General features: G+C 49.8%; 1 protein-coding gene and 1 pseudogene across 1 annotated transcript; one reads left to right on the top strand and one right to left on the bottom strand.

The window, feature by feature from the left end:
• Nucleotides 1–13,178: 13,178 nt before the first annotated feature.
• LOC123236903 (lipid droplet-associated hydrolase-like) lies at nucleotides 13,179–35,862 on the bottom strand. Its single transcript, XM_044663410.1, has 5 exons — nucleotides 35,753–35,862; nucleotides 35,300–35,363; nucleotides 25,389–25,542; nucleotides 22,309–22,455; nucleotides 13,179–13,381 (listed from the first exon to the last, which is right to left on the bottom strand). Exons 1-5 carry the CDS (start codon nucleotides 35,860–35,862, stop codon nucleotides 13,179–13,181), a joined length of 678 nt encoding a protein of 225 aa, XP_044519345.1.
• Nucleotides 35,863–36,469: 607 nt separating this feature from the next.
• LOC123236900 lies at nucleotides 36,470–52,360 on the top strand (annotated as a pseudogene).
• The last annotated feature ends 17,844 nt before the right edge of the window (nucleotides 52,361–70,204 follow it).

Here is a 70,204-nt window from a genome sequence, read left to right as displayed (position 1 = left end):
AAGAGGAGAGAAGAGGAGAGAAGAGGAGGGAAGAGGAGGGAAGAGGAGTGAAGAGAAGAGGAGTAAAGAGGAGAGAAGAGGAGAGAAGAGGAGGGAAGAGGAGGGAAGAGGAGTGAAGAGAAGAGGAGTAAAGAGGAGAGAAGAGGAGAGAAGAGGAGGGAAGAGGAGGGAAGAGGAGTGAAGAGAAGAGGAGTAAAGAGGAGAGAAGAGGAGAGAAGAGGAGGGAAGAGGAGGGAAGAGGAGTGAAGAGAAGAGGAGTAAAGAGGAGAGAAGAGGAGAGAAGAGGAGGGAAGAGGAGGGAAGAGGAGTGAAGAGAAGAGGAGTAAAGAGGAGAGAAGAGGAGAGAAGAGGAGGGAAGAGGAGGGAAGAGGAGTGAAGAGAAGAGGAGTAAAGAGGAGAGAAGAGGAGAGAAGAGGAGGGAAGAGGAGGGAAGAGGAGTGAAGAGAAGAGGAGTAAAGAGGAGAGAAGAGGAGAGAAGAGGAGGGAAGAGGAGGGAAGAGGAGTGAAGAGAAGAGGAGTAAAGAGGAGAGAAGAGGAGAGAAGAGGAGGGAAGAGGAGGGAAGAGGAGTGAAGAGAAGAGGAGTAAAGAGGAGAGAAGAGGAGAGAAGAGGAGGGAAGAGGAGGGAAGAGGAGTGAAGAGAAGAGGAGTAAAGAGGAGAGAAGAGGAGAGAAGAGGAGGGAAGAGGAGGGAAGAGGAGTGAAGAGAAGAGGAGTAAAGAGGAGAGAAGAGGAGAGAAGAGGAGGGAAGAGGAGGGAAGAGGAGTGAAGAGAAGAGGAGTAAAGAGGAGAGAAGAGGAGAGAAGAGGAGGGAAGAGGAGGGAAGAGGAGTGAAGAGAAGAGGAGTAAAGAGGAGAGAAGAGGAGAGAAGAGGAGGGAAGAGGAGGGAAGAGGAGTGAAGAGAAGAGGAGTAAAGAGGAGAGAAGAGGAGAGAAGAGGAGGGAAGAGGAGGGAAGAGGAGTGAAGAGAAGAGGAGTAAAGAGGAGAGAAGAGGAGAGAAGAGGAGGGAAGAGGAGGGAAGAGGAGTGAAGAGAAGAGGAGTAAAGAGGAGAGAAGAGGAGAGAAGAGGAGGGAAGAGGAGGGAAGAGGAGTGAAGAGAAGAGGAGTAAAGAGGAGAGAAGAGGAGAGAAGAGGAGGGAAGAGGAGGGAAGAGGAGTGAAGAGAAGAGGAGTAAAGAGGAGAGAAGAGGAGAGAAGAGGAGGGAAGAGGAGGGAAGAGGAGTGAAGAGAAGAGGAGTAAAGAGGAGAGAAGAGGAGAGAAGAGGAGGGAAGAGGAGGGAAGAGGAGTGAAGAGAAGAGGAGTAAAGAGGAGAGAAGAGGAGAGAAGAGGAGGGAAGAGGAGGGAAGAGGAGTGAAGAGAAGAGGAGTAAAGAGGAGAGAAGAGGAGAGAAGAGGAGGGAAGAGGAGGGAAGAGGAGTGAAGAGAAGAGGAGTAAAGAGGAGAGAAGAGGAGAGAAGAGGAGGGAAGAGGAGGGAAGAGGAGTGAAGAGAAGAGGAGTAAAGAGGAGAGAAGAGGAGAGAAGAGGAGGGAAGAGGAGGGAAGAGGAGTGAAGAGAAGAGGAGTAAAGAGGAGAGAAGAGGAGAGAAGAGGAGGGAAGAGGAGGGAAGAGGAGTGAAGAGAAGAGGAGTAAAGAGGAGAGAAGAGGAGAGAAGAGGAGGGAAGAGGAGGGAAGAGGAGTGAAGAGAAGAGGAGTAAAGAGGAGAGAAGAGGAGAGAAGAGGAGGGAAGAGGAGGGAAGAGGAGTGAAGAGAAGAGGAGTAAAGAGGAGAGAAGAGGAGAGAAGAGGAGGGAAGAGGAGGGAAGAGGAGTGAAGAGAAGAGGAGTAAAGAGGAGAGAAGAGGAGAGAAGAGGAGGGAAGAGGAGGGAAGAGGAGTGAAGAGAAGAGGAGTAAAGAGGAGAGAAGAGGAGAGAAGAGGAGGGAAGAGGAGGGAAGAGGAGTGAAGAGAAGAGGAGTAAAGAGGAGAGAAGAGGAGAGAAGAGGAGGGAAGAGGAGGGAAGAGGAGTGAAGAGAAGAGGAGTAAAGAGGAGAGAAGAGGAGAGAAGAGGAGGGAAGAGGAGGGAAGAGGAGTGAAGAGAAGAGGAGTAAAGAGGAGAGAAGAGGAGAGAAGAGGAGGGAAGAGGAGGGAAGAGGAGTGAAGAGAAGAGGAGTAAAGAGGAGAGAAGAGGAGAGAAGAGGAGGGAAGAGGAGGGAAGAGGAGTGAAGAGAAGAGGAGTAAAGAGGAGAGAAGAGGAGAGAAGAGGAGGGAAGAGGAGGGAAGAGGAGTGAAGAGAAGAGGAGTAAAGAGGAGAGAAGAGGAGAGAAGAGGAGGGAAGAGGAGGGAAGAGGAGTGAAGAGAAGAGGAGTAAAGAGGAGAGAAGAGGAGAGAAGAGGAGGGAAGAGGAGGGAAGAGGAGTGAAGAGAAGAGGAGTAAAGAGGAGAGAAGAGGAGAGAAGAGGAGGGAAGAGGAGGGAAGAGGAGTGAAGAGAAGAGGAGTAAAGAGGAGAGAAGAGGAGAGAAGAGGAGGGAAGAGGAGGGAAGAGGAGTGAAGAGAAGAGGAGTAAAGAGGAGAGAAGAGGAGAGAAGAGGAGGGAAGAGGAGGGAAGAGGAGTGAAGAGAAGAGGAGTAAAGAGGAGAGAAGAGGAGAGAAGAGGAGGGAAGAGGAGGGAAGAGGAGTGAAGAGAAGAGGAGTAAAGAGGAGAGAAGAGGAGAGAAGAGGAGGGAAGAGGAGGGAAGAGGAGTGAAGAGAAGAGGAGTAAAGAGGAGAGAAGAGGAGAGAAGAGGAGGGAAGAGGAGGGAAGAGGAGTGAAGAGAAGAGGAGTAAAGAGGAGAGAAGAGGAGAGAAGAGGAGGGAAGAGGAGGGAAGAGGAGTGAAGAGAAGAGGAGTAAAGAGGAGAGAAGAGGAGAGAAGAGGAGGGAAGAGGAGGGAAGAGGAGTGAAGAGAAGAGGAGTAAAGAGGAGAGAAGAGGAGAGAAGAGGAGGGAAGAGGAGGGAAGAGGAGTGAAGAGAAGAGGAGTAAAGAGGAGAGAAGAGGAGAGAAGAGGAGGGAAGAGGAGGGAAGAGGAGTGAAGAGAAGAGGAGTAAAGAGGAGAGAAGAGGAGAGAAGAGGAGGGAAGAGGAGGGAAGAGGAGTGAAGAGAAGAGGAGTAAAGAGGAGAGAAGAGGAGAGAAGAGGAGGGAAGAGGAGGGAAGAGGAGGGAAGAGGAGAGAAGAGGAGGGAAGAGGAGCGAGGAGGAGCGAGGGCCAGGCAAGGAGGGGTGAGTGACTTGCCCGAGCGAGGAAGTCTCTGAGGCTGGCTTCAGGGCCAGCTCTCTGTCCTCCAGGTCATCGGATTCACAATATGTAGCTATTTAACAAAAGAAGTAAAGCAGGAACAGAGCATAGTGTTCACTTTCCAAGTCAGCGACGCAGGCCATGGGGGGCTCCTGGGGAGGCCCCGTTTCTACCTGAGCTTGAAGTGACCGTCTTAGACAACTGACCGATTTTCTCATTCTAGAAATCGGAGTCAGCCCCTTCTCTAACTTGGAGGGGTCTCGTGATCAGGGACATTTGCTGCAAAACCTCCCACCCCCAACCCTGTGCCATTTCCCGGCTTCTAATCTTCACTGCATTCGTTTGGTTTGGGCAAAACTTTTCTTCCTCCCTCCCCCCCCCAATTGTACGTCATCTCAGCTGCGCTCTCTCATTCCATGTTTAGCTCCTGGTTTTCGTCTGTTTGCATTTTGTCCGAATTTCTCTAATCTCTGTGATGGGGCCACTTCTGTCTGGGTCACACGTCCGTCTGGAGCTCTTCTGGGTAGGACGCGGGAGGCGCGCGGCGCCCCCTCTGCTCTGGGGTCTCCGGCAGGGTCCATCCATCAGCCCCGAAGTCTGCAGCTATGCTGGGAGCCTCTTCGGCCCGCGGCTCGCTCTAGTTCTTCAGCAACAAAACCAAGTTGTTGGGAGAATTGCATCTTCGTAGCCGCATAATTGTCCTAATTCCCCTCGATGTTCTTGCTTTAAAAACTACATCATATCAATTAAAGACGCCCCGGCCCGCCACGTTCTCTAAAGGAAGTCCATGACATCGACTGGAAACGTGTCGGGCTTGTGTTCTCTGGGATTACACGGCCCGCCTCAGCCCGCCTACCGCACGCCACGGCTCCTGTCGGTGGTTTGGGGCTCCTGTTTGTGCAGGCAGCAGGGGCTGGACCTTGGGGAGCGGACTTCCCCGGGGCTTTGTGGGGACGTTCTTCACAGAGCCCGCAAGTTTGGAGACGTCACTGTTTACAATGAATTTGTTAGAGAGCTCTCTGAGGTCCTCGAAGGAAGGGCGAGCCTCTCATCCGCGACAAGCGATCGGTTTGCTTTGCCTTTGCCTTTGCCTTTGCCCAGGCTGGCCTGTTCCCTCCGTTGGTTCTTCTTCTCCTGTGACGACGGCCGACATTTCTAAGACTGTGTCAGATGAAAAGCCTGATTCGGCTTCATCTTCGTTACACACGCTGGCAGCTCCGGCCTTTATACACTCACTGTTTGTCACCCTAGGAAAAAGGCCGTTTATTCCTGGGTTTTCTAGTGGTTTTAACCACAATGAGTGCTGTATTTTGTACACCCGCTGACACAATTCTGTTATTTTGTTCATTTTGTTATTAATACAGCTAAGTTTCAGTTTCCCTAATATTAAATCAGTCTTGGGTTTCTGGTATAAACCAACCCGATCGGAGCATCTACTCCGTTATATTGTTTTAGCCTCTGCTAACATTTCAGTTCAGATTTCTGAGCCATGTTCATTAGCTCTCCCTCTCTCTGCCTGCCTGCCTGTCTGTCTGTCTGTCTCTCTCCCTCTGCCTGCCTGTCTGTCTGTCTGTCTCTCCCTCTACCTGTCTGTCTGTCTGTCTGTCTCTCCCTCTACCTGTCTGTCTGTCTGTCTCTCCCTCTGCCTGTCTGTCTGTCTGTCTCTCCCTCTGCCTGTTTGTCTGTCTGTCTGTCTGTCTGTCTCTCTCCCTCTGCCTGTCTGTCTGTCTCTGTCTGTCTGTCTGTCTCTCTCTCTGCCTGTCTGCCTCTCTCTCTCTCTACCTGTCTGTCTGTCTCTGTCTGTCTGTCTGTCTGTCTGTCTGTCTCTCTCTCCCTCTGCCTGTCTGTCTCTCTCTGTCTCTCTGTCTGTCTGTCTCTCCCTCTCTCTCTGACCACATCTGTGTCACGGAGGGAATGTGGAATGTGGTCGGATCCTTTTTTGCAAACGTTTAAGCAGTATTAGATTTACTTGGCCACGAGAGGTTTGCGGCATTCGCTTGTGCATTCGGCCGGCGCCGGAGGTCCTTTCTTTGGAAGTCCATCTGTAGGTTGTCCAACTTCTTCCTCTGAAAACGAGCTGATGAAAATGTCCATTTCTTGTTCCACTAAGCTGGTATTTCATACTTTCATGGTGGGGAGATTTATCAGCTTGGAGTTGGGCGAAACCCTTTCTAACATAACAATAGCCTTTATTTCTTCTTCATTTCTCGTGAATTCTTTTCCATTCTCCATAGAGGTGACTTGATTTTCCTCCTTCTTTTTAATCAAGGTAGCTGACCATCATAGAGTTCGTTGCTTTTTTTATTTTTCCATTTCCAAGCGTGGCTCGCTTTTCTGCTTATTCATGTTTCCTGGACTGGGAGTTGGTCCACATTCTTGGACGGGGCAGAGGGCTCTATTTGGTCCTGTCCCCCTCGGTGGTCTGGATGGGCAGGGCAAAGCCTAGACTCCTGGGTCTGTCTCTGTTTCCTTCTTCTGGCATACCTGCTAGCTGAGAGCTGGTGCCACTCCATTCGGCGTCCTTGATCAGCCCCAAGTGGAGGTTCTAGATAGGGCGCCTTCCAGGTTCCCCCAAACGTCCACAGAGCCAGAGCCGACTGGTTTGTGTTGGGCTGGGGCAGATTTCAGATCCCCTGCAGAGCTGCTGGGGGACAGACAGCCGCCTTGGGGCTCCGCTGGCTCAGAAGCACCCCAGGTTTCTGGCCGACTTCGGGCTCAGCCCGAGATTGGAAGGGAAGGAAGTCTTTCTGCTACTCCTCTCCGGTTTCCTTCCTGGGCATCTTTAGGCCTTTGGTGGAGGCTCCTCGAGGCCTTTCCCATCCCCATTCTCTTGTCCTACAGGAGCGTCTTTCGAATGTCTGGAGAGGGATTTCTATGGGTTCCTCAGTCTTCCTCTTCAGGAGAAACACGGCGGTTAGTGGAAGGGATCCCTCGGAGTGGCCCCTGCTGAAGGCAGCTGCTTAGCCATCTCTCCCTCCCACCCTCTACCCACAAGGCCGATAAATGAGACGAGAGAGAGAGAAAAGAAACAGACACTGGGAGAGTCTAGAACATGCGACATGGCGGGGAGGCCTCTTATTTGGGGGGGGGGACGAGGCGAGAACCTGGAGAAGAATTCTGAGAGCACGGGGGGGGGGAGCCCGAGGGGCGTCCCCGCTTGGTGCCAGAGCCGCTCCCACCCGAGGGCAGCCAGGCATCTTCTCCCACAAGAGCAAAGACGAACGTGGTAGAGGTAGGCCTGATGCGCTTCAAATGAATTAGCCGGGGGCGGCTCGGTGCTCCAGAGCCGGGCCTCGAGATCCTGGGTTCGAGTCTGTTCTCGGTGCTTCTTAGCTGGGCCAGTCCCTTAAGCCCCCTTGCCGAGGCCTCACCGCTCTTCTGCCGTGGAGCCCCCCCACGGCACTGAGCGCGAGGCAGCAGGCACGAAGGAACCAGGAGCTGCCATGTTGGCTCCGACGGCGCTTCCTCCTTTACCTGGCACAGAGCAAAGGGACTGGGCGGGTGGGGGCCCTTCAGACCGGATTCTTCAGCTCCTCACAGAAAGCAGGCCGAGCCCCCCTCTGGCCCGGAGGCGTCTGCCTGGGAAGGGCTCCTCCGGCAAGCCCGGCTCCTGGTTTCCCCGCTCTGGGAGGAGAGCCGCGCACGCCTGGGAGGCTCGAGGGACCCGGGGAGGGGGGGGCCTGGGGGGGCCCCCACGTCTGTCTTAGCGCCCCGAGGCACCCCCAGTCCTCTAGGAAGCATCGTCAGGGATTCCCTTAACGTGGCTTCAGCAACCCGACAGGAAACCCGCCCAAGCAGAAAAGGCAGCCAGCGGAGCCTTTGGAGCCCAGAGAGGCAGAGGGGAAACAGCCTCGTCCGGCGCTCAGAACGGGCTTCCAGAACGGAAGGCAGCCGCGCGTTTAGGAGTTCAGGCGGCTGGCCGGGAGCCTCCGGAGAGGAGGCGGCCCCAGGCCCGGCGACCACCTCCCTCTGCTCTGGCTGGCCCCGAAGCGACAGAGCCGCCAAGGAGCCTCCAGGCGGAGGCTGGAAACGACCCGGCTCTCGTGGACGGCTGCTGGGAGCTCGGCCACTCCGAGGCTGGCCCCGGCCCTGCGCGGGGACACTCTAGCCAGAGGCCAACTGGGGGACGGTGGACCCGCCTGCCGTCTTTGGGGACAAAGATGCCGAGGGCCTGGCCTGCGAGGGCCAGAGACGAGGAGGACCCCGAGGAGGGGCGGGCGGGGGGCTGTCCGGCGCTCGCTCTCCCCCAGGCAGCGGACGGGAACGCAGTGACCGCACCAGCGACGGCCCCGTGGGGAGGGCCTCGTGCCCTCGGGCTTCCTCAGGGCCGCCTCGGCTCACTCCCAGGCCCGGTGAGAGGGGCTGAGGGCCAGCCCTGGCAGCTGGACAAGAGCTGTTCTGAGGGCACCTGCCTGGACACGCGGGGTCAGTGGGAGTCCAGGGTAAACCCCGAGGCGGCGAACCTGGGGACTCCGAGGTGCCCCAGAGCCAAGGAGGCCGCGATCAGAGGGAACTCTAACGGGGTGCCTCGTTTCTCGTCCCCCCCCCCCGCGCCCCCCGGCCCTTCTTTCAGAGCTCCCCCAGCCGAGACCAAAGGACAAACCCCCAAACCCCTCGGCGAGATCAGGCACTCTAGTCTTTCCCTTTGGAGAGGGCCCGTCACGCCACAGACGGTGAGGTCCGCCGGGACTCGAGGCAGAGGGCCGGAGCCGTGAGCCTCACCGAGGGGTGGAAGTCCGGTGACAGGACGGCAGTCAGGATGACCAGCAACGGCCCAGCATGTGGGGGGGCAGCTTTTTGGATGTCTGACCAAGCTCCAGGCAGCACCTACTTCAGCCTATTCTCAGGCTCCCATTCCAGTGCCTGGGGTGGACACCTGCTGACCCCCTCAGGAGTCCGAGGTCTGGGGTTACTCTTAACCTGGCTCACCCCAACTGCTGAGGTGACCGCTGGGTGTGCTCCAGCTTCCCGGAGCCAAAGGGGCTTGGCAAGCCTCCCGCCAGAGGGGCCGGCTCTCCCTGGACACCCCAGACGGCCCAAGAGTCTCGTGGAAAGAACCAGAGGCCCCAAGGGCCAAAGCCCGAACTGCTCCGCTCTTTGTGAAGCCCCATCAGGTGCTCGATGCTTTCTTGCCCTTTTTGGTTGTTGCTAATGAGAGTCTGAGGCCAGATTTGAACTCGAGAATTCCCCTTTTCCCTGCTTTTCCCAGCTGATTGAAATGTATTTCTGCCCCCAGTTGTGCGTGTGCGTGTGCGTGTGTGTGTGTGTGCGTGTGTGCGTGCGTGCGTGTGTGTGTGAATTCTTTTCTTCTTTGACCAGTGGTTCAGATGGGCATGAGGTTCAAGTGTCTGCCACTTCCCCCACCCCTTTGTCCTTTTTTACAGACTTCTACTTGTGTGCCCCAATGAGGGAGATCATTTCCTGACCCTCCTCGTCCCTCTTTCCATGCTTCTTGTAAGCCCAAGACGTAACAGAACCGCTCGGCCTTCTGTCTCACTAGACTCCCTCTATGCTCCCTAGCGATGACAGGGTTCAGAGAGGACGTGTGCATCGTCTCCCCACATCTACTATGAGCTTCAAATTTGTGCCTATTTTTATGTTTCTCTTAACTCCTGGGTTGGAACGTCAGAGTTTCTGCGGGCCTCTGGTCTTTTCATCAGGAATGCTTGGAATCCTGTTTCATCAAAAGAAGACTTGTACTCACTCGTACTCCGTTTTGTTGGGTAAATTATTCTTGGCTGTAAAATCACTTCTTTAATGGCTGGAATCTCGCATTTTAGGCTTTCTTCTCCTTTTTATTGGTGGCTGCTATATCTGTGTGAGCCTGGCTATGGCTTTGGTGTACTTGAAAAATTTCTGGCTGCTTACAGTATTTTCCTCTGACCCAGAAGCTTTGGATTTGGGCTCTAATGTTCCTGGGGTTTCTTTCGGGAAGAGATCGGAAGATTCTTTCTATTCCCACTTTGCCTTCTGGCTGAGAGAGCTGGGCAGTTTAATTCCACCATTTCTTGGAATAAGATGTGCAGATTCTTTTTCTTGGTGATGGCTTTCCGACAGTCCAATGATTCTTAAATGATTTCTCCTCAATCTGTTTGTCCAGAGCAGGGGGTTTTGCTATGAGATATCTCACATTTTCTTCCATTTTTCTAGTCTTTTAACTTTATTTCTTGTTACCTTTTGGAGTCGTTTTCTTCTCTTTGATCCAGTCTGTTTTTCAGGGAGTTTGTTGCTTGGGCAGATCTTGCATCTCTTGTGCCCGAACTTTCTGATTCTTTTTTTCCAAAGCTCTCCTTGCTTTTCCAAGATTTCCCCTCTCATGTTCTCATTCCATTTATAAACAGTTTCAAAAATCTCTTTATAAAAATTCTAGCTCCATCTCTTCCAGGAATCCTGCTTGGACTTTCCCCAGGTTATGCTCCTCTCGGAGGCTGGGTCTGTAGACGTGTTACGGCCATTCTCCTGGGTCTGGGTCACCATAGTAGCCCTCTGGGGTAAGGCTCTTTCTTTGTTTGCTTGTTCTCCCAGCCTACTTTGTGCCTTCAGGCTTGATATTAGGGTTGGCCTCTTCGCCCCTGAAGTCTAGGCCAGTTCTGGTGCTGCTTTTCTGGGGGGCTGAGGATTACATTATTCCGGGGCCTTAGGGACCTTTGAGCTTTAAGTGCTCGGATCCAGTGCACCATTGGACCACTGACACCCTGGCCTGGGGTCTGGTCTGCAAGGCTCAGACCTGGGTTTGTAGCCTGAGTGGCAGTAGATTGCTGCTGGCCTTAGCCCCTACCTTCCTACCCAGGGATCCCTCTGCAGCCTTCAGATTGGGTTAGGAAGCTGGAAATGATCCTGCTCTGCTCCTGAGCGTTCTCTTTTCTCTGTGGGCAAGATTGCTCGCCCCCACGTGAAGGTTCCCTCTTCGGTCTGCCCTTGAGCTGGGAGCACTCCGTGTGCAAGGTCATGGTGGCCAGGCCTCCTCTCGCCCCGGGTCCTGGCACCCCCCCCCCCACACATAGTCTGCTCCTGGCTAGACCCTGACCCCGCCGCCTCGAGGAGGAAGCTCAGCCTGCTTCTCCCTGCCACTCGCCGGCGGCGGCTCCCATTTCTAGGAGTCAGAGCTGATCTGTTCGGCTTCTCCAAGCTGTCACAAGCCGTGGCTGCTTGGCCTGCTGATGAGAGCCAAGCATAGAGGGACGTTCTCTGCATTTCTTGAGAACTCTTCGACTCTGGAGCTGTTCCCACTGCACTGCGGCTTGAGATTTGGGCTGCATCTGGCAGAATGGCCTCTGAAATCCAGCTTGATTGGATTCAAGTGTGATATGAGTAAAGATCTAGGGCGACTTCTGTGGTGCGGCACCATCCGGCGATAAGGAGATGAGAGCCCGGCCCCCGGCACACAGGGGATGAGCAATAAGTGCTTGTTTTATGAAAAAGACACAGAGACTAGGGGTGAGGGGAAGAGAGACGATAGCAAAAGAGGGAAAACGGGAGAGAGCAAAGTCATGGCTGCTAAGGCAGGAGAAGGGTCACGTCCAGACTCACTCAGGACCTTTTCTCCTCTGAAGTCCACCGAGCCAAAGATTTCACCCAATCAAAGCCACAGCAGCACCAGGCTACCACCGCCTGGCTCCTTCCACCTCCTTTCTGGAGAAGCCCATTCAGCTTAGGGCCTGCCATCTTGCTTTCTGCCCCTTCTCCGGCCCTTACACCAATGTCCCCCAAACTTCCATTTCCTCAGCCTTCCAGAATCCCACAATCTCTACCAGAGTCACTCTTCAGACCTTGCCTTCACCCTTGCGCATTCCCCTACCTGGCCTTACCTCGGCCTCCTTCCAGTTCTAGCACATCCTCGTCCTTCATTCTCATGGAGGCCTCTGTGGATCCTCTGGAGATTTTCTCAAGCCACCCTGCTCTGCCTTCACCCTAACCCTTGGAGATCTCGGCCACACTCTCCTCGGCTCTCAAATCCCTCCCCCTTCTTCCCAAGTCCTGCTGCTGGGCCAGACCTCAGCCCTGGCTTCTCCCACCATCTGCTTCCTGCTAAACTGAGCGAGTGGAAGTCCTACAATAGCCGTGAAGGGGTACGTCCCCAGTTCTTGGGATCTGACCCCCAAGCGCCTGCTCCCTGACAAACAGCCTCTCCCTCCCCACAGAAGCTATTTCAAACTCCTCCTCCCTCTGGCAGTTCTTCCCCTCCTTCCCCCTCCTCGTCTTCTCTTTCAGCTGAAGGCCAAGGCTCAGATTTCCTGAAAACATTGTGGCCGGTTCTCTTATCTGAAAACCCCACAGCTTTATCTCCTGCTCTTTCCTCCTCTCTCGGAGCAAACAAAAGGTCCTTCTCCTTGCCAAAGCCAGACCCAAAGTATCTCCCCTGGATCCTGTCTCCTCCTGTTTTCCCCAGCAGATAGCCACCTCCATCACTCTCTTCCTACCCCCTGATCCCTTCGCCGTTGCCATCATACGTGCCCAACAGCCCTACATCCTTAACCAACCTCCATTAGACTCAGGGGATAGAGCCACAGGCCTAGAGCCAAGAGAACCTGCGTTCAAATCTGGCCTCTGACACTTCTTAGCAGGGTGACTCTGGGCAAGTCACTTAACCCCAACTGCCCTAGATCCATTCTAAGACAGAAGGTAAAGGTTAGGAAGGAAGGAAGGAAGGAAGGAAGGAAGGAAGGAAGGAAGGAAGGAAGGAAGGAAGGAAGGAAGGAAGGGAGAGAGAAAAAAGGGAGAGAACTCCCTGAAAAAGGCGTCTGCACCTACAGCCTCCCCTTCTCTTCTCACTCCTCAGCCTTTTCCAGTCCAGCTTCCTCACTAATGCTGCCCTAATCCAAGTGGCCAGGGACCTCCTCAGTGCCAGACCCAATGGTCTTTCCTCAGTCCTCATTGTCTTCTGCCTGTGTGCAGCCCTGGATGCTGCTGACCCCCCTCTTCTCCTGGCTTCTTTTCTCTCTGGGTTCTCAGAACCCTCCTTGGACCATTCCTTTGCCCACTCCTTGGCTGACGGCTTCGTCACACTCATCACGCCATCTGACTGCAGGTATCTGGACTTCTGCCAGGACGCTCTCTTGGGGACCTACATCCAGACCCAGGCTCCCATGAAAGCCTCAAGCCCGTCGCCACCTGCCCGCTGGACCTTTCGAGCTGGGAGGCCTGCCTAACCCTGATCGAATCATTCTCTTTCCCTCGAACCCCCCTCCCAGCCGCCTTCATTTCTGTCCCAGGCAGCACACGGCGGCTCCTTTCCTCTCCCAGGTTCACCAGCCTGGCATTGAGCTGGACTCCTCACGCCACCTATGTGACCGGCTGCCGAGGCGTCTCGTTTCTACCATCGCCACATCTCACAGCGGGGCAGGCTTGCCCGTCCAGCTGGCCAAATGGATGTTGTGTCTGTCCTTCTCTCCATCCCTCTTTCATGTATTCATCCCTCACTTCTACCTCACGGATACACCTCGAGCATCTGGTTGAAGCCTCTCCAGATTCCCCGCAACGGCTCACGTCCTCCTTCCCAAGCTGCCTTGTGGACACTCGTCTTGGCTAATCATCTGTACTGCGTATATGGAGTGTCCGTACCTGCCGGGACCCCCATCAGTGAGAGCAAGAATGGTTTAATTCTTGGGGCTTGTGTTCCAACAACTAGCACGGTGCCTGGAACACAGGAGGAGTTAAATAAATAATTGTGGCTGGGCTGCAGTTTCTGCAGAACCAGGTCAGGAACTGGGCTAACTCCCAGAGCTGTGTGATCGTCTTGATTTCTGCTTCCTAAGGGAGCAGCAAATGGGTACACTGGGCAAAGTGTTCACCTTGGAGCCAGGGAGATCTGTGTTCAAATCCTGCCTCTCACCCCCATCAGCCCTGACCTTCATGGTAGGACTGACCCTTTGCTCTGCCTTGCCCATATGGATTGTCAGTAGCCTCTGAGACACTTAACAAATAACACCCAGTATCACGACGGCCGCCAATACAGGAGTGTACGCACCGGAAGCTGCGGGGCTCTCTTCATCATCTCCAGCAGGATGTATGCGCCGATGGAGTGACCGATGAGCACCAGCTTCTGGGGCCCCGGCACGTACCGCCTCAGGAAGGCGAGCTTGTGCTCCACTTGGCCCTCCAGCCCAAAGACATCATCTGTTGTCCCAGAACCAGGGTCTGTAGAGGGAACACAGAAAAGGGTTCAAAGGGATTACCCCTTCTGGGAAAAGCGGCCAGTCCACCCCCACCAGTGATGGCAAGCTTGGTGCCATGAGACTCAGCCCAATGGCATTAGCAAAGCAAACTCCTGAGAAAGTCCAGGAAAAGGCTTCATTACAAATATATATGTATGTGTGTGTGTGTGTGTGTGTGTGTGCAAGCACACCTCTGGCATTATTCCAGGTAGACAGCCCAGCCCAGCCCAGCCTGCCCCAGTGACAAGGATTTTTGCAGGAATGGGGAGGGGTGACATACTTCTGTCAGAAGTCTCTGCCCAGCAGGAAGAGTCTGCTTCTTCTGCTCTCCCTCCCCCTCTCTTGGATTCCTCCCTGTTCCTTCTAGGGTCCAATACAAGCCCCTGTCATGCTCCCTGCTCTCTTGCATATGGTAGGGGCTCTGAGGAGAGCTGGAGCCCTCCCCTCGTGCCCTGTATCTTCACTCCTGGCACAGTGATGGGCAGTAAGTCTGTCCTCATGAGTTTTTTCTTGCACATCTCCTCCCTCTGTGATTTGGACAATATGGCCAGATGGACCCACCTGCTGTCCCTAGTGAAGGAAGTCTGCTGCCCAGAGAGTGGTCGCTCTTCAGGTCCCCACCCCCACCCCCATGCCATGGTGGTCCTGCTTGGGTGCAGAAGCTAGGGCAGCCCCCCCATAGCTCCGCTCTCCCTCTCAGCCTCTGCTGGACCTGCTAAGGCTCCCCCACATCGGGGTCTCAGAACCCTCTGGTTCTGCCCTTAGTACTGGTGTTCAGTGGTCACCTCCCAGGAGGAAAAGGAGGGTGAAGGTGAGTGACGCCTCTGTAGACTTGCCATGGTCACCCACACTGGGTCACTTATGGCCCCCTCGGGTCCCTCATTCGTCTTATCTATTGGGCTATTTCTATTATAGATAGCACCCAATTCAGCACCTCTCAGGACCCAGGTGCTGGTCAGCACTGGGGAGAGAGAAAAGCCAGGCCCCATCCTCGGGAAGATGACATTTTATTGGAGGAGGGAGGATGTGCTCATGACATGTAAACAGATGAGCAAACCAAGTAAAGCCATTTCAGGAAGGAGGGCAAAGAACAGGAGGGTGAAGGAGGCTGCTTTCGTGGAAGTCAGGGACTTGAGGAAGCTGCCCAGGCCTGGGGGACCAGCTCTACCAAGGCCTGCCCTGGAATGGCACCGAAGCTCCGATTTGGCGACCCTTCTCATGGCCTGGGTGCCAGCCAGCTTCTACCTGACCTAGCCGAGCTGGGCCTAGCAGCCCTCTGACCAGTCTAGTCCCTCCCCTTCCGCCTGGAGAGAGGCTATCTTGGATTCCTGAGCCCCTGCTCCCCCCCACCCCCACCGCCCCGCCGAATCTCCCTGCCCAGCATCCCTTCACTATGTCCAGTATTCTAACATCATCTGTGAGGCAAGTAACGGAGTCCATTCAGACACACTTAGCACAATGCCTGACACCCCAATTCTGTCTCCCTCTCCGCCTCCTCTTCTCTCCCTCCCTCTCCTCTCATATTCTCTACCTTGCTCGCCATCTCCTGCTCTCTGCCCGCTCCCTCTCTGGGCGTCTGTCTGTCTCTCTTTTAGTACAACAACCCTGGCAGGGAGCCACTCCCTCTGGGGTGGATGATCCCACATTTGTAGGTGAAGAAAACAGGTTTGAAGGATTGGCCCCCTTTTTCCCAGGGTGGCCGCAGGTCTCGCCTCTGCTCTGTGCGAGCCCGAGAGTCACAGTGTCACACGCGACCACATCGCGCCCTACTCTGAGCTCCAGGGGCTCCCCATCGCCTCTAGGGCCAAACGATCCCTCAGTGTTCGGATTCGTCCGTAAGCTGCCCTTCCCCCTTTCCGCTCTTCTTCTATCCGAGCCTCCCCAGCACCCCTCGTTGGTGACGTGGGCTTCTCGGCCATCCCTCTCTTCCTGGCCCGGGGCGGCTCCCCGAGAAAGTCCCGCTTCTGCAGGAAGCCTTCCTGGCTCTCCATGCCGGTGCCTGCCCTCTGCCGAGAGCCAGCATGTATGCAGGAGCTCCCAGCAATGTCTCTTCTCTTTCTTTGCACCCAGGCAGGGCTTAGCCCGGGCCCGGCACACAGCAGGCGCTTCATATGTGTCTGTGGCCAGCGAGGAGCCCCACGCTCCCTTCTCTGGCACGAGCCACCGCTGCCAGGCTGCAGCCATCTAAGTCCTCCAGGCAGCCAAGCGAGTCCATGGCCCGATGGACCTGCTGCTCAACGTGCCCCGGAGGAGCCGCGGGGCCTGTCGTACCAGGGCAGCAGGCAGGGGGCCCCCGAGCTAAAGCGCAGATGCCGGGTCTTTGCTCTTCCCTACGGTGGCATCTCAAAGAAGGGGATGAGACGCCTCCTCCGCAAGGAGCCGAGAAGCCAAGGAGCGGCTACCTTGTCCGGTCCACAGCCAGCAGCCCTCAGAGGGAGGCAGAAGGGCCCGGAGGAGCCCTACAGACCCCGAGGATCTCGGGAGGCGCCCGGCCCTCTAGTAAAGGCAGGAGCCTCGAGGGGGCTCCGCAATCCCAGGGGTAACCGGGGCCACAAGGGAACAAGCACCGGGCCCAGGACCAAAAAATGGAGGCCCCAGTTCTGAGTCTCTCCCTTTAAGAACCCCGAAACGGCGGACAAAACCTCTCCCACCCGCCACTGGCCTCCTCTGTGAAGCGGGTCCGTTGCTTGGGTGAGGCCGGCCTCCCAGGGCCAGGACAAGGAGGGAGGACCTAGACGATCCCGCTCAGCCTCCGCAGCGGCGGCCTCCATCCTCGCCGGCCCGTATTCGCTCTCCCAAAGCCCCTCGACAACATCTCAGGGAACCCTCTGCAGGGGGACGTCGTGGTCCAGCCCTGGACTTCCTCTGCCCCTCGGCCCTCCCTTTGATTGTTCTGGCCTCCCCGACCCGGTTCTGCTGTGTGTTCACAAGCTCTCGGGGCTCCGACTCTCGCTAGTCTTCCTGGAGCCCCCAGGCTCTTGGTGTGCCCCAAGGAGGCAAGGCTGGGGGCCGGCTGGCACCTGCTCTGCCGGGCACTGCCCAGGTGCCAGGCCGCCCCGGCTCTCCCGCCTATCGAGGCCCTGCCCGTGGGCAGAATCGATCTGCCCTGAAGGCCCCGGATGCCTCCTCGGAGGGCCTGAGAAGCCTGCCAGGCTTGGTGCCAGGCTCGGTGCTGGGCTCCCTGGCGGCGTGACAGGCTCCTGTGAGGCCGGGAGAGTCCAAGGCCCTTCGGACGCGCAGAGGCTGCCCAGCCCGGGCACGGCAGCACCACTGCCGAGGGGGCAGCAGCCCCGGCCGACCCCCTCCGGCCTCCGCACAGCACCCTTTCGGACGTTAATCAGACTTCGGAAACGAGGCCACGATGAGGCGATCTGGGCAGCTTCTCGGCGAGGCCCGAAGCCTGCAGGGCCCGCCAGGACCCTTCCAGAGCCGAACGCTGCCCTCTCGGACCAGCTGCTGCTCCCCAGGGTGAGCCCTTTGGGAGGGAGGGAGGCTCCCGGGTGGGCTTTCATCCAAGCCTAACGGAAATGTTCCACAGCTCCCTGGGGTCCTCCCTCAGAGCCCCAGGGAGAGCGCTCCAAGGCCAGCTGCCCCTCGAGGCCGGAAGCCACCGGGTACTCCTGCTGTCCTTTGTTCTCTGCACGAGCAGGAGGAGGTCCCGGATGTAGGCCGAGCCGCCCTCTGGGGCATCCGGTCCAGGCGGCCTCGCCACGCCACGTCCCCAAACGCCTCGAGGCTCCCCCGCCCTCCGGCCTGGGCCTTCGCTCTCTCCGGACGGGCAGAGCCAGACCAGGCTGCTTTGGCCTGCTCGGGCTCGGCACGGGGCACGCAGAGTGCAGAAGACGTTCTTCTTCTTCCTCTTCCTCTTCCTCTTCCTCCTCTCTGAACGCCTCCTCAGAACAGATTCTAAGACAGGAGAGCAGGAAGGGCCAGGCAGTTGGGGTGCAGTGACTTGCCCAGGGTCACTAGGCAGCATTGGAGGGTGGATTTGAACCCAGGCCCTCCCGTCTCCAGGCCTGGCCCTCTGTTTCCTCTGCTGAACACCTTCTTTTTTAAGCCTTACCTTCAGTCGTGGTAAGCGAGAAGCCCTTCCAGGAAGGTCAGGGTGCCGCAAGGACGTCCGTCATCATCACTGAGATCGGACTGAACTCGGAAGGCTAGCTGGGGTTCAAAAGCCAGAAAAGGATGCAGGGAATAAGGAAAGGTGACGAGAAACGTGGCTCCCTGAGGTGACGGGACCCGGAGAATCACTGAAGACAGCGCTGAAACCGTGAAGGGAAATCGGCAGTGAAGTTTCGGGGTATAAAACAAATCCACGGAATCACCAGCATCTTTAGAGGCCCCCCACAAAGCCCATGAGGAGGAGATGGAGACGTTCTGTTTAAAATCCTGCAGACGATATAAGCTGCTTGGCAGTCGTTACAGGAAACGTAGAGAGAGAGAGAGAGAGAGAGAAAGAGAGAGGGAGAGGGNCCCGCCGCTGGAGCTCCTGTGGATAGGGCGGCTGCTATCGCCTCCGCTGCTGCTGCTGCCTGCGATCTTCCTCCTCCTCCTCCTCTGAGGATCGGGCTCCCGGGCTCCTACAGCTAGAGGTTCAGCTGACTGACTCCGCAGCCCAAGATCTATCAGCCCCTTCCCGGGCTCCCTCTCTTCCCCCACCCCCTTTAATGGGCTTTAAACCCGGCCGGCCCCGCCTTCTTCTCCTCCGCCCCCTCCTCCCTGTCCCTCCTTCCCCTCCTCCTCTTCCAACTCCTTCTCCGCCACCTCCTCCTCCTCCTGCTGCTGCTGCTGCTACTGCTGTGGTGACCTGGCTCTCCGGGAGCGTGGTGGGCTCCCTGCAGCCACCCGCTGCTGTCTGGAGCTCCGGGGATCCGTCTGGATGGAGACCTGGAGAAAGCAAACGGCAGAGAGAGAGAGAGAGAAAGAGAGAGGGAGAGGGAGAGGGAGAGGGAGAGGAAGTCTGGTCCTTTTCACCTTTCCGCCGCTGGTTTTTTGTTTGCACATTTCTTTTTTCATGCCTGGGTAGCCAGCCTTCTCTATACCATGTGCAAAAGTCACAGCTCAGGCGCAGAAAGAGACATCTGTTGAAAGGCTCGAAAGCGACCAGGTTTTTCTACCACCTCTTTTCTGCAGAAACCCAAATTTGGAGAGAAAAGCAGCTCCCTAGCATGCAAGTCTGAGAGAGGCAGGGCCAGAGCGTGTGAGCACAGAGGCAAAATATGGGCCGTCCTCAGTTCACAAACTTTGTTTTCCAAAACTTTGTAAATCGGTTAATTGGAACTCTCGTCCCATAAAAGCAAGATTATATGCACTGGTTGGGATCCCAGGTGAGCCTATAAAAGNGAGAGGGAGAGGGAGAGGGAGGGAGGAAGGGAGGGAGGGAGAGACAGAGACAGAGAGACAGAGAGAGGGAAGGAGGGAGAGAGAGAGACAGAGAGAGAGAAGAGGGGGGGGGGGGAGGACTTCCTGTAGGCGGCAGGACAGCAGCCCCAGACGAGCGTCTCTACCTTGCAGGGTGCATGAAGCGGCTATTGGAGCACAACTAAAGCAAAGGCGGAGTGTTAACTGCTCTGGACAGACTCAGTACAGAGAGTCAAAAGGACAAGACTTCCTAAATGCATTTACTTGTTCAGCTCCACTAAGAGAAAAATAAAGTAAAATCGATGTGGAAGAACTAAAGGTCAAAAATCATCAAAGGAATGAATAAGAAATGTGAAGGAAGGAGGGCTCACGAGCAATGCTTGACCTCCAAGGATACCCCAAAAGCGTGATTATCAAAGTAAAGGGGTGCCGTCTGGCCTCGGACGCTTCCTCGCTGTGTGACCCGGGAAAGTTACCGACTGCTTAGCCCTGCCTGCTTTTCTGTCTTAGAACTGAACCCAAGACAGAAGATGAAGTGGTTTTGTTTTTGTTTTTGTTTTCTTTTTAAAGATAAGAGATAGAGAGGGTGATCAGGGAAATGAATTAGGTACACAGTACCCAAAGCTGGCAGAACAACATCTTCTACTCTATATCAAGATAAACTTCTAACGGTACATGACTAAGACACAAAAGGGTGAAATCCTGAGCCAGTGAGAGGAGCCTGGAAGAGATTATCTGTCAAACCTATGAAGAGGGAAAGAGAGTTTATAACTAAACAAAGATAGAGATGATCCCAGGCAGTAAAAACAGACAATTCTGGTTACACAAAATTAAAAAGGTTTTGCACGAACAAAGCCAATGCAGCTAGAATTAGAAGGAAACAGGAAATTGGGGAGTGGGAGGATCTTTGCAGCAATTTCTGAAATAAAGGTTTCATTTCTAAGACATACAGTGAACCGAGTCAAATTTACAAGAATATGAGCCTTCCCTCAACAGTTAAATGATCAGAAGATACAAACAGGCAATTTTCAATGAACAAGTCAAGCTACCAGTGACCACGTGAAAATAATTCTCTAGCTCATGATGGCTAAGGCAGCAGAAAAGGAAAATGGCCAATTCTGGAGGGGCTGTGGAAAAAGAGATCCACAAAGGCACTGCTGGTGGCATTGTGAACTTTAGAAAGCAATTTGGAACTCTGTCTAAAAAGAACTTAACCTGTGACCCAGCAATGCCACTATCAAGAGGGATCAAAGAAGGAGGGAAAAGGAACCACATGCACACAAAATAAGAATTGGGAAGTGGAAGGATGGACATCAGCCGGGCAACGGCTGAATAAGTTGGGGTACACGATGTGACGGAATGCTCCTGAATGGTAGGACTGATGCAGGGGACAGCGTCAGGGAAGGCCGGATGAACTCGGGCACCGTGAAAAGTCCGAGCAGTGCTGTACGGGTGAGCAGCTGCGAGAGTCCTGGTCACTGACGAAGACGACCCCAAAGGACCCACGATGGAAAATGGAGAGTGAACTGAGGAGTTCGAAGCACAGACTGAAGCAGAGGGCTTTCCCGCCCTTTACTTGACTTGGCAGATTCATTTGTTCAGTTGTTTCCCTGCCTTCTCAACGGAGAGGGAGAGATGGAGGGGAAGAGAATTTGGAAGTCAAAAATGTTTCGAAAATGAACGTAATAAATACTTTCCACCTGGCTTGTAGCTGAAACCTCCTCCGCGTGCTGTCCCCCAACAAGGATGTGAACTCCTGCAGAGCAGGGGTGGCCTCTGATTCTCTATTTTCCTCCCCAGAGCTAGATCCTTAGGGAGTGCCTTTCCATTATTCCTCCCCTCCATGCACTGATTTGTTTGCTTGTTCATTCAGATGTCTGCAATGAGATCCACATCCATCAGAGTACTGAAACAGCCACAAAAAATGCCTCTATTTTTGTGCATTCGAGTCCTTTCCCTCATCTTAACCTCTCTGGGGGATCGGCCCAAGAGAGGTCTCCCTGATGTGCCCCTGAGTGACTCTTGGGGTACACATGCCAAAAGTTTCTACAATAGTGCGTCTGCTCCTACAGCACAAGATGGGTGCCAAGTGAAACTTCGCCTTGATGTTTTTTTCATGCAGTTGTTGTGAGCTTCTGTTTCTTCCCTTGGAAACTGCCTGTCCACCATTCTTTGGCCATTTGCTTATTGGGGAACAGCTCTTGGTCTCCTCTGTTAGTGTCCGTTCCCTGCACGTCTCAGGCATCAGATTTTAGAGAAATTTGCTATCTGCTCCTCTTCTAATTCTAGTCATTGCGTTCCACCAGTGAGTCTCCAAAATGGTGCCTTTCTCCTGTGATGGACTTTCATCTTCCTCCATTGTGGCCAGGTATAAAAGGCTCTTCTGTCCACTTTCCTCACTGTCCGGGGATGAACCACAGACTGCCCTCCCCACCCCCAAATGCCCTGGCAGTCTTGACCACCTCACTCAGCCTGGACTTGTCCTTGCTCTTCCTCTTCTCCCAGGGAGACCGTGAACTTCTCTGAGAATAAGGACTTTGGGGCTCTCCTCTCCCGCCCCACTGCTGTGATAATTCCATTAAGTCTACACGGCCCATCTTTAGATTTAATCACCAAAGGCGAGAGCACCTCTCATTCTGGGAGGTCTGTGACCCACATGTGCTAGAGTGGGGGACGAATCAGAATCCACTGACCGTCCCCAGGCCATCCGAAGAGAAGCGTCTGTTGTGACTGGACACGCGGGGTAGGGAGAAGGACAGCAAGTGACGCATACGGGACCCTTAAAAAGGGCTCCTCACTCGGCCAAGTGGTCTTCTGGTGAAGGAGTTTTCCTGGTTCGTGGAACGCTGAGACCTTGGTGAGTGCATTCAGTACCTTCTTTACAAGTCCACGTGGTGAGCTGAAAGGCTGAATCCTCCTGAACTTCTCTGAAGGAACTTCTTGAATAGACTCTGAATGAAGTTTGCTCCATTCCCCTGCGGGCCTCTCTGGCCCTCTGACTCTCGGCTGAGGGTTAATCAGGTCTACCTGGATTCATTAGAGGATCGGAGTCATTTACCTCCTGGCCTAGGTTCTCATTTCCTTACTTCCTCTCTCTTCTCAATTGTAAATAAACTTCCATAAAAGTCAGTTTTGACTTGAGATTATTCTTCATTGAGGATTGATAACTGTTCAATCCTCTGGCGACCGATCTTAAATATATTTACTCAGAAACCCCTTTCCCCCCCTTACACTGCCTCCCAGAGAGTCTGGCCTATAAGAGGTGTTCCATGAAGTGCCCCCTGATGCAGTGATTAGCAAACAGAAAAGCTCATCTTCGGTAGAGGAACGTCTCCCCCAAACTCGCCCAGTGTCAGGGACCAAAGAGGTAAAGAGCCTACAGGCTTTCGGCTTCCCTCCGGCCGTCCTGGGAAACGCGAGGCCTGCCTGCCTTCCCCTGACATGGGCCACGTGAGCCCAACAGTTCCAGAAAGGACCCTGAAGTGCCGGGAGCCCGGCAATCCCCCACGAAGCAGGGTCAAGGCTGGGCTAGTCTGTGCAGTCACTCACCTTCGGGGCTCTCCTTGGTCACCTTGACACCACTGGGGGCCATCACATGGCCAGCATGGCTGATGACCCAGACCGGGTGGCGCTTCTCCAGGGTAAGGTACAGAGCTTTGGCGAACGACAGGTAGAAGGCGGGAATGCCGGGGTTACCTGTGAAAAGAAGGGCACAGTCAGATGGCTGCAGGGAAGCCCGCAGCAGGGACGGGGCACCCTTGCGTGTCTCGGGGACCAGACCTTTAACGGTGCTTTCCCAAGCTAACATTTCTGATGCCAGCTTCAGAGTTCCTGCAGAAGCTTTTTGTTTTAAGTCAGGATTCTCCATTTTCTCTTCTTTCTGTGGCCCCTGCGAGCCTTTGGCCGGGACGAGGCGCCTCCCTTACTCTGCTAATGATCTGACGGGCCCTTTAGGCCTGGGACGTGGACCCACCGGGCACCGCTGCTCTGAGTCTCATCTCTGTCCGAGGCTTCCCCGTTTTCCAGGAGCTTTGTGTGGACTCGTGAGTCTCTGGGCCCGCAGTTGGGGTCTAGGGGTTCCCCCGACACTATGCTACTCTTTGCTCCCTTGCAGTCTTTCTCGGCGCATCGTCCCCTCGATCGTGGATTAGCAGCCCTCTCTCTCAGGGTCCGTGTGTCATTCTGCTGCCAGAGGCCCACAGAGATGCCTCTGCCCATGGCCCTTGTCTCCTGATTGAAGCCCCCTCCTCATGCTCTGGACCATTCCACCTCCTCATCAGCAGGGTGCGAGCCCTGGAGATGTCTCCATCCTGCAGCCCCCCTTGCTTCCATTTGGGGAATCCTTGGCCTGGATGAAATTTCCTACGGCCCCGTCAGGCTCACTTCATTCAAGGCTCCTCCCTGGACTCAGGCCTGCCTTCGGCTATTCCCTCTTGGCCTTTCCTCTGCTTTAGGCTCCCACCTCATCATTCCACAGACCGCTCACTCCGTGTTGGCCAAGGATCTCTTAATGGCCAAATCCAATGGCCTTTCCTCGATCCTCTTCCCCTTGAGCTCTTCGTAGCCTCAGCGGCCCTCCTTAAAGTCTCTTCTCTAGGCTGGCAGGACCCCGTCTCGTTGGTTTTCCTCCCGTCTCCTTTGCTGGATGGATCTTTATCCAGGTCATGGCTGGTGCCTGTATGTGTCCCCCAGGCTCTCTTCTCTTCTCCTTCTGGACTTCTTTCCTCAGGGCTCTCGTCGACTCCCTTGGACTCAATGGCTGCTGCTACGCTGACGATTCCCCAGACTTCTCCATCCTGCCCCCACCTCTCTGCTGACCTCCAATCCATCATCTCGAAAGGGATGTCCAGTAGACATAAGGAACTCGACGTGTCTGAAACAGAACTCTTGATCTTCCCAAACCGTCTCTTCGTCCTGACTTCCCTCTTATTGTTGAGGGCAACCCTCTCCCCGTAGCCCCCAGGTTCACAAGCTCGGAGCTCCCTGGGCTCCTGGCTCTCTCCAGCCGCCATATCCAATATGGTGGCCAGGCCCATGGGCTTCACCTCTGTAGCATCTCTCAGGGGCGCTCCCTTCTCTCCTCTGACTGTGCCCCTGCTCTGGTGCAAACCCTCCTTACCTCGTGCCTGGACCGAGGCAGGAGCCTGCCTCGGGGCTCTCTCAGTTCACCCTCCATTCAGCCCCCAAAGGGCTTTTCCTAATACCCAGATCTGACCACGTCACCCCTAACTTAAGAAATCCCCCAGGCTCCGTGTCCCCCTCAAGAGCCCATACGAGGTGCTCGGCCCGGCGTGTCAAGCCCTACTTCATCTTCTGCCCTCCAGGCTCCTTAAGCCTCACGTGAGCCATCCTCGTCCATGCAGGGAGCCTCCTGGCTGTGCCAAAACAGGCCTCCCCATCTCTCTCCTCTCTCGGGCCGTCTCTCGGGCCCGGGCTGGGAACGTTCTCCCTCCTCTGCCAGGACCGCTGACCTCGCCGGCTTCCTTAAAGTCTGAATGAAGATCCCCCCTTCCATGCGCTCAGCCAGTTACTCGGGCCAGACCCAGCTTGCCTGTACCAATGTGTTTCCTTGTCGTCTCCCCCGTTAGGCTGTGAGGAGCTCCCTGAGGGCAGCCCAGAGCTTAGCAGTGGCCGGTACGCAGCAGGCACTGACTAAACGCTTACTGCGCCAACGTGCAAGGAATGAAGTGAGCATCGTAGAGGTGACCGGCCAAGCTCGGGCCCAAAGGAGAGCCGAAAGCAGGGCTTGCCCTTCCCTGGAGGGGGCGCCAGCACGGCGAGCTGCATGGGTGGCCGGTTCTGCTGGGTTCTCCCTGCCCTCCCCTCTGCCCTTCGGTTCTTTTTCAGGTTCTGTTTGAAGAAATGGCTTTCAGAGAAATGGAAGCGCTGGAGAACTTGGGGGACGATAGACTGGAAACACCGACTAAGAAACTGCGGAGCCTCCACGCGGGCACCCGACGGTCCAGAAGGGGGGACGCGCCGCCTCGGCTTCCTGCTGGCTTGGGACTGGAGGACAATTCCTAAAGCAGGAGCCGTCTGAGAATGCCCGAAGCTTAGGGGAGCCCCAGATCTCGGAGGCTGGTCGTGGGCAGGAATCGCTGACGTTGTTAGCTGTCACTGCTGAGGCCTTCAATCCTTTATGCAAGCAGAGAAAAAGCATTCGCTGCAAAACATCTTGTGCCAAAATAGCGAAGCACACCAGGAAGGTTCTGAACCTTCTTGTGAAAACGCCTCCGATTTTTTTTCTTTTTAATTTTTTTTAAACCCTTCACTTCTGTGTATTGGCTCCAAGGCAGAAGAGCGGTAAGGGTGGGCCACGGGGGTCAAGTGACTTGCCCAGGGTCACCCAGCTGGGAAGTGTCTAAGGCTGGATTTGAACCCAGGACCTCCCGCCTCTAGGCCTGACTCTCCATCCACTGAGTCACCCAGCTGCCCCTCTCCTCCTATTTTCTTAAACCCGACCTTCCATCTCAGACTGAATCCCGTGTGCCGGTTCCAGGGCAGAAGAGTGGCCCAGGGGAGGCGACGGGCTTCAGTGACTTGCCCAGGGTCACACGGCTGGGCAGTGTCTGAGGCCACGCTGGAACCCGCCCGCCTCCACGCCTGCCTCCTCTTCCTGGGCTGCCCACCTACAACGACGAGGACGAGCAGCTTGGGGCTGCCGTGAGAGCCGGGGCTCGACAGGTCGCTCCACGGTCCATACTTCAGGACTTGGGTCTCGGCTCCGTGGCAGGCCAGAAACTCTTCCTGCAGAGGGACATCTTCATCCATTGCCACGTCCGTCTGTAATGGGGAGAAACAAGAGAGGAGGTTACTGAGCGAGCTGGGCTCCAGACAAGTCTGAAGGGCTCGAGCAGGCCGAGGGCCGGGCCAAGAGGCAGGGAGAGGCGTCCGGCCGTCCCGACGCTGCTTCTCGAGACCCCGGGCTGCAGGAACAACGAAGCCCACACCACGCGGATTCCGCCGGCCACCGGGAGAGCAGCCACTCAGAAGGCATTTGGGCCCCGCAGCCTCCCTTCCCTGACAATCACCTCTCCCGGCCTCGGGGTCAGCTGGCCTGAGGAGAGCGGGCAGAGGGCAGAGGGCAGAGGGAAAGCGGTCCAGGAAGACAGCATGGAAGAGACTCTGGACCAAAACCCGCTGGCCTCTGTTTGACCCAGGAGACTCGCCTCTTGTCCTGCACCCGAAGTGCCAAAGGCTGTCCTGGGCGGCTCCTGCCATCAGCGGGGTGCCGGGGACAACGTGGACCGGCCGGCCGCCATCCCTCCCTCTAACCAGGGGTCCGGTCGTCATCTCTTCCGCGGGTCCATCTCGTTCTCTCTCAGTCCAATCCGCCCTCCCCACAGTGTCCAGAGGCTACTCAGTCAGCTCCGGAGGGTGTCCAGCTCCCCATCCCCAAGAGCCCCCTCGAGGGCACTCCTCCTGCATGTGTAACTAGAATCGGTCACCCTGAAAACGCCCCCCACGTCCTGTCCTTCCGGGCCGACGCAGGCGTCTCCGTCCTGACTCGGCTTGGGCACAGCGGGGATCTTTGGGCAGATATTTTGTCAGAGAATCAACTTTAAAAAACAACACTTGAGGGGACAGGTGGGTGGCTCAGTGGATGGAGAGCCAGGCCTAGAGACGGGAGGTCCTGGGTTCAAATCCGGCCTCAGACACTTCCCAGCTGGGTGACCCTGGGCAAGTCACTTGACCCCCATGGCCCACCCTTACCACTCTTCTACCTTGGAGCCAATACACAGAAGTTAAGAGTTTAAAGAAATAAAATAAAAACACTTGAAGTATCATTTCACTCTTAGCACGGCCCCAGCCCTCGGCACCCGGCCTTGCCCACAGCGGCACTCGATGCTCGAGACCTCCCTTCATTCCCCTCCGTAGCTGCCCACCGGCTGCTTTCTCTTTCTTAGCTGGCGGCTTCAGGCTTTGCTCTCTGCGGCTCCTTTAAGCCCCCACTAAGATGCCGTTTTTTCCTGGAAGCCTCCCTCAAGGCCTGGCAGGCTCAGCTCCTTCCCTCTGTTCGGTATTCACAGGAGCTGCCCGGCAGGCCTGCGCTGGCACCGCGTTTCCCCAGCAGGCTGTAAGCCCGCAGGGCAGGGACCGCCTTTGTGTTTGTCCGCCCCAAGCGCGGTGCCCGGCCAACCTGCTGATAAGGGGCCCCTCGGCGTTCTGCACGGCAGCTACGGGGGCTCGTGGGGCCTCCCTGCAGCTTCTGGACGGGTCACCGGCCGCTCGGACGCGTCCCTCCCGCCCACATCCCCTTTCTGAGGGCCGCTCGCCAAGTGCCGCGTCTCGCGTCTCGGTGGGCTCTCGAAACGGTTCCGCTTTAACAGAGGAGTAAACGGAGGCTGAGAGGGTCGATGACCTGGCCGGAATCACGCAGCAGCGAGCATCGGGGCAGGACGGCCGCGCCGGAGGGCCTCGGACGGCCGCCCGAAAGCCGAATCTCTCCTCAGAAGGACCCTTTGTTCTTCCTAAGCCTAAATGTGCTGAGCGAGGATAGACCCCGCGTCCGTGGAGTCTGCTCCCGTGTGGTGGGAGAGAACATGCGTGCACGCACGCTTGTGGCACACACGCACACACTCACGCTCGTCACACACACGCACACACACACTTCACACACGCACGCACGCTCGTGGCACACACATGCACACACGCACACACATGCTCGTCACACACATGCTAGTCGCACACATGCATGCTCATCGCATACACGCACACACCACACACATGCACACTTGGCGCACACACGCACGCATGTCTCACACACGCACATCTCACACACGCTCGTTGCACACACACACACATGCCCGTCGCATGCTCGTCGCACATGCACACATGCTCGTCGCACACACGCACGTCGCACACACACGCACATCTCACACATGCACGCTCGTCACACACACATGCTCATAGCACACACACGCACACTCATTGCACACACGCTTGTCGCACACATGCATGCACCCGCGCTCAGCACACATATGCACGCTCGTCACACACACACACCCGCGCTCGTCACACACATGCACGCTCATCACACACACGCTCGTCACACACGCACACACGCTCGTCACACACACGTACACACGCACGTCACACACACGCACACACATAGACGCTTGTCACACCCACACACATGCTCGTCATACACATGCACACACGCTCGGCACCCACACTCATCATGCACACGCACACACGCATGCACATGCTCGTCACACACACGTACACACACTTGGCACACACATGCACACACATGCACACACTTGTCTCACACACACACACGCTTGTCACACAGCACAAAAAGGCAAAAACACGAGGCGGGGATAATCTCTGCCTCAAATCTCTGTCCTGTGGGACAAACACACACACACACACACACACACACACACACACAAGAGCCGCCCTGCGCGGGCCAACGGCCACGAAAACGAAGCTGTTCTCCAAGAGACCCCAAACAGCAAACCATGATAGTCTGTGAAAGACGGCTTCGGATCACATTTAATGATGAGAGAAGTACGCCCCCCCCACCCCCCTCGGGTCCCCCAAAGCCCCCAAACCACGGGGCTTCCCCTCACCTCAGCAGAGCAGCAGAGATGACAGAAGACGGGGAGGCCGGGGTGGGAAGGGGCGAGCGAGCGAGGCCTCTCACAGAGCGCGGGTGGAGCTGGAACCCGTCCGACTACTTCCGACAAGCATCTAGAACGAGGCCCAGCGTGCTTAAAGCGCGCCTCTCCTCTGCCTGAGCCCCCCAGGACACGGGGCCCCCCCGAGGCCAGAGGCCCGAGAGTTCTGCACAGCGCAGCCGTCATGGGACAGGCTCTGGGGTGGCCAAGCAGCGAGCCCCAAGACGGGGCCGCCCCAACATGGCAGGTGCCTGTGCCACCCCCGGTGGGGCCGCCCCAACGTGCCGCCCCCGGCGGGGCCGCCAGAAGTGAGAATGAGAACGGAGGGCGGCCTGGGCACACGGGCAGGTGTTGGGAAAGGGAGGCTCCAGGAAGAGCCAAGCAGGGCACACAGGCCGGCGAGGATGGTGCCAGCCTGGGAGGAGGGCAAAGGCCAGCAGAGCAAAATGCACGGCGGCCCCACAGAAGGGGATAAGAGGAAGGAAAAGGCGAGCCAATTCTGGAGTTCCGGCAGCAGGTAAGAAAGCAGACGTGAAGGGGCCGGAGCGCGTCCGCTGACACAGAGGAGGGGAGGGAAGCGGGCCTCCTCCTGCCTCCCCCTCCTCGTCAGGGCCCCCAGAGGAGCCTCCCCGGGAGGCAAAGCTGAGCATCATTCTTCAAGGGGAAATAGAGGACTTTCAAGCATGGCTGGCGAAAGGAGCAGAGCTGAAGGGAAACTGGACTCTCGGACACAAGGAGCGAGAGGCTGTCCAAAGCCCAACAGGAAAGAGAGTCCAAAGGCATTCGCTAAGGATAACCTCGTCCAGCCCTCGGGGGGGGGGGGCATCCCTGTAACATCGAAGAACTCTGTCCTGGCTAGGTAGGGCCGTGAGGAGGAGAACACAGAGACGGGGCGAGGGTGCGAGTTGATCCGATGGATGACAAAGAAGACAAAATTAGGGCATGAGGAAGGGGATGCCTCGGGAAGAGGGGGAAGGAGAAAGTAGAACACAGAGAGAAATAAACAACAGAAAGATAAAGAGGCCCAAAAGGGGGGAGATGGAGGAGAACGTGTGAGCCTGAACCTCATGAGAACTGGCTCCCGAAGGAAGGACACACACCGACGGGGTGGAGAAAGCTGTCGTCCCCATAGGAAAGTGGGAGGGAAAGGAAAGGGGCAAGTCAGGGAGGGGGAGGCCGGAAATTAAACGGGCAAACAGGATGGAGAAGTACTCAGAGGAAGGGTAAAGGGGCGAATATTTCTATAGGAAACCTCCCATAAAGGCCGCGTCCCTTAAAGACAAACGAGTCAAGTGTATGAGGGAGAACACGAGTCATCCCCAGCTCACAAACGGACCGCGGGCAGGACCAGGCAGTTCTCAGACAAAGCAGGTCAAGCTCTCTCCAAGCGGGCACGAAGTGCTCTGAGTCTGCCATTCAGAGAGGTGCAGATTAAAGCACTCGCAGGTGCCGCCCGCACCCACCGGACTGGCTATTAGGACCAAAATGGAAGTGACGAAGACTCGGCGGGGATTACGGGAAAGTCGGGGCCTACGGGCTTTCCTCATTCGGTCTGTGAACTGACTGAATCATTCAGGAGCGCCATTTGGACCTTTGCCCAAAGGGCCACAAAAGAGCCCTCGCCCTTTGCCCCAGCAGGACCATTACTGGGTTGAAATCCCAAACCAACAGGAAACAAAAGCCAAAGGGGGGAGGACCTACGTGCACGAGAGGATTTAAAGCAGCTCTTTTTAGGGGGCCAAGATTTGGGAAGCGAGGGGACACCCATCAATGGGGAATGGCTGAGTAAGCTCTGGGCGATGGCCGCGAATGTGCCGTGAGAAAGGGCAAAGCAGGAAGAGCTCAGAAAACCCGGAAAGATTCACGTGAGCTGAAGCCGAGTCAGACGAGCAGAACCAGGGGGACTCTGGGCAGGGTGGCAGGGAATGGCTGCGAACGGCACTATTCCGGGCACTCCAAGCATCCGAAACCCTCCCAAAGGAGGCACAACAAAAAATGCCGCACGAAGGAGCCGACAAAGCCCCACGCTCGGCGCCAAGACGCGGCGGCACCCACTAGGTGCGGACGCGGCGAGAATCGCCGGCCCCGGCAGCCAGCGAGGAGCAGGATAAGTCAGGAATCTCCAACAGAGACAGCTGGGAGGCTGCCCCGCCAGGGAGAAGGGGGTTAGCTGGCACCAAGAGAAGCCGCGGAGGCCACGGGGCAGAGGCGAGGAGGACGCTCCAGAGAAAAGGCTGGAGCTGAGGGTGGTGGAGCTCCTGGGGGAAGGATGGCCGCGAGGCCGGGGTCCCTGGGCCACGAGAAGGCGTTAGGGAGAGGTGTGAGAAGCCGGGAAGTGGGGGGCAGGCAAGGAAGAGCCCCGAATGCCCAGCCGAGCACCGCGTGGGCTCCTGAGGGTGCCAGAGAGTCCCTGAGTTGGCTGGGGAGCAAGCCAGGCTGCAGGAGTAGCTGTGGAGGCCGAATGGAGGCTGGACGAGAGCGGGGGAGGCGTGAGGCAGGCAGACCCGACCCCCCGCAGCAGAAATGTGACAGAGGGGGCGTGAGGAGGTGAAGGCAAGCACCAAGTGGGCCTCCTGGGGAGATGCCCCAAAGGGGGGCCCCAGGCCTCGGGGAGGGAGAGGGGGAGCAACCCAGGATGACTCCTCGGTGGGAGCTAGGGAAGTAGGGCAGGAGGGCTGGGGGCTTCGGGGAAAAGATCACAAGCTGCTTGGGACATGTTGAGCGTGGGGTGTCCACTGGATGTCCGGCGGAGGTGTCTGGAGGTCGGCAGAGAGGTGGGGCAGGATGGGGAGATCTGAGGGGGGTCGGCACCCAAACGGGCGTTAAATCACGGGAGCCGCCGAGCTCTCCAGGGCCCGGGAAGCATCCTAGGGCAGGAGGAGCCGAGGGATGGCCACAGCAGGAGGAGGATCGAGTCAGTGGCAGAGAAGGAGGAGCCAGCACTGACCAATGCCGAGGCCGAGGGCGATGAGGGCTGAGGGAAGGCACGAAGAGGCCAGGGTGCCCGTGGACAGGGCAGTCTGGCTGGAGGGGTCAGAAGCTGCACCTAAGGCTCAAGGGGAGCCAGGGAGAAGGAGGGATGCCTAGAAAGATGGAAAATGCTGGAGGTGAAGGTGCAAGTGAGGACGGAGCTGACTTGGGCATGTCTACAGATGGGGGAAGGAACCGGCGGAGAGGGGAGAGATGGCGGGGGCTGCCCCTCGTCTGGGCCATCTCATCGGGGGAGACTGGCTGAGACGGGGGAGGGGGAGCCCCCGGAGGCTTGAGGAAGGACGGGTTGGGAAAGCTGGGTGGAGAGCCCCGGGGAACATCGGTTTGGGATGGACCTGCCAGAGCGAGCCGGTGGTGTTCTGCACCCACTCAGCAGCCCGTGGCAGGAGGGAGCCAAGGCTGAGACTTGGCCAGGCCCAATCAGTGACACGAGAATGCGCCTGATCGCGCCTCGCTTCCGTCTGGCCCGGCGAGCCCACGTTATATAGAAAGGGAGAAAAGCCACGTGGAGCCTTTCCATGTCACCACCAGCAGCAGGCGGGCAGGCGGGCTCACAAGACAAGGAAGAGAAACTGAGGGAGCGCGTGCAGGCGGAGAGGAGAGGCAGGCCAAGGCCACGCGCCCTCGGAGAGCCCGGAGAGCCGGCCCAGAGCCTCTGGATCCATGAACGCTGCCACAGCCGCTTCGGGATGAGATGGGGCGACGGGCAGCAAGAAGGGCCAGAAAGAGGAATCGGGCTGCAGAGGGCCCCGGGGGCACCTTGTCCCCCAGGAGGCTGCCTGGAGGTTCATGGCAGAACTGAGAAAGGCCTGAGAGGAACGTTCATCTCACCGAGAAGCGGCACTGCTCGTGGGCAGGCGGAGCCAGGACAGGACAGAAATGACGGTCATCAAAGCTGTGCAGTTCCCAGACGAGATCTGACAGAACCACCAGCATGCGGAAGGCGGCCTGGGGGCCAGGGCCAGGCCGGGGTGGGCCTCCAACTTGGCCCAGGCAATCGGGCTGGGGAGCGGGACAGGGAGGGACGAGGCACTTCAGGGTGTGCCCGCTGGGTGCCAGGCTAAACCCCATCTCCTTTGAGCCTCACAGTCCCCCTGACGGACATGCTATTAAAACTCCCATTTACAGTTGGGAAAACTAAGGCTAAATGAGGCCGATTGGGCGCCTCAGGCACCCTCCTCCGCACAGCCACTCCACCCCAGGGAGGCCCAGCCTGGCAGGACACAGTATGGGTGCGCCCACCCACACCCCACCCCCTACGTCTCCCCCAAACAAACACACACCACCCAGACACTCAGGCCAGGCTCGGCAGAAGGGCAGCTCCATCTCCCTCCTCTGCCCCTGACCCTCCCAGTCCAATTCCTGCCATGCCCAAGGCACCAGGGTTGGGGGAAAAGCCGGGTAGAAAGAGGGGCCTCACACGAGGGGAGTCATCCCTCCTCCATGCCAAGCCACTGGTGGTTCCACAAGAGCAGCAGGGAAGCCAGGGCACAGGGCCCTCTGGGTGGGCAGGAAAGGGGGGGACCCCTGGGGCCCTGGATGGGGTTCCCCTTGGGGAGACCTCAAGTCCACGCCAGAAGGAAGGTCCCATCCACCTTCCAGGCCACCCTGGGGCCTCAGGCCCCTACCTTGCTCTACAGGGATTCAGGGTGGCTATAGCCCCTGGTGGGGGTCATTCCCCTCCACCCCCCCAAAGCACCCGTCTGTCCCATTAGCACAGAGGCCCAGAAGTCTCTGGCAAAGGCCTTTCCATTCCTTCACTGCCCAGCGCCTCTCAGGATTCCCCAGGACAAGCCTTGGCATATGCTGTGGGGGTGCCTAACCAGGGCCATGGAAAGAGTACAGCCCGGCTCCCCCTGCCCCGGGGCCCTCAGCTCCAGCCAGGGCCCTCTGGGGCCACGAGCTCCCAGCGTCTCTGTCCCCCTCACCAGGAAGTCTGAAGGTTCCGGAGCCATGGGGGCCCCACAGACAGTACCACCCCCCCTCCCACAGTTACCTCCCCTTCATCCCCTGGTTTGCCCTCTCCTCCCTCCTCCATTAGGACTGTCTGCTCTGGCTGGCACTGTTCTTCTGCCCTCCCTTCTGGGCATCTCCAAGGCCTGGCACCGTGCCCAGCTCATGCATCTGTATTTCAGGGAACCAGGGGAGCTGTCTGAGCTGGCCCGGGGTGATGAGATTGTGGGCTTTCTGGAGGCCGAGAGGGCCCTGGCTACAGGGCAGCCAGACTGGGCCATCCGGGGGTCACTAAGAGTCACTAAGCTCCCTGGGAAGAAGCATCTGTGAAGAGTGACCCAAGATGGAAGGAAGCATGGAAACGCCAGCAACAAAACCTGACTATCCTGCTGTCTGCCCACTGCCAGGGATTAGAGTCAGCAAGAGCCAAGTCCTGGCCCGAGGGCTGCCCCAGTGGCAGGGGCACGGGCTTCCATTCTCACCGCCTGGGCGCCCTGGCACTTGGACAGAGAGGAAATCCCTGCTGGAATGAGCCCCAAAAAGTGCCATAATCCTGCCCACCAGAGGGGTGGCCCTGGGCAGAGAACACTCACCCTCAGCCCAGGTCCCTCTCTCACAGGAGCCTGGGGGGAGCCTTCGAGGACTCCCCCAAACTGCTTTTTACTTATCCAGCCACCCCACAGGAGTCCTGGGCTGTCCTGGTGAGAAGGCAGTGGGTGGCGCAATAGCTGGCACCGTCCTCATGATTATTCCTCCTGCCTGGCACTCTCACTTCCCCCACCTGCTACTGTAGCTGTACCATCCTGGCAAGGGCTTGGCGCAGCGCCTGGCACACACTAATAAAGGCTCGGCCAACAAGACAGAACGGAGGAGCCCCCTCCCTGGAGGAGCTTCCACTGTATCCCAGGAAGCAGAGGGGAGGCCCCATCAGATACAAACTAGACACAAGAAAAACCACAAACCTCCGCAAAGACAACAAAAGGCCGGAGGGTTCAGCCACTGACAACTGGGAGGAAGCCGAGTCCAAACTCTGGGGTGACCAGGCCCATTTCCGTGGGCCAGAGGCTGGGAGGTGAGGGGCGGGCATGGGAGGATGGAGCCACAGGGATGGCCCTGAGATTCCTTTCATGTGGTAAGGGGGCCCCCACTAGGCTCCTGGCCCAGGGAATGCGCAGAAGCAGTAAAGCTCGGCTGGCTTCCCCAGTTCCTGGGCTTCCCTTGTGGCTTCTTGAACCCGGGTCAGCCCAGACCCCGCCAAAGTCTGGGGGAGAAAGCCAGGGAATGTCCAAGCCTTCCCTGTCGCAGGCTGGTGCTTCAGGGCCGGTCCCAGGGGCAGCTCTAGTGTCCCACGTGGGATCAAAGGTAGACGGAGCCTGCTGGGGGGGAGGGGACTAGGAAGGGAGCTCGGAGGACCAGAGAGGACAGGGGGCCGCCAGGGAAGCCCTTGCGGGGTGGAATGACACCTCGGGCACTGAATCCACTAGTTGCTTAATAAATGCTTCCTGGGGGGGGGCGGGGTAGGGGGTCCGAACCCCTTGGTCAAAGCCTTGGGCCAAGATGGGGGCAACAGGTGGGAGGACCGTCAAAGCTGGCACTCAGTGGGCGCCAGCCTGGGCAGCGCTGCCAGGGGAGGGTCAAGCCTCGGCCTCTGTATCCATCTGCCCTGGTCCCCCTCACCCAAGCCCCAAGGAATGCGGGGGTCCTCGGCCTCGGTGCAGGTTCTACTGGCCGGGGGCACGCATCCTTTGCCAGACGCGCCACCCACTAAGAGGCGCCCCCCCTCCCCAGGGCTCCGCCGGGCTGCAGCACTTGGGGCCCCGCACACAGCAGGCGCCTAATCTATGCCGCCAGAGGGGCGTCAGGTGCGGAAGCCCCGGAGCTGCAGGGGGAAGTGGGAGGGCGGAGGTCTCCCCCCACAAGCCCGCAACCCTCCCTCGCCTGCGACCCTCCCCGCCCCGCCCCAGCTCTCTCACCTGGGGCACCGCCAGCTCCACCGCCAGCTGCGACTCCCGCCCACCGCGCCGCAAGCACCACCCACTGTTACGTCACTGCGTCGGCCCGCGCGGCTACGGCAGCAGCGCGGTGACGTAGACGCGGGAGGGAAAAGCTGGGGCTGGCGGGGCCGGAGGTCGCGCTAGAGTGGAGCCGTGGCTTGGCCTGGAGGTGACGGAGACTGCCTGCAGCGGGCAGTGCGCACGCGCATTACCCCTCCCCCCCCAACCCCCTCAGCCTGTTCCTTCCGCCCCTCACCGCAGTTAGAGCTGAGGCCCGCGGAGTCTCCCTGTCAGTCAGCCCTCAGCCTGCACCCATTGAATCCCCTGGGCCCGGGGGAAGGCTGGCACATGGTTGCACCTCCTCGGGGCTCAGCATTGGGATGATCCCCCACTCCCTAGGCGTGGCTTCCCCTCCTCTGAGCCTAGCAGAACTTTGGGGGTTCCCCGCTTTGGCTCCTCATGAGGGCAATCCCCCAGGCTTCCTGCGGGGCGCGCTCTCTTGTGCCCTCCCCCTTCCGAAGGCGGGGCCTCTCTCCGGCCATGCCCGCGTGCCCAGAGCCTGGCCCGCACCTGGAACGCGGGAGGAGCTTCCCTAGGGCGCCGGCAGCTCCATGGCGCTAGTCCCGCCCTGGGACTCTGAGGCAAAAAAGGCAAAGGGACCGGAGACCAGGTGCCAAGAGCCGCGTGCCCACCGCCTCTGCCCCAGGATGTAACAGAGCGCAGGGCAACGTAAGGGGGCTGGAAGAGGCACCTGCAGAAGCGGGGGCTTGGGGGAGCTTTGAAGGAAGCCAGAAGGCAGAGATGAGGGGGGAGAGCGCCCCGGGCACCCTCTGGGCACAGCCAGGAGGTGAAGAGGCTGGCGGCTGGAACACTGAGGAGGCCGGCGTACTGTCTCTCTCCCACCCTTGGGAGAAGACCAGGAAGGTAGGAAGGAGCCGAGGTTTAAAAGTCAGAGAACCAAACAACCATTTTGGGGGGCCATTTAGAACGATGCCCAAAGGGCTATGAAGCAGTGGGCAGTGGGTGATGCCACCTTCGGGGCTGTGTTTCAGAGAAATAAAAAAAAGGAGGAAAGGACCTACCTGTACAGAAACCTTCCTTTGTGGTGGCAAAGAATCGGACAGGAAAGGGACGTCCTTCAGTTGGGGAATGACTGAACAAAACGTGGGACAGGAGAATACTATAGCGCTGCAAGGGATGATGAACGGGAGGAGCTCCGGGAAAACTGGGAAGAACTACATGACCCGATGCAGAGAGAAGCGAACACTGTATGCTGTAAGGGAATATTGTGGGCTGATCCTATGTGAGGGACTTTGCCGCTGGCCCAACACCAGGCTCCGCGACAATGCCGAAGAATGCTCTCGGGCCACCCGCCCCGGGAATGCGGATGGCGGCACGTGCTTTATCACTTGTTTGCTTGGGTTTCTAGTTGGGGATTCGGGGTTTTTAAGATGATTTCCTTACACAAATGAAAAATATGGAAATATGTTCCGCATGGTAATACAGGTGTAACCCAGACCCAACCACCTGCCCGCATGGAGAGGGAGAAGGGAAGGGAGGGGATGAAGCTTGATCTTACAGCTTGGGAAAACGTGTGGAAATTTGGTATTACATATAATTGGCAAATTAAACAAAATCAAGCTATTTAAAAGCCAAACAGGATTTTAGATTTGATCCTGGAGCTAATGGGGAGTCACTGCAGTGTGCTGAATAACTAAGGGGGCATGATATGGTCAGACCTACACTTCCTGTTGTCATGGATCCTTTTGGTAGTCTGGGGAATCTTGTGGAGCTCATCTAAGAATAATGCTTCTATTATAGAATGCATAACATAAAATGCACAGGAAACCAGCTGAAATATAACGTGTGTGTGTTCCAGAGCCCTAAAGTTAAGAACCCCTGGTTCAGAGAGAGAGAGGAGAAGGGAAGAAGAAGGACAGGGGCAAACTGTTGGGGAACACCTACCATTAATGGTCATGATCTGAGGGAAAACCCTGAAAGCGACATCAAGAAAACCTAGAGAAGAGACCGTAGGTAGCCAGGAGAAAAGAGCAATCAGCATTTGGAATTTTCAGAGCCATCCAAGAGAATGTGGATTGAAGATGGTCCTTAGACTGTTCATTAAGAGGTCACTGGAAAATTGGTTTTTTCATGTAATTAAGGGAAAAAACAAAATATTCGAAAAACCCAACAGCTATGAAAGACTCAAGGACTCCTCAAGACACTGAATGGTCAAGTAGGATTCCAGAGGATGCAGTATGAAGCCTACTCCATAGAAAGGAATTACAATCAGAATGCAGAATGATACATATATTTACTAGATGTGGCCAGTGAAAGAAGATATTTTGTTTGATTATTCATATTTGTTGAAGAAAAGAGTTTGGTTCTTTTAAATTAGGAGAATTTGTAAGAGAAAGGATAAATACGTAAAATTTAACTTTAGCATGTAAAGGGAAAAGAGCAAAAGGCAAGAAGAAAGAATAAAAATAAAATGTATGATGAAGGAAAAAAAAGGTTTCTGGTGCTTCCTTCCTGTGACATCAGTGGCAGCTTGAGACTGGTTGGGTGGGACCACAGAGCCAAGGCACCAATCAGAACCACAGACCGGTCCAAACTAATGCCAGCTCTACAGTGCTATCCAGTGAGTTCATTGCCCACAAGCTTGAACTGCTCTCTCTTACAAGTAATGACACTATAGCCCAATGGCACTATTCCAGAGATCGGACATAGGAAGAATTTTGCCCTGAGTGCTTGGTAGTGTTTACACTTGGTATCCTCTTCAGTGAAGAAGAGAATGGCCATGTGGCCATGTCAAAATTCAGGATCTCATCTGGACTAGTTCCCAGGCATTCTGGTGACATCCAGAAAGACAATTACCTTCAATGATTACGTAGAACACAATGGCACCCTCATTGTCACAGTCTGGAAAGGCCAGGCGCATATTCTAAAAAGAGCTTTGGCCAGGAGCACACCAAATGGAATCCCACACCTGGAGTGGCCCTTTAATATGATCCAGAGAATGCCCTGAGGCATACAGTCTTCCCCAAGCTCACAGAATGGCCAAAGAGTGAATACTCTGAGATTGACTAGGATGAAGCCCAGGCCCACTAACACCCCAAAGGCAAACAAGAGAGGTTCACTACAATGTGGAGTCCTGTGACTCTCTTCATCCTGAAACCATCATTCTCTGTGCTTTGAGGATGGGGACCCAGCTAATCCTTGAGATCCAGAGTGGTCTTAACTGTAAACTAGCAACACTCATTTCCACAGACATGGGGCTTAAGGATAATGGCTGGATTTCTAGACCAAGCTTCTGCTTACCACTGGAAAGTAGACTAAAATTTAGCTCGTCTAAATGTCCTGCAGATTTTAAGTCTGTAGCCAGCTTAGGGCATCACTATCCTAGGAAGATACGATGGGAAGGAGTGCTGGGAAATGTCAGTCCTTGCAAGGTTTCATCCTGGTCTCCTTTGGTTGGTTTATTCCCTCAATATGACCAGCAAACTGTAAAGGTGAAAATTAATGGTTGGATAATAACTTTATGAAATTATGTGGTCACCCATATTTATTATATCTCAGTCAGAAATGTATTTACCAAAATAGAGGGGAAACAATAAAGTAGAGAAATGTGATCTAGGTTAGAGAAAACACCTATACTAGTCCTCAGCCAGGAGGGCCAGTAGTGAGTAACCATGCAGCTTCCTCCAAGATGGAAGCTAGTCTCTTTAGGAAACTAGGAAAGTAGTCAGCCTTTCACTCACCCAATGAAGTAGTCCAGGAGGCAGAATCTAAATTGAAGCTGAGCTCTAAGCCCACATTCCAAGCTAGAGTCTCCAACAAAGCTCCCTTGACGGCTCTCCCCACTTAGAAGGCTATCTCCAGAAGACAATCTCTTCAGACTATCTTCTCAAAAACAATCTGCTCTGAGGGAGTTTGGGCTTGCTTTTATGGTGACTTCTTGTCTCCTCCCCTCTTCAGAAGGGCCAATCACAGTTTCCAATTGTCTGGGACTGCCCAGGGGGGCAGTGTCTGTGGGATAGACTTCTTACCTTCTGAAGGTCAATTTCTCATCAAAAAAGATTCAGTTTCCTGATTGAAGAGTTTCTGAGGGTGTGAACTCATAAAAGAATTCACAAGTTTCTGACTGATTGAGTTAAAAAAAAGATGGAGCTCTCTTAGTATCTTGCTGGCTTCTGTAATATTTGTTTTAACAGTGATATTTGTGGGAAGCTGTAAAAATGCCAGTAGTCTGTAGCAATCAGGACTTAGTTGTCTCTTGGTTTATGGAGAGCACACACACACAGGCTCTCAGCAGGCTTGAGTAAAAAGGGAGGGGCACAATCTTGCTGAGTACTCCTTTACTTCCCCCTCCCACCAAGCAGATAGGAATCAGTTACAAATGTTATCTTCTGATCTCAGTCAGGAAACTAGGTAAGGCCAATCTTAACTTCCTCTAAACTATTTCCCCACAGGTTTGAGTAGGGGAAAATAGGAGAAGCTTGATGTCTTGAAGCTTTCAGGGACAGAGGAAGGATCAGGCTTTTGGGCCACACGGCAGGAGGAGCTCAGCTTGAGGAGGTGTAAGTATTTTCCTAAATAATAGCCAGGCACAGCTCCCAAATGATGAAGGGTTTAATGATATGTGGAGAAGGGAAGGAAGGGAGATTTAACAAGGATAAAATAAGGCCAGGGAAGCCCTAAACTGTTAGGTCCAAGCAGCCCCTCCCCCCAGAAGGGAGAGGTATCTTTTATAGCTCGTTTGCACTCAAAGCCTATAATTAATCTTTTCTAGTATCTAAATAACTAAATGGTAATAGTTGCGATGTTGCTTGAAGGTCTAGTCAAGCTAAAGCAAGGTTGGCAGTAGAGAACTGAAATGGCTTGGTTAAGATTCAAGCCTAAAGCCCTCTCGAGCAACTCAGATCTGGGAACAGCAAACAGAGTGACCTGTTCACTTCCAAACCCCAGGAATCAACTGCCCTTAACTGCCTTAAACTGCCCCCTCACCCAGAGTTGGGGGGGGGGCCCTGGAATTCTGAGTTATGGCTTGACCCCTTCTCTTGCAACTGGAATTCTCTCTGCCACATCAAAGTCACCTTCTCACCAAGCACTAAGTAGGGTGTTCAATCTTTTGTTGATTCAATTTAAAAGATAGACAAAGAAGAGTTAATCCTGTTCTCAATCTAGTAAGGTACTAAGTAGGAGTACTTAAATTAATGTTAACCAAAGTATCAACTCCAACTAGGCAAAGAGAATAAAGGGTTCCCTTTTCACAAATGTTAACTCAGAATAGACAAAGAGAACAAAGAATTCCCTTTCATAAAACAAAAAGTCCTTTCTCCCTGGGTATCAGCAGAGGTTTTGGAGAATGAGGTAAGTAGATGCATCTTTTTTAAGTCCTTCTAATAAATAACTTTTAGCAATAAACAACATACAGCAATTGTTATAAGGAAGAGAGAGTTTTAGCAAGAGAGGTCTGTTTGCAGGGGAGAGATGCAGGAGGATAAAGATTAAACTGGTGACCAGAAAGAGCAGTTTCAGCGGAATGATGAGGTCAGAAGCCAGAAGGTTAAGAGGACAGAAAAAGGAAGTGGAGGCACTTGGTATAGATGACAGTCTCAGAGAGAGTAGCCTCAAAAGGGAGGGGAGATAAGGGATGTTAGGATCAGGTGAAGATTTTTAATGTTGAAAGGGCATGCACATTTTTTAGAGATGACAGAGGAGCAGCCAATAAATATGGAGAGATTAGAGCAATAGGAGGAGGAATATGTGTTTGCATTGGCTACCAGAATGGCTCACCTCAGCCCTTGATGTGAGACAAGGGTGAAGAAGGAGATAGGGAGAGAAGACAACCTATCTTCTCTCAGGAAGAGGGAGCTGTCAACATGGCTGCCATCTTTGTGGTGAAGCCCCAGACATGGTCCCCAGCTTAGAGCATGGGGGGGAGAGGGTGCCATGAGAAGCTCAAATTATTATTTTTTTTATACTTTTTATTAAACCCTTAACTTCTGTGTATTGGCTCCTTGGTGGAAGAGTGGTAAGGGTGGGCAATGGGGGTCAAGTGACTTGCCCAGGGTCACACAGCTGGGAAGTGTCTAAGGCTGGATTTGAACCTAGGACCTCCCATCTCTAGGCCTAACTCTCAATCCACTGAGCTACCCAGCTGTCCCCAAGAAGCTCAATTTAGAAGAGTCCCTGGAGCTCTTAGAGAGTGGGGTGGTGAGTCAGTTAGGGAGGCCTAAAAGGATTTTCTTGAAGTGGGAAGGCCTATTGAACATTATAGGTTTTGTTCAATAGCACATGAGGAGCGATAATCTTCCTGGAATGGAGCATATTATCTAACAGAGAAGACAAGGAAGGACAGAGAAAATACAAAGAAAATAAAGAAAAAGCAGTTTGAGAGGTGCGACACATATAAAAAAAGCTTACTTCAAATAGTACTTGAGTTATTTCTTGAAGAAAGACAGGACTTCTCTAAGGCAGAGGGAAGGGTAGGAGGATATTCTAGGTAGGAGGGATGCTGGGACAAAGGCCTAGGGAAAGGAGATGGTGTTCAGTGTACAAAGAGCAGAAAGGTCTTTTAGCCTTTGGGGTATGTGGGAGGATGAGTAATATCCAGTAAGACTTGGAAATAAGTTGTAATCCTGCCATAAATACCTGGGAGTCTAATTGCCAAGACAAACATGGAAACTATGTAATCACCACTACAAAACACTTTTCACACAAATAAAGCCAGATCTAAACAATTGGAAAAAACATTCATTGCTCATGGGTAGGCTGAGGCTGTATACATATATATATATATAATTTATATATTAACAGGTAGAATTGTCATTTTTATTATATACATATAATATAAAATATAATAATATATAAATTTATATAAATAAAATATAAAAATTGTCACAAATATATAATAATAAATATATAAATATTATATGTAATAAAAATGACAGTTCTACCTAAGTTAATATACTTAGTCAGTATCATACCAATCACACTACCCCAAAATTATTTAATAGACCTAGAAAAAGTGATAACAAAAGATCTAGTCTATCAAGGGAATTAATGAAAAAATATGAAGAAAGGTGGCTTAGCTGTACTGAATCTCAAACTATATTATAAAGCAGCAACCATCAAAACAGTTTGGTATGGGCTAAGAAATAGAGAGGAAGACCAGTGGAATAGATTAAGCATTCAACATGCAATGGTAAATGACCATAGTGACCTAATATTTCACAAACCCAAAGATCCAAACTTTTGGAAGAACAACTCCCTATTCAACAAAATCTCCAGGAAAACTGTGAAAAAAACGTATGGCAGAAATTAGGCACAGACCAGTACCTCATGCCATAAACTAGGGTAAAGTCAAAATGGATACATGATTTAGAAATGAAGGGAGATGCCATCTACAAATTAGGGAAACACAAAATATTTTACCTGTCAAACCTATGGAAAAGGGAAGAATTTAGGTCAAAACAAGATAGAACATTATAAGATGTAAAATAGGTAACTTTGAGTACATTAAGAAGTTTCTGCACAAACAAAAGCAATGCAACCATGATTAAAGGGCAAACAACAAACTAGGGGAAAAAATCATTATAGCAAGTATCTCCGACAAAGGCTTCATTTCTCAAGTCAAATTTATAAGAATACAAAGCATTCTCCAATTGACAAATGGTCCAAGGATATGAAGAAGTACTTCTCAGATGATGAAATTAAAACTATTTTATAGTCATATGAAAAAAATGCTCCAAATCACTATTGAGTAGAGAAATGCAAATTAAAACAACTCAGAGGTACCACCTCACACCCAGTAGACTGGCTAACTTGACAAAAAAAAAAAAAAAAGGAAAATAATAAGTGTTGGAGGGGATGTGGAAAAATGGAGACACCAATATTCTGCTGGTAGAGCTGCAAACTGATCCAACTATTCTGGAGAGCAATTTGGAATCATGCCCAAAGAGCCATAAAACTGTACATACCCTTTGACCTAGCAATACTACTACTAGGTCTGTATTCACAGAGAGATTAGAGATAGGGGAAAAGAACCTATCTGTATAAAAAGATTTCTAGCAACTCTTTTCATAGTGGCAAAGAACTAGAAACTAAAGGGGGTTGCCCATCACTTGGGGAATGGCTGAACAAGTTGTGCTCTATAGTGGTAATGGAATATTATTGTGCCATTAGAAGTGATGATCAGGTTGATCACAAAAAAGCCCAGAAAAGACATAGGAAGTGAAGTGAATGGAACCAGGAGGATGTTATACAAAAGTAACAACAATAACGTAGGATGATCAACTGTGAAAACTTAACTTTTATCAAAAAAGCAAGGATTGAGGACATATTCCAAGAGCCTCAAGGAGAAAAAGGCAATCCACTTCCATAGAAAGACAGACGGAATCTCAATATAAATTGAAGCATATCAGTTCATGTCCATGAATTTATATCCTGATGTAAAGACATATTTGTCTTTACAGGGTTCTTGCCATTGTAGAAATGGTTCTCCTGTTTCTACTCTTTTCATTCCTCATTGACTTATGAATATGAACTTGGAATAGCTGGAAGGAGTGATGTCACTTCCACAAAACACGTGAAAGGTTTGTATAGAAACAGATGCATCTAACTCCACAGGGCCACAAGAAGGAGAAGGATTAGAGTGGGAAGGAGTGTTTAAGAGGGATCATAGATTCAGGTTCTAAGCAAAACAAACTCTAAGCTTGGAAAGGGCCTGGTGAAGAGAAAGTTTAAAAGGGAAAAAAGGGAAGAATAATCACTTAAGTGGGGATCAGATAGCAGAGAGAAGAAAAAACATCAGAGAATAAATAGGATGAACAGAAATAATTTAGTATGATAACTGTGAGTGTGAATGGAAGAAACTTACCCATAAAATGGAGGAGATTAGCATTCTATTGTTTATAAGAAAGAGACTTGAAACATAAATATTTAAGAAGCAACTAGTTGATGCAGCAGATAGAATATTCAGACTGCAGTCAGGTAGTCCAAGAATTCAAATCCCACATCAGTCACATACTGTGTGACTGACTGCAGGGAAGTTATATAAGCTCTCTGACTCAGTTTCCTTATCTGTAAAGTGAGAATAATAATAACACTTAGCTCCTAGGGTTGTTGTGAGAACAAAATGAGATAATATTTGTAAAATGCTTTGCAAACCTAAAGTGTAATATAAATGCTTTTTGTTATTATTAAAACAAGGTATTAGAGCAAAATCTTTTATGCCTCATCTTAATAAAAAACACCAAATGTAACAATTATAATTTCAGATAAGGATATAGCACAAATAAATTTAAAAGAGATAAAAAAGGAAACAGTATTTAGCTGAAAGGTGACAATGAATTGATTCTTTTTTTTTCTTTTTTGTAAACCTTTACCTTCTGTCTTAGCATCAATTCTAAGACAGAAGAGAGGCAAGGACTAAATAATTGTGGTTAAGTGACTTTCCCAGAATCACATAGCTAAAAAGTATCTTGAGGCTAGATTTGAATCCAGGTCCTCCAAATTCTAGGCCTAGTGCTATATCTACTGTGGTACCTAACTGCCCCGACAATGAATTTATTCTAATACTTGGCATACATGTACTGAATGGCATAGCTTCTGTATATTTAAAGGAAAAACTAAATTAATTTGCAAGGAAAAATAGTAAAAATACAAATTGTTGAGGGGAACCTTACCTTATCCATATCAACCCTAAGTAAATCTAACCAAAAAATAAACAAGAAAAAAGTCAAATACAAGAATAGAATTTTAGAAAAGTTAGGTATTATAGATACCTGGTGATTATTTAATGGAAATAGAAAGTAGCATATTTCTTACTTATACAGACCACCTTTACAAAAAATGATCATTTCTTTAGGCTATAAACATCTCACAAAAATTCAGAAAGGCAAAAATAATACATATATTCATTGTTCTCCACAATTCAATAAAAATTATATTAAATCTTTGGTCACTGGAAAAAATATTAAAATCAGCTGGAGATTAAATAATTCAATCCTAAAGAATTGGTGGGTCACTAGAAAGGAGGAGTCAAAATGGTGGAGTAGCAGGAACAAGTACAGCAGAGCTCCTTTGAACATAAATCCTTCAAAAAGGTTGAGAAAATACCAAAACTAAGTCCTGATTGGGAAATCCAAGAAAAAAGTCACAGGGATCTAGTCCAGGTTAAGCACAGGGAGACAGACAGGTTTTTGCATATTGGAGACCTCTGGCCAGGGACATGTGGGTTTACCCAGCATAAATCACTGGAAAAAGAGGAATTGCTCATGTTTAGGATCAGCCAACACAACAAAAATGACACTATTAATAAAGTTAAAAAAATGGGAAGGAAAAGTCTGGCACAACTAAATCTCAAACTATACAAGGAAATAATCATCAAAACAATTTGGAACCTGCTAAAAAATGAATAATTTGATCCATGGAGCAGATTAGGGTCACAATGTAAAGAAGCAAATGAGTACAGGATCTTCATATTGAGAAACTGAAAGATTCCAGGTTTTAGGACAAGAACTCATGATTTGGCAAAAAACTGTTGGGAAAACAGTCTAACAGAAACTAGATATAGACCAACATCTCACACTTTATCCGAAGATACAGTTCCAAATGGGTACATTTCCAGTTAGATCTGTGGAGAGAAAAAAAGTTCATGACCAAACCAGAGATAGAAAGGATCAGAGAAGGCAAAATGGATGGTTTTGATTACAAAAAAAATTTTTTTAAAAGCTTTTGCACAAACAAAATCAATGCAGCTAAAGTTAGAAGCAGGCAAATACTTAAAAGAATAAAATTGATAAATTTGCTAATTTGATAAAAAAGAAAAAACTAAACTACCATTATCCAAAGTTTTTTTTAACTATAAACAAGTAAAGAAAAAGTGTATTAGAAACTATTTTGCCCTGGTATATTTTGCCAATAAAATCCCAAACTTAAATGGAATAAATGGATATTTGCTATAACAGGGATTTGCAGGTGTTCATATCACCCAATATGCAGAGATGTGCTTCTGAGAGAAAACATTCTAAATTCTCCTACCATGTGGGTGGAAGTAACCTCTTTCCATTGGCTATGTGGCTGGAATAGGCTGAATCTTTAAAACTACCAGGTTGGGTCATTCTTGCTGTTTTTCCCACTGAGTCCAAGGGGATGAAGGTTCTGTTAATCCATTGCAAGGGAGTAATGAAATAATAAATGAGGGCAGAGAAGGCTATCTTCTCCTCTACTCCCCTTTTTGGCTCTTTGGTCTCCCTGAGAAAAAGGGGATGTTGGTCTGTTTTATCCATCCTTTACAGTTCTAGGATGCCAGGGGTCCTGGTCTCAGGCCACGGTAACCTTGGAGGCAGAATTCCTGAACAGATGTTGCTGCTGGTCCGGCAAGGCAGTCAGGGTGCCTGGATGCCAGCTAAGAGGGGTCTTGAACCAGGAACTTCATGGGATTCTGCTATATAGGAAGTGAGCAAAGTTGTGAATCTAATGTTTTTCCCCTCCTGAGAGACAGAGGTGGAAGAGGGATGGGGATTATGTAGAGGGGAGTGTTTGTGTTTGTCCTTACTTTATAGACCTCTGAAGGAAATATTCTTTTGTGGAAGCCAATCCACAATGGGTTAAATGGAACTGGAATGCCATTAGTTGAGGCTAAAGGCAGTGCCAAAGACTAAATATTCCAAACAATCCTCCTCCTGTTAAGGTATTAGAGAGCCATGAGGGAGAAGTGAAAATAACTGCTCTTTTGGCATTAGGAGCCAAAGCAGTCACAAGTATATGATGAGAGAAAATATCCAGATAAAGAGAATAAGAACTAGAGAATTTAAACAACTTGATTTCAGTGGAAGAAACTGGATCAGCTATAAACTTTCAAAGGAAAAAAACCAACCAGACCTGGTCTATTCAGGAATGAATTTCATCAAGCCTTTAAAGAACCATTTATTTCAATATTACACAAACAATTTGCAAAAAATAGCAAAAGAAGGGATCCTATCCAATTAATTTCATGATGCAAATGTAATCTTGGCATATAAACCAAAGAGAGTCAAAACAGAAAATGAAAACTGTAGCCCAGCATCCCTAAGGACCCGAATGCAAAAATTTTAAATAAAATATCGGCAAAAAAGCTAAGAAAGATGATACACTATGAGCGTATTGGATTTATATGAGGAATGTAAGGTTGGCTTATTATTAGGAAAACTATAAACCAATGAACCACGCTAATAACAAAATGAACAGAAATCATGGGAGTTTTATAAATATTTGTAAAAAAAGCTTTTGACAAAATACAGCAGTCATTTCTGTTAAAGAAAAAAACCTAAGGAATGCAGAAATAAATGTCCTTGCCTTAAAATGATAAATAGTATATATCTAAAACCTAGAGTTACCATTGCATGTAATGGAGATAAACTAGAATCATTTCCAATAAATTCAAGGGCAAAACAAAGAGGCCTACTGTTACTCCTGCTTTTTGACATAGAACTAGAAATGCTGACTAGAGCAATAAGTCAAGAAGAAGAGACTGAGGAAATAAGCTGAGGTTTTTGCACATAATATGATGGAGAATCCCAGAGAGACCAGTAAAAAATGAACTGAAACAACAACTTCAGCAAACTTTCAAAATACAAATTAAATCCACACCAATCAGCATTTATTTTCTATTATACTAATGAAACCCAGCAGAGTGAAATAGAGAAATACCATTTGAAATGACTACAGAATGTATAAAATACATAGAAATCTTCTTTCCAAGACACATAAGAACTACATAAAAACAATTTTTTTTGTTGAGCTCAAGGTGGAAGGATGGAGACGAGAATACAATGACAATATCCCCTAAATTATTTGCTTATTTAATGCCACACCAATCAAATGATCAAAGATTTGCTTATAGAAGTAGAAATAGTAATAACAAAGGTGATGTGAAGGCAGAAAAGTTGAAGAATCTCAAGAGAAATAATGGAAGGCAGGGAGCATGAAAGAGACTTTAACAGTGCCAGATCTCAGGCCACATGATAGAGCAATCATTCTCAAAGTGATCTTTCTGCTCTTATTGTCCAGCTGGTTCCATCATGTCCAATTCTTCGTGACCCCAGGTGGGGTTTTCTTGGCAAAGATGCCAGCGTGGTTTGCCATTTCCTTCTCCAGCTCGAAACAGTACGTGAGACAAATGGAGTGAAGTCACTTAACGAGGGTCACACAGCTAGTGAGAATCTGAGACTGAATTCGAATTCAAGAAGATAAGTCTTCCTGACTCCCAGCTGAACAGTCTCTCCATGGTGCCACCGAGTCACTCCAAACAATTTAGCCCTGGTTAAACCACAGAGATTGATCTGTGGAACCAATTAGGCACATGAGGTGCATACAGAAGCGATTCTATCTAGTACCTGCCTTGTAGTTGATAAATAAAAAGTCCCAGCTGATGAGATAAGGATTCACTATTTTTTTTTAAACCCTCACCTTCCATCTTAGAATCAATATTGGGTATTGGTTCTAAGGTAGAAGAGTGATGAGGGCTAGGCAATGGGGGTTAAGTGACTTGCCCAGGGTCCCACAGCTAGGAAGTATCTGAGGCCAGATTTGAACCCAGGACCTCCCATCTCTGGGCCTGGCTCTCAATCCACTGAACTACCCAGCTGCCCCAGGATTCACTATTAAAAGCAAATAAACCAATAATTGGGTAGGGTAGCTGGATGGCTTAGTGGATAGAGCACCAGGAGGTGCTAGGTTCAAATCTGGCATCTGATACTCTTAGCTGTGTGCCTCTGGGCAAATCACTTCAACTCAGTTGCAAGGCTCTCAGCACTCTTCTGCCTTGGACAGAGGTGAGGGCTTAAAAAACAAACCAACAACTACTGGGGAAACTGGACAGTGGTATGGAAGAAAGTAGATTTAGCCCAATACCTCGAGCCTTCAATGAAGATAAGCTACCCATAGGGAGGTGGCTTAGATATAAAAAGAAGAACCTGGGCAAAATGGCCTCCCTGTGTAATGCAAAAGGTGCAAGAGAGGCTTTTGCTCTTGCAGAGAACCAACTGAAAACTTCTGGCAGTTAGAAGCCTTAGAATTCTGAGAGGAGTCAGTTGGTTCCTGAGCCTCGAACAGAGTGGAAGGACCAATGAGAGCTCTACTTGGCTTTCGGTTTTGCTTTTGGCCTGTGCTTTGTCTCTGAACAATTTGAACCTAGCTAATTTCTCTGGACCTCTCGCTGACTTTCTCCATATTATTTTCCTGTTTTCCCTGCCTGTTTTCCTGGGGCTCTGGGAGGCAGGGTGGCTTTTGGGTTTATAGTGAATAGACTTTGTGGGTTTAGTTTTCCCAATAGGCAAGTAGAACATCCTTGAATTCAAACTATCCCTTTAGTATACCCTCTACTTTAAAAGAAGCTAAATCTTCCCTGGCTGAGAGAAGCAGGTCCTCTCTCAGTCTAAGCCATTCCTCTGACCCTCCCCCATCTCAAGTTTCTCCCTAGCAGCTGTCAGAAACCCCAAACCCCTCTCTCCTTCCTGAACATTAATAAATCCCTTTGTTATCTAATCAAACCCTCTGGAGATTCACTTGTGTTGAAGAATTAGGCAAGGGTTGAAGGGGAAGGAATAATTCTCTTTCATTTTCTGAGGGAAACTGGAGCCATCCATCTTGGGAGGAAGTAGTTGCCCAGTACTTCCTCCTGAATCCCTTCAATTTCACTGACAGGGAGGAGCCTTGTGGTTCCTCCTTTGAGGACTTGAGAAACTGATAAGAAAGCCCTCAAGTTAGATTCAAACCACTTCTGTCTGGCCCTATTCCTTGTGTCTGTAAAAGTACCTTTCCTGCCTGGAAGGGTTCAGCCTATTATCCCAGTATCCTCTGTCTCTGGCCTGAGTGTCTAGTCTGTGTTAGCTGCCTCTCCTGAACACCTCACCCTGTACCCTTACCATCCTAACACGGCCTTGTCCATTCCTCCCTAAACACAGCCATCCCTTTCATTCCTCTCTTATCGGGAAGGAGATCACCACCCCAATTTTAGTGTCCTCCCTTTTTATCCACTTCACCTGACATCTAGTCTACAGGAGGATGAAGTGGTTCCTCTGCTGCATAAAATTCCAAGGGTTTTATACAAGCTAATGTGATGATGCTAAGAGCGAAAGGGGTAATCTGGGGAAATCCTGGAAGCCAGCTTCCATGACAAGGTCTCCTTTCCAAAACGAATTCTCACTTAGCCAAGAGTCTACGCAAATATATTAACAAGAACCAAAGGTCCGGCGGCCCCACCCAACCAGAGAGGCTCACCACTCTGCCTCCGGGGCAACAGCATGGTCAGTGCCAGGGCAGATTGTAGCCCTCCATAAAGACCACCCAGAAAACTGCTGGGGCTCGGCTCCACCTCAGGGTGCTTTCTAAAAACAGCAGCCTCCTGTTGGAGCCTCTGCCCATCCTCAAGTCCGGCAAACAAGCCCATCGCCTGATTCTGGCCAGGGTGCCCTGCCTAGCCTCCATGGACAATCTGCCCCTGCTCTGAGAGCGGCTTCTCTGGAAGGCTGGAGTTGGAGCTCACTTGGAAAGGTTTCACATTCTGGTCTGCTTCTATGTGGGGAAAACGGAGGGAATAAGCAGTCCAGGAAATACCAACAAGGCCTTTATTAAAAATGAGCCGGGAGTGGCGCCTGCCTAGATTGTTCTGAATTGGGGGAAGTCCATACAAAAACTTGCTCAAGATGTGCACTGCTGTTAATAACGATAAGAGTAATAACATTTCCAGGCACTTTCCAAAAACCTTTACCTTGCCTCTGTGGGTTGGGTCCAAAGCGGAAGAGTGGTTAGGGCTAGGCAATGGGGGTCAAGTGACTTGCCCGCGGTCTTGTTGCTGGCTCAGATTTGAACCCAGGGCCTCCCATCTTTAGGCCTGGCTCTCTAGCCACTGAGCTACCCAGCTGCCCCTTCTATAGCACTTTTAAGGTTTGCAAAGTGCTTTACAAATGTTCACCCTTCGTTTTCGAAGGGGGCCAATGATGTCACCGGGTGATGTCTTGACTTGGGGGTGAATTGCAAAGCTGTGGAAAGTCCCAGCCTCGCTCTGGCTTTCAGTCCTCAAAGCCCAGCGGCAAGACAAAAGCCAGGCGTAGCAGAGGTGGTCTGGGGCGCAGTGGGGGACCTGGGCATCTTTTATGTCTGACCGAGCTCCAGGAGCGACACAGCTCTCGCTTCAGCTCCCTTCGTGGTCAATGGGACAAACGGGTCTTCTCCTCCGGTTCTGCTGGGGGGGATCTCCACGTGCTTGGGGTAGACACCCCCCAGCTCATCAGTGGGTTTGAGCCCTGTCAGCTCCCCTCACCCTGGCTTGGACTGTGCTGAAACTGTTTTCCTGGGGTGTGACCAGCGTCCAGGCTGCAGCTTCTTGGAGCCACAGGTGAGAGAGAGCCCGGGGAAAAGCAGACACCAACTGGACGAACAACCTGAGAAGGGCTCAGAAGGCCCTCGTAGTAGAGGTGCTAGTCCTTCCTGAACACCCCATAAACCCTGCTTTACAAATATGATTTTACTTATTACCATCGTCCCCATCTCACAGATGAGGAAACGGAGCCTGAGGAATATGAATGACTTGCCTAGGGCCACTCTGTAAATGTCTGAGGATGGATCTGAACTCAGGTCTTCTTGACTCCAAGCTCTCTCCACTGGGCCACCCAGCTCCAGTTGAGGTAGAGGGAGCTAACCTTTTCCCTCTTGACTCAGAGATATATGGGTAGTGAAGGCAGTGGCATAGAGAGGCAGACTTGGAGATGGCAGGTCCTGGGTTCAAATCTAGCCTCAGATACTTCCTAGCTGGGTGACCCTGGGCAAGTCACTTGACCCCCATAGCCTAGCCCTGACCACTCTTCTGCCTTGGAGCCAATAAACAGTATTAATTCTAAGGTGGAAGGTGAGGGTTCAAGAAAAGAAAGGAGAAGACACCGGTGGCTTGAACTCTTTCTCCATCATCCGTTCCATTCTTAGCGTATCCAGAACAGCTCCATGTGCAACAGGAACACGGTGGCTGCTGGCCCAGAAGCAGAACTTCTGTGACCAGGAGCTGGTCCAGATTTCTCTCCTTTACAGAAAGCTTCGAGTTTCTAAGCTACAGATCCACAGTGCGCCCAGCTGCTGGCCAGGAGCAGCCCAGAGTAGAGCGCTTAGGAGCAGTTCCTGCTTGTGCCATCGAGGCCTGCCATGCTGCATTGGGAGCTGCCTTTGAGCACGCCCTCAGGGCACCCCTGGAGGTGGGCCTGGGTCACAGGACCAGAGACTGGGGCTGGAAGGCTCCTGAGGGTTCATTAACGCTAACCCTCCAGCATTGCAGATGAGGCAGCTTGAGTGGCCTCACTGAGGCTCGCTCAGGGTCCGAGGAGGGCTTCCCCCTAGAACAATTCCATTTAATAAGCGTTTATTTGGTGCTCACCTCGTGCCAGGCCCTTGGCTCCATCCTGGGCATCCGGGATCAAGAAGGCAGCATCTGTGCCCTCTGAGAGGTTGGGCTGCTGGCGCTTGTTCTTCGGAGACCTCTCCGAGTTCAGAGACTTCTCGTGGAGGACGTTGGCGTTGCTCCTGGGCTGGGGTGGCCCCAGCCGCTAATGGCCACCTTTTGCTCAGGCACAGAGAATCTGAGAGAACCCTTCTAGGAGCCAAACTTTATCTCAGGCTTCCTTCAAGTTTTCCCCCCAACAGTTTTTATTGTCCACCGCTGGATTGGCCAGATTTGATAGATGAGGCCACCCACCGCCAATAAGCGTTGAAGCGAGTCGGGGAGCCCAGGCCCTTCTGCCCTACCCTATCAGCTTCCCCAGCTAGATCCGTGCTCACGGAGGAAGGACCAAAACAGCTGAGCTCACAGAGCTTTGGAGAAAGGAGCTTGGCATGACCCAAGGCAGCAGGCGGCACACCGAGGAGATCTATTTGTTCCTCATGGGACAAGCCTAGCCTGGGCTACCAGGCATTGGTCCCGCCCAGGGAAAGTCTACTCTGTGACCTGAGGGGTGGGACTGGCTGGGCCCTGCCTCTTATTTTCCATCTCCGTGGCCTTGGGCCAGACTGGTCAGCCAGGTCCTTCTCCAGGGTCTCGGCCTTCCTAAGAGGAGGGATGGGAGAGACATTAACTTCATGGTCTCTTCCAATTCCCGACGCCCGGGGATTCCGCCATTTTTTTTTTCTTACCAGGATCAAGCCTTCAACAAGGAGATTCATCAGAATGACGTTCCTTAGATCCTGTTTCTTAGCAATAATCCACGAATGTTTTTGTAGCCCCTCCCTTGGGCCAAGCATAGGACCAAGGGCTGAGGAGACCAAGTCAGGTGGAAGATGGCTTCTGCCTGTGAAGAGCCCCCAGCCCAGGGGACAAGACAACAACAAATAGTGAAGCTCCGACGGGAGAGGATAGGATGGGCTGGAGCTACCACAGAGGAAGGGCACCAGAACCGAGAGGCCTGGGGAAGCTCCCTGGAGGGGCTGGGATTCTCGCTGGGAAGCCGGGAGGCAGAGACAAGGTGGGAAATGCTTTCAGTCATGGCGGGCACTGAGTGCCAATGCCCAGGGCTGGGAAATGGAGGCTCGTTTGGGCAGTGACAAGGAGGCCAGGCCAGTGTCACTAGATCACAGAGAGCGTGGGGAAGCGCGAGGCAGAGGAACACTGGAAAGGTTATGAAAGGCTCTGAACACCCAAGAACTCCCGAACTCAAACCCTCCTGTTCTCTGGTTGTGCCTCCATGAAATACTTCCCAGCCAAGATCATAGGGCCATTTTTCTGTTGGAATAGAGCTCTTCCCCTTTTGTTAACCTATCACAGAAGAGACCCTTTTTGTGTCTAGGACACTTTGGGTTGCCCGGTGAAGTCGTGGGACTTGGTGATGTTCTCAGATTCACAAGCTACAATGCACAAAGTAGAAGCAAAGGAAAAAAAAAACCCAACTTGTTTCTCCAGAAATAATATATCTCTCACCTAAAAACCCTTCCCAGCAGCCCCCCATCTGAATATGTGAAAAGGGCCAAGAACAAAAAGGCCTTTCTTGGGGAAATGGAATAGGGGTAGAAACCCGACCTGGAACAAAAGGCATCTCTTGTCTTGCGGACATTCTTGCCTTCCCAAGGCTCAAAGCCCAAAGACCCAGCTGGGCCAATGCTTTTCTCCATTCAGAAAGGATTGATACTGATCCCAGGGAGGTGTGTATGGGGGGGTCCTTTGATTACTCCTGGGGGAAAATTGGGTTGAGTGGACATGGCCGAGGAACTGAGTCATGACTGTGGTTCTGGAATGTTCTGGAATCCAAATGGTATTTGAACACAAACCTTTCTTTATGCAAGATTCCTATAAATGTGATTTCAAACCCTCTAGGAGCAGGAGGACCCATCTGAAGGCTTAGAGTACTGTGCCAGGCTCAACATTTTCTGCCCCAGGCTAGAAATGCTTGCATATTAGAATACCCAAACTGAGGAACTTGTTTGATATTTTTACTGAGTACATTGAAACCCTCCTCCAAGATTCCCTCTTCGTCCTTCCTCCTCATTTCAAATCACCCAGAGAACTTTGGCCTCTGTCTCTTCAGCCAGTTGTTCCTCACTTGGTCCTTATCAAGGCAAATCTCTCGATTTTCACAAGGAGAGCTGCCTTCTCCAGCAGATTGTCTCCTCCATCACTCCTACTCACTTATCTGCAACCTCCTCCTGCCATTTGACCACTTCCCTACTACCTACAAACATCCTTGAAAGCCCTTGCTTGCTCCATCCTTCTTTGGGAAATGCCATTTAAAAGTATATATATATATTTTTTCTATGGAAACGTGGGAACTATCAAACTACATTTCCCGTGGTCCAACGGGTTTCCGTTTCTGGTTCTTTGGGCGTGGGGACGCCTGCGTCACCACGCAGAGGACAGTTTAAATGGGAGGAGTATCCAAAAGGAAGCCCTCTTGGCTAGCAGGCGCGGGAAGAGATGGGGAGGTAACAATAATGGTGGAGGCGGCAGTTTTGAATTCTTACAAGCGTGTGGTCTAATGATTTTATCCCTATCAGCATGGCTTTAATTAAAATACTAATTTATATTATTATATCAGTCTTTATTATTTTTAATTGTAACACTTCTCTACTAACCTTCATCCCCAGTCTCTTCCTTTTGTGGCTGAACTCTTTGAGAAGGCCATCCAGGACTGGTGCCTCCACTCCCTCTCTTCTCACTTTCTTCTTAATTCTCTACAGTATGACTTCTGACATCATCATCCAGCCAGGCCTGCTCTCTCTTGTCCTTGACCCAGATGATCACTCTTCTCTTTGACTCCCCCTCTACTTTCTCCTGGTTCTTCTCCCGCCTCCAATGGCCACTCCTCAGCTTCCTCTACAAGTTTTTCCCTTCAGGTCATGCCTCTGACCACAGGTGGTCTCCAGAACTCTGTGTTGGCCCTCTCTTCCCCCTCTGTAGTACTGAACGTGGTGACCATATCAGATCCTGTGGATTCAATGATCATCTTGTGTAGAGTGAGAAATTAGTGTGTTATTCTCAAGTTATTAATAGTTATTAATAGCTCCAAAAAAGCTAATAAAATCTGGTCTCCCCCTCCCCCCTCTAGCCTTGCCTGACAAAAATTATTCAAGGGTCCCCAGGAAGGGGTAAGGAAGATGATGTGAGATGCAAATGGGATCAGGAGATCGGAAAAAAGCTTATAGCTAATCAAGGCAAACTTTATTTGTTGTGGCTTCTATTTTATAGAGAGAGCAAAACAGGCCAGGTCTTTGCACAAGCTTTCACACACACAATGAAAGTAAATGATTGGTAAAGTCATACAGTATAATCTTGTTTGCCTCATCTTCTACACAAAGGATTCTATAGGATCATAAATCAACGGAACAGCCTAGCTTGGATTCCCAAGAAAAATCATATATCAGTGATTTTGCAGGTACATCTAGTACAAACGGGAGGGGGGAAGGAGGGGTTTGAAGCCTCAGAGTGAGAAATGAGCTACAGACTAACAATGGCTGGTCTATGGCCCCAGTCTTGCTGAGGGTGCCTTCCATGTCCCCAGAGCTTTGCTGAATAGAGCTTCAGGCTTTGCTCCCCAAACTTCTCCACCCCCATTCTTCTCCCTACGGGTTGGCAGTTTTTGTCTGGGAACTTGCCTGGGGCAGGTGTCCCAGACTGATCTATTTTTAGACCTTGAAAGTAACCAAGATCAAATCTTAAGTACCAATCTTAAGTACTCTTTTATGTTAGAAGTCTCTTTCCATTGTATTGGAGGCTTCTTCCAGGGGGTCAAGCCCCATGGCTGGAATTGATCCTCTTGTCAGCCCTTCTTAGATAATCCAGTCCTGAACCTATCCTCTCTTTGAATAATATTCCTGTCCTTTATTTCTGGATTAAAACCTTTGTCTCCAACTCTTGACCATTTCTAAAAAATGTTAATTTGCCACTGTAAAGCTATTCAAAGATCTGTCTAAAATGTTAATTTGAAGGAAGGTTTGAATGCGTAAAATAAGTCTATTGTATTTTCAAGAATTTTTCTGTAACTCAGTCAGTCTCTCTCTGGGTCAAGGACCTGAGCTATGGTTCCACATCTCTCTCTGTACTCTATAAATAAATTAAAGATTTTTTTCTTGGTCTTTTTAAATAGCAGTTAAAGAGGGTGTACCTTGATATTTTCAAGGTCTCTTTAAATTTCCACTTCATACAATCTCTAATCAGATGATTCTCTAATCTAATTATCCACCCTTAACTTCTTTGTGGACTTCCAATCTTTTTTTTTCTCCAGCCTCCCATTAGACGTCTTGGACAAGATGTTCTATAGACAGATTTCTTCAACTCAACATGTACAAAACTGAATTCATGACTTTCCCCCCAAATCCTCCCCCTTTCTAAACTTCCTCATTATTATTGAGATCAGCACAATCCTCCGTCTCCCAGCTTACAACCTAGGTGTTGCTTTAGCCTTTCATTCTTATGGCAACCTAGGTGTCACCTGAATTCCTCACTCTCTCTCCCCCATATCCAATCCTCTGTTAAAGCCTGTCAGTTTTGTCCTTTCTGACATCTCTTGCATCACACCTTCTTCTCTTCTTGGATGATGCCACTATTCTATTTAAAACCTTCCTTGTCTCACATCCCGATTATTGCAATAGTCTGTGAGCTGGTCTTCTTGTCACTAATTTCTCTCCAGTCCATCCAGTACTTTCTCCACTCGGTTGTCAAAGATTTTCATAAAGCACATGTCCAATCATGTCACTCCCACATTCTATAGCTCCAATGGCTCCCTGTCACCTCTAAGACAAAATATAAAATTCTCTGTTTCATATTCAAAGCCCTTCATAACCTATATGCCCTCCCATCTCTTCTAGTCCTCTTAAACTTTATGCTTTATGTTTCCCCATGGATTTTGCAATCCAATAATACCTGTTCCTCAAACAAAATCTTCCATCTCTCAGCTTTGGACATTTTCTCTGGCTGTCCCTTAGTCCTTGAACATTCTTCCTCCTCATTTCTACCTCCTGATTTCTCTGACTTCTTTTGAGTCTCAGCCAGAACTTTACCTTCTCCAGGAAGATTTTCCCAACCTCTCTTTATTCTAGTGTTTGCCCTCTGTTGGTTTTTCCAAATTTTCCAGTTTATAGTTTGTTTCTAGATGGTTGTTTACATGTTGTCTCCTCCATTAGAATGGGAGTTCCTTGAGAGCCAGAACTGCCTTTTACCTGTCTTTGAATCACCTACATTTAGTACAGTACCTAGCACATAGTAGGTCCTCAATACAGGATTATTGACTAACAACTGTTTCTGGCAGACCACTTTGGTCATATGGGTCAAGTCATGAAACCTGTTAAAGGACAAGTTCATCATTAAATTATTCTATCATGTAACATTGTCAAAGAACATACCTTGTCAAACATGGATGAATAAAGAACCAGGTGTGGGAGCTAGAGACCTTGAGCAAATAAGTCATTCTTCTTCTGGGGCTAGAACTTTTTCCTTTGTAAGATATATTGAGTAGGACTTGACAATTTCTAAGGTTGTCTTTTGGCTCTAAGTCTTTTAACACTAAATTTATGTCAAAGGAAGAGCTTTCAGAGAATAGCCCTATACTAACAGAGTGGAGAATAGAAGATATTTATTCACCTCTCCAGTGGTAAAGATAAGGATATTGCTTAGACAAATAGGGGAAGGGGCTTGTTTTCTACTGATCTTTCAGAGAAGGACACTTAATTGAACTTTACATAGTGTCTAGTTAAAAAAAAATCAAATATTGCATTCATTAATGTCTAATGAGGCAGAATATCACACTTCCAAGTCAGGGTAGCTTGAGTTCCATTTCAAATGAGATGTTTTGGGAATAACAGATTTTTTTTCTTTGAGAGATCTGTGTTATTAGGACATAAAAAATTCACAGCCAAATGCAGAAAAGTAGAAATAATAAATGCATCCTTTTCAGGTCATAATGCAATAAAAATTATAATCAATAAAGCTCCATGGAAAGACAGGTAGAAAATTAATTGGAAACTAAATATCTAAAGCTGAAAAAGAGGTGGGTCAAAGAATAAACTATAGAAACACTTGATAATTTTACTAATGAGAATAGCAATAAGGAGACAACATATCGAAAATTTGTGGGATATAGCCAAAGCAATACCTAGGGGAAAATTTATATCTCTAAATACTTACATCAATGAAATAGGAAAATGCAGATCAATAAATTGGGCATCAAACTAAAAAAAACTAGGAAAAAAGCAAATTAAAAATCATCAGTTAAAGACTAATTTGGAACTCCTAAAAATTAAGGGAGAAATTAATAAAATTGAAAGTAAGAGAACAACTGAACTAATAAATAAGACTAGCAGTTAGCTTTATGAAAAAAACCCAAATAAAATATAATGATTAATTTAATTAAAAAAAGGAAAGAAGAAAATCAAATAATCAGTATCAAAAATGAAAAGTATGAACTTACCACCAATGAAGAGGAAATTAAAGCAATCATTAGGAGCTATTTTGCCCAATTATATGCTAATCAATCTAATAATCTAAGAGAAATGGATGAATATTTACAAAAATACAAATTGCCCAGATTAACAAAAGAGAAAATAGAATACATAAATAATACCATCTCAGAAAAAGAAATTGAACAAGTCATCAATGAACTCCCCAGGAAAAAATACTCAGGGCCAGATGGATTCATGAGTGAATGCTATCAAACATTTAAAGAACAGTTAATTCTGATACTATGTAAACTATTTGGGAAAATAGGCAGGAATCTTACCAAATTCTTTTTATGAAACAAATATGGTACTATTATCTAAGCCAGGAAGAACAAAAACAGAGAAAGAAAATTATTGGCCAATTTCATTAATGAATATAGATGGAAAAATTTTAAATAAGATATTAGCAAGGAGATTATACTAATATATCACAAGAATCCTTCACTATGACCAAGTGGGATTTACACCAGGAATTCAGGGCTGATTAATTTTAGGAAAACTATCAGCACATTTGACCATATCAATAACCACACTAACAGAAATCATGATTATCTCAATAGACACAGAAAAAGCCTTCAACGAAATACAACAATCATTCCTATTAAAAACACTAAAAGCATAGGATTGAATTCGTCATGCCTAAAATGATAAGTAGTATCTAAAACCTTCAGCAAGTATCATCTGCAATGGGGATGAGGTAGAAGCCTTCCCAGTAAGATCAGGAGTGAAGCAAGAATGCCTGTTATCACCACTATTAATTAATATTGTACTAGAAATACTAGCAGTAGCAATAAGGAAGAAAAAAGAAATTGAAGCAATTAAAGTAGGCAATGAGGAAACCAAACTATCACTCTTTTCAGAGAATATGATGACATACTCAGAGAACCCTAAGGAATCAATTCAAATACTAGTTAAATAATAACTTTAGTAAAGTGGCAGGATATAAATAAGCCTTCATAAATCATGAATCATCAGCATTTCTATATATTGCCAACAAAGGTCAGCAACAAGAGTTAGAAAGAGAAATTCCATTCAAAATCTCTCTGAACAATATAAAATACCTGGGAATCTACTTGCCAAAGCAAGCATAGGAATTATATGAACACAATCACAAAACCCTTTTCACACAAATAAACTCAAATCTAAACAAATGGAAAAATATTCATTGCTCATGGGTAGGCCAAGCTAATATAATAAAAAATGACAATCCTACCTAAATTAATTTATTTATTCAGGGCCGTACTTGTCAAACCGCCAAATAATTATTTAATAGAACTAGAAAAAATAATAGCAAAATTCATCTGGAAGAAAAAAAAGGTCAAAAATATTAAGGGAGCTAATGAAAAAAATGTGAAGGAAGGAGGCCTAGCAGTAGCAGGTCTCAAACTGTACTATAAAGCAACAATCATCAAAACAATCTGGTTCAGATACAAAATAGAATGGTAGATCAATGGAGTAGATTAGATACACAATATACAGGGGTAAATGATCTCAGCAACTTTGCATTTGATAAACCCAAATATCCCAGCTTTTGGAATAAGAACTTACTATTTAACAAAAACCACTGGAAAAAAATAGAAAACTATGGCAGAAGTTAGGTATAGACCATATCTCACCTCCTATACCAAGATAAGGTCAAAATGGATATATGATTTAGCTATAGAGTGATACCATAACTAATTTAGGGAAATGCAGAGTAGTTTACCTGGAAGATCTATGGAGAAGGGGAGACCTTAAGACCAAGCAAGAGATGAGACCATTACAAGATATAAAATCAATAATTTTGATTATATTAAACTAAAAAGCTTTTGTACCAACAAAGCTAATATAAACAAGATTAGAAGAAAAACAACAAACTGGGAAAATTTTTCATAACAAATTTCTCTCATAAAGGTCTAATTTCTCAAATTTATAGAGAATTAATCAAATTTATAAGAATATAAATCATTCCCCAATTGAAAAATGGCCAAATGATATGAATAAGCAATTTTTAGATGAAGAAATAAAGGTTAATAATCATATGAAAAATAAACAGAAGTGGGCAAACATTGTACAAACAGTAACAGCAATATCAGATGATGATTATCTGTGAAAACTTGGCTACTCTAAGCAATGTCATGATCTGGGGCAATCCTGAACGACTTATGGTGAGGAAGGCTCTCCACCTCCAGAGAAAGGGCTGTTGGAGTCCTCTTTCACTTCAGCGTATCTTTGGTTTTATTTTGGGATTTTGTTTATGTGTGAGTTTGCTTTTACAACAAGGACCAACATGGAAGTGTACTTTGCACACAAGAGAAATAAAATTAAAAAAGAGATCTATATTGGGGCAGCTGGGTAGCTCCGTGGAGTGAGAGCCAGGCCTAGAGACAGGAGGTCCTAGGTTCAAATCCGGCCTCAGGCACTTCCCAGCTGTGTGACCCTGGGCAAGTCACTTGACCCCCATTGCCCACCCTTACCAATCATCCACCTATGAGACAATACACCGAAGTACAAGGGTTTAAAAAAAAAAAAAGAGATCTATATTAAAGGCAAATTGTTTAAATGTAGTCAAGCATCCAGTTGACCTTTAAGGCATTTGCATTTAGAACAAACATGCAGCAATGTAATGTATAGACGTGTATGTGTTTTCCTACCCCAGACTCCTCTGCTATTAAAGCTAGAAGTTAACATTTGAAGTTGTCTGTCATCTGCAGAAATCTGAATTAAGTGGCAGCTCCTCAAGACACTTGTGCACATGAATGTATTAGGTGACCAAAAATCTCTAAAAGGAGTTTCATCCTGTACTTTCATCAGAGAATTCTGGAGATAGAAGGAAATTTCCTCAAGGCAAATTCTTCAGATGCTGCAATGGCTCCTACCTCTCTCTGTTCATTCATTTTGTACTCATACCATTGGCCCCTCTTTTAAACTCTGAGCTATTTCCACTCATCTGGAAGGCAGAATTCTGGATGTCACTAGGACTGCTTTGTGAACTGTCTCATTGTTCTGATTTATACGGCCCGTTGGCACAAAGCAGATGCTCAATAAATAGTCAATAACTTGAAACTTAAGTTAAACTCCAGAACATTCTACTTGACTTGGGTAGATCAGCCAACCTAGTTTACCTCCTGCCCTAACTGACTTCTCCACCTACCTTTTTTCTCCCCCATTCTCCCAGCCACTGTCGTATTCAAACTATGGAAGCTGAGTGCCTCACCTTGATTGACAGGTGAAGACAGTTGGAGACATCGGAATGTTCCCAGAGGCCATGAGCGCAAGAGGAAAGGCAGTTGGCCAGAGGATATAAATACCCTGACAGGGACCCCTTTGGACCTTTTGCCTTTGCCTTTGCCTTGGTTTTGGTTCAAGAGCCCTGACCTGAAACCCTTGTCTAAACACCAGTCTGATTTTGGACATTGATTGACCTGTGGGCCTGACTGTGGATCCTCTGGTTCTCTCTGAATTCCCCCTAGATATTTAGGCATCTAAACCATCTCTAGATATTTAGGTATCCCGGGCCTGGGGCGGGGTGGGGAGGACCGGGAAGTGGGCAGGAGAAGAAGCAGAGGGTGGTAAGGGAGGTATTTCCTGAAGGCTGTAGAACTGGCATAACAACTGGCAGTAAGAAGCTGAGAGGGATCATCAATATCTGCGTCAACCGAGCAGATTGCTTTCTCTGGTTTGGCTGTGGCCAAGCTGAGTCAGAGGAGGTGAAGAACAAGAGCTCCAGCATTACTGAAAGCCTACAGTACTGAGGGATTATTGTCGTAGCTTTAGCGACAGGGTCTCCTATCCCCAGTCTGTTCCTGATCATTCCTTTCCCTTATTAACAACATAGATAAATTATTAAGTACCTTCCTTGAGTAGTTATTACATCACAACTCTTGGGAGGGAGCAATGCAGTCAGATGAACATTATCCAAGGCTAATAGAGCCCAATATTAATAATCAATCAGGGGCAGCTGGGTAGCTCAGTGGATGGAGAGTCAGGCCTAGAGATGGGAGGTCCTGGGTTCAAATCCGGCCTCAGACACTTCCCAGCAGGGTGACCCTGGGCAAGTCACTTGACCCCCATGGCCCACCCTTACCACTCTTCCACCTATGAGACAATACACAGAAGTTAAGGGTTTAAAAAAATAAAAATATATATTTTTAAAAAATCAATCAACCCCAGGTGGGACCTGAAAGGGTTACCCATCCACTGACCTTTAGGGATCCTGCCTGGGCACTGTTATAAAGAAGGGCAGTTATTATAACATCCCGCTGAGTGACAGGACTCGGGTGTCCTTGCCCCAGCCATCAAGGGGAGCCAAAACATAGCTTCCTCAGATTAATAACAACTATAACAACTAGCCTAGTAGCAGTAAAGAGCTACCTTCTTTCATTTTTATAACACCACAGCTGCCCTTCCATCCACTTTTCCATACTTGGCTCATCCTTCAAGTTGCAGCTTCAACTCGACCTCTTCTGGGAAGTTTTAAGCAATCTTCTCTTCCTCTGAGCTCCTAATATACTTTAACATTCAACTTCTAGAATGGAAGCCTGAGAAGACAGAGTATTCTGGTGGAAGAGAAAATCAGAGTCTTGACCTTATAGAGTTATTTTTAATTTGAATAGCAGCTACATCTAGAAGAGTTTGTTTCTTCCCCCATGTGAGGGAGTGATGGTGGCAGAGTGATAGGTGTAACATATATGTTTCATGAGTACTAGTATGTCCCAGATTTTTTGGCTTAGAAAGGATTTCAGCACTTAACTACTCAAAAAGGGACCCTGGATACAATATGCCCAACAAGAAGTCATCTAACCTCAGCTAGAAGTCCCCCAGTGATAAGTGACCAACTACCACTCATGGCAGCCAATGGGGTGACTCAAATTGGTAGAAAATTATTTCCTGACATCAATCTAAATCTTTCTCTTTGTAACTTTGCATATTGTTCCTGGTTCTGTCATCTGGAGTCTAATAGAATGAAGTTAATGCCTTTAAATCTCTTGCAATTATGTGGATAGAATTTGCTCTCCAGGACTCAGTTACCCAGCATCCCATTTGTGTGCTTACGCTGTGTGCGAACGCAAGGAGGATAAAGTTTTGGTGTGACCTCACCCCTCCTTCTCTCTTTCCCTCAACACAGCTCCTGAAGCTGGCTTTCAGCCAGGCAGGAGAATTTACACACATGGTCACACTTTTGATAGAATATTAGGCTTTGAACTTCTATTTTTTAAAGTGATTATTAATAAATGTTATAAAAATAATAATTGGAGTTATTATTATTAATTTAAATCTGACACAATCCAACAGACTCTAAACCCTTCAAATATTTGAATCCAGCTATCATCTCCACCTCCACCATTTGTTAAATATGCCCAGTTCCTTAAATTAATCATATAATGTGGAATCAACATCCTTTAACCCTTTGGCTGCCCTCCAGGGAACACTGTCCAGTTTATTATTGCCTTTCAACTATGGTCCCTTGAGCAGGAGTCTTCCAAAGAATGTTGGAAGAGGGCAAAGGACAATGGAATGATCATCTCGCTAGTCCTGGAAACCGTTTTCCTCTCAGTGGATCCCATTTGTTTTTGGCTGCCACATCAAACTGCTGGTTCATATTTTGGTTGGGTGAAGAGCTTAACTCGCATTTATTTCATTTAATTTCTTCCTCTATCCTTTAGTATAAAACGAATTCATCTTAGATGGAACTGTTTGAAAGACTAGTCCCAGTGTTTAATGAACTGTGATAAGAATTGGCTGAAGAGTTTCTCATGTCAAGGACGTGTCTCTACTATCTCCCGACTGAATAAAGATAACAGAAGCCATCGCGGAGTCAGTTGTAAAAGGAGGACTAGTACTTGCTTTTCTAGGAATGTAGGTCAGTAGGGTCCTCAGATTTTATGACTCAAAGAGACAGCTTTGTGTTTCTTCAAGTTTCTTCTTGTGGAATTATTGTCTGTTATAACACCAGCAAGTCTTTCCCTAAAATATTGTCTGCAGCTAGTAGTGGCAGGATCCATAAAGTACTTGGACCTTCTACTAGAATCGTTCATCGATGATTTGTATTGTAATGGTGGGGCACCAGGGATGTTAATTATTATTATTAAAATGTAACTAAATGGGTTGTGGGTACACACTGGGTTGAAGGAGAGACAGGACCAACCAGGATAGGGAGACCAGGGTTCGCTGTTTTAACTGACACAGGAAGGGCAGTTGGCCCAACGGTCACCCAGCTCACCCTAGGTGGGGGTCTATGGAACCAGCAGGCGAAGGTAAAAGTTCATACAGTTTAATTGTGGGTAACTAAATAAAGGACGGGATAGGGGATTCTACACTTGAAAACCTAAGGGCAAACCACAGGGGCAGGGAAGGACTTAACTACACTATTCTATTGACCTAAGCCGGGCAGGGCCCAAAGGAAGCAGTACTGAAGTCACAGGGAAGCTTCTTCAGACCTGGTTCCAGCCAGGTTTGGTTAGCTCAGCTAAAGGACCTGAGGGTGGCTTTCAATTGGGGTCTCACAGTAAATCCAAGGATGGTCACAGGATGCCAAGAGCCAACTCCACCGGGTGATCCCAGGTACCCAGGTAGGGAGAGTGAGTCTGCCATGGTGTCCACCAGATCCCAAACCACTTCCCCACTTGGTGCTGCTCTGCAGGTCTTGTCCACTGCTGAAAGCCTCCATCTCTCAGGATCCAGGGAATCTGGATGCAGTTTTTCCCTAACTCTGAGATCTCCCAGGGTTAGCAACGGTTATGTCTCAACCCCTAATGGAGTCTCTCTCAGAGCGCAAGCCCCACTTCCTGCTCCTTCATTCCATCTTGGAATCCTCCAGCCCTTCCTGCTAGGTCCAACACTATTACTAAGTTAATTGCTAAATAAACCCTCACAACAGTATCAACTGTCAAAGGCTTATGGAAACAACTGGGAACATCCACAAAATGTTGATCATCACAGACTGGGAAAGCTGATGGACCACTGACTCTATTTACCCACGAATAAAGCCATTTTTTCAGCTCAGAAATATGGCCCAGAGAGTTCTTTATTTCTTAGTCGACTATTAAATCCTCAGGTCTTTTGAAGACCGAGGACTACCTAACTATGCCTCTCCCATCTTGGGCCCTGGATCCAACCCAAGGGAAATTTCCCCAAATCTCAAATGTAGCAAAATGGGGACACAGACATGATGGCCTTTGCTAGTTCCTCTCATGTCAGCTCTCCCCAAGGTCTTTTTCTCCCTTCAGCAATCAGAAGTGGAAGCCAGAAGAGACCTGAAGAGACTGAAGAGTCTGGAGAAGAGTGAGAGGAAAAGACAGTTTCTCTCCTTCCTCTCTCCTCTTGCCAACTCTATCTCGCAGGCAGGCAGGTTCAGGCCATTGAGCTCTCCCAAGGAGTAGGGCCTGGAGTACAAGAAAATTCGAAAAACAATCTCTAGGCCAAGATTTTAGTTCCAAGTCAAAGGACTAGAAGCCGATGAGGTGGATTCAGGAAAGAAATCAACGTGGTAAATAAGAGAAAGTCGGTGAGATAAATCAGGATTAAGGCAATGGAGAGAGTGGGTGGGTGAGGCAAATGGATCCTAAAAAGTTTTGAATTTCAAAAATTAATCACTTTCAGCATATAGTTAGGGTTCAATCATTCAATCCACATTTGGTAAAGTCATACTCTGTCCCGGACACTGTGCTAAACACTGGGCATACGGAAAAAAAAAAGGCAAAAGACAGTTTGTCTTCAAGGAGCTTATAATCGTGTGTGTATATATGTTTGCATGTGCACATGTGTGTGTGTATGAGAGAGAGAGAGAGAGAGAGAGAGAGAGAGAGAGAGAGAGAGAGAGAGAGAGAGAGACTTCACTAATTTAGATCATTAAGCAAAGATCCAATGCTTGAGACTCCAATCTTTCCTTTTTTCTTTTTTTCTAGGGTCACCATAGTGTTAAAATGGACTCACAACTCTATAGAATTAAATTTGATCTAAAAGTAAATGAAATAAAGAGCAGAAAAGGAAAAAATATATATATATTCTTTTCCTTATGGCTTTATTAAGATTTTTTTTAAAATTTTAAAACCCTTTCCTTCTGTCTTGGGATCAATACTGTGCATTGACTCCAAGGCAGAAGAGTAGTAAGGGTAGGCAATGGGGGTCAAGTGACTTGCCCAGGGTCACCCAGCTGGGAAGTCTCTGAGGTCAGATTTGAACCCAGGACCTCCCGTCTCTAGGCCTGGCTCTCAGTCCACTGAGCTACCCAGCTGCCCCCATTAAGATTTTTTTTTAAAGATTTTGTAAAGATTTTTTGTGCTTGACTTCCAAACAACGAATCATCACACTCACACGCTATCATGAAGTCTTTCAGGGAAATTTCACCTGGTAATTTCAGGAAGGAAAATCCTCATGATCTCTGCCTTATCTCATGAAATCACTTGCCCCAGTCTTTTTTGGAAAATTATTTTTAATTCATTTCATTAAGAATTTCCCAGTCAGATGTACATTTTTAAACAATTTATTTATTTATTTTATTTTATTTTATTTTTTTTTACCCTTATACTTCGGTGCATTGTCTCATAGGTGGAAGATTGGCAAGGGTGGGCAATGGGGGTCAAGTGACTTGCCCAGGGTCACATAGCTGGGAAGTGGCTTAAACAATTTATTTTTTAAAAATTTGAGTTGCAATTTTTCTCTTTCCCTTCCCCCTCCCTGAGAAGGCAAGCAGTTTGATCTAGATTATATATGTGAAATTATGCAAAGCATATTTCCATATTAGCCATCTTGCGAAAGAAAACGATAAAGATAGTTTAAAAAAAGTCCACTTCCGTCTGCTGTCAGAGCCAATCGCTTGTCTCTGGAGGCGGATGGTTTCTTTCATCATGAGTCCTTTGAAACTGGCTTGGATTTCCAGTTGATCATTCTTACAACACTGCTGTCACTGTGTGACGGTATGTTCTCCTGCTTTATGAGTCTCTCCCACTCTTTCGGAAACCTTCCTGCTGGTCGTTTCTTACGGCACCATCGTACCCCGAGCTTGAGCGCTCACTCCCCGGTGACTACTTCTGTGCCACCACCAAAAGGGCTGCTGTAATATTTTGTACCCCCAGAGCCGGGTCCCTTTTCTCTGGGACACAGACCTTGCAGTGCTATTTCTGGGTCAGAGGCGATGCTCGGTTTCATGGCCTCTGGGCCCACTTCCAAATTGTTGGCCAGCCAAGTTGGACCAGTTCTTAACTCCACCAACGGGGCTTTGGTGTCCTAATTCTTCCACATCCCTCCAGCATTTGTCGTTTTCCTTTTGGGTCACGTTAGCCAATCTGATAGGCATAAGATGGTATCTGAGAGCTCTTTTAATGTGCATTTCCCTAATCACTAGTGATTTAGAGCATTTTTTTCACATGAGTCTGGATGGCTTTGATTTCTTTTTTCTGAAAATGGCCTATTCATATCCTTTGACTATTTATCAACCCAGGAATGACTCTTATTTTTGTAAAATTGGCTCAGTTTCTTATATATTTGAGATAGGAAGCCTTTATCAGAGAAACTTACTACAAGATTTCCCTCCAAGTTTCCTGTTTTCCTTCTAATTATTGGCTGCCTTATTTTTGTTTGTGCAAAACAGCATTTGAATTTCATGTAATCATAATTATCTACTTGAATTCCCGTATTCTCTCCTACGTCTTGTTTGGTCATAAACTCCTCCCTTATCCTTAGATCTGACAGGTACATTTTTCTATGCTTCCATAATTTCCTTGTGATACCACCCTGTTATGTCTAAATCATTTTTCGATTTTGACCTCATATGGCATAAGGTGTGAGATGTTTGTCTATTCCTGCCAAACTGCTTTCTGATTTTCGAGCAGTTTCTGCCATATGTTGAGTTCTTACCCCCAAAGCTTGCATTTTTGTGTTTATTAAACATGATCTTACTATGGTCATTTACTACTGTGTATGGTGTACCTAATAAAGCCCACTGATCCATCATTCCGTTTCTTAACCACTGCCATATTGTCTTGGTGATTATGCTTTGTAATATAGTGTGAAGTCTAGAACTTCTGGGTCACCTTCCTTTACTTTTTGTCCTTGATTTCCTTCATATTTTTGAACTTTTGTTCTTCCAGATAAATTTTGTTACTATTTTTTCTAGCTGTTGTAATATTTTGCAAATCAACATGGAAAGGGGGCAGCTGGGTAGCTCAGTGGATGGAGAGTCAGGCCTAGAGACAGGAGGTCCCGGGTTCAAATCTGGCCTCAGACACTTCCCAGCTGTGTGACCCTGGGCAAGTCCCTTGACCCCCATGGCCCACCCTGACCACTCTTCCACTTAGGAGCCAATTCGCAGAAGTTAAGGGCTTAAAAAAAAGTAAAAAAAAAAATCAACATGGAAAGCAAGATGATGGCCAGTTGTCTGTTTAGAACATGGAATGAGCTGAGACTGGCAGGAGATGTCAGATGCCAAGACAGTTAGAAGCTCAAGTATATAAGGAGGGATTTGAACTGAGACAGAGTCTCAATCAGAGATATTGGGAGTGGGAGGTTGAGGTGGTGAGGGTAGGCCATAGGTCAACTTGAATTACCAGCAACCTGCACTAACCAATTTATAGTCTCAGATCCTGTGATACCTTTATACAGAAAAACCTGCTGCTGATTCATACTCCAAGAGCAAGCAATAACGTCTCTCAGCTAAACAACCTGATTTTGGTTGAACTCTGTCGGGCCCTGCAGGCTGGCAGCTGGCTATCAGCAATTGATTATCTATCTATCTATCTATCTATCTATCTATTAACCCCTCACCTTCCGTCTTAGAGTCAATACAGTGTACTGGCTCCAAGGCAGAAGAGTGGTCAGGGTAGGCAATAGGGGTCAAGTGACTTGCCCAGGGTCACACAGCTGGGAAGTGTCTGAGGCCAGATTTGAACCCAGGACCTCCTGTCTCTAGGCCTGGCTCTCCATCCACTGAGTTACCCAGCTTTCCCCTTCTGC

The sequence above is a fragment of the Gracilinanus agilis genome, chromosome 2 (genome assembly GCF_016433145.1).
Source record: "Gracilinanus agilis isolate LMUSP501 chromosome 2, AgileGrace, whole genome shotgun sequence".
Lineage (NCBI taxonomy): Eukaryota > Metazoa > Chordata > Mammalia > Didelphimorphia > Didelphidae > Gracilinanus > Gracilinanus agilis.
This window is presented reverse-complemented; position numbering and strand designations above follow the sequence as displayed.

What these genes read in the sequence shown, in the direction of transcription:
- LOC123236903 (XM_044663410.1), bottom strand. Translation starts at nt 35,862, where the DNA reads ATGGCCGGAGAGAGGCCCCGCCTTCGGAAGGGGGAGGGCACAAGAGAG. An exon ending in GCTCGTCCTCGTCGTTGTAG is followed by an intron (nt 22,456 to 25,388) that starts GTGGGCAGCCCA and finishes TTCTTTTCACAG; the next exon opens with GTAACCCCGGCATTCCCGCC. An exon ending in GACCAAGGAGAGCCCCGAAG is followed by an intron (nt 13,382 to 22,308) that starts GTGAGTGACTGC and finishes TTCCCTCTACAG; the next exon opens with ACCCTGGTTCTGGGACAACA.